Raw genomic sequence first — 72,089 nt, 5'->3', positions numbered from 1 at the left:
ATAATTTGACAGCAATTTGAGCAATTCTTGATCATTTATTTACACAACGTAATTGAATTTATCCGACCTTCAAACAAGATTAAAAATAGGTCAAAAGTAACCTGTTATTTAACTATGTGCTATACAAAATAATCGACTGAAAATCTGGCTTTTGTAAGGCAAAGTGTGGTTCTTTTCGATCTTCAAAGGATTTTTTTGGGGAAATGACTCAGTGCAGTTAAATCAAATTTTAAAGTTGGATCAAATGAGATGATTTGACGATGCCGTCAGTTATTCGAAAATGTGCACGTACACATTCACACGCAAACTCGATTGTTTCGCATTTTACATCCAATCTACAGCTTATTTAATATAACATCATCTTACCGTCCATATTGCTGTACTACAAAAAGGGATTGCAGTCCTGAAATTGTTGCATCGTTCCCATAATAGCGATATAACTTGGCAGGGTAGTCAACACATCCTGATAATGATTGTTTACAAAGCGTATCTCAAGGTTTCTCTCTTTCCATTTCGTTGAAAAGGAGGCTGTAATTACTTCACGTAAGAGATTTTTCTTTAAATATAAGTCTTTAACTAAACCGCGAACCAAATGTTGGCGAAATGTTGCTAGTTCAGAAACATGTTTCTCGTGTGCGGAATAACGCTAATTAATTCAAAATTAGGGTCCACATGCAGAAACCGACAACGCCGCAAAAATTCAACTTTGGACCGTGAAGCATGTGGCTACAGGAACTAAGGTCGAGTGTTACATAAAGGAAACAGGAGCAAACACTTATTTAACTCCGATCCTTATTGAGTTGATATTTTTATTTTGTAAATTATTGTTTAGGTTGATAAAGCTCATTTTAGGACAAAAAGAACGAAAGATAAACCTAGTTCGGTGATTAAAACCTCTACTTGCTACAATACTACAATACTACTGAAGTTTTCAACTTCTCTGCACTGTTACTAAATTTACTTCTATTGACTGTATGTAATATTCAAAATGAGTTAAGGTCAAACCTACCAAATGAAAATCAGAGGGGTGTTTTATCGTTAATCGCTGAAACAACACTTGGTGCTTACTTGGTGTAAGGAACCGGTCGAGATGACAATTGCCTCGAGTAGAGGTAGGGATTTTAAATAATTTATAAGTATTTTTTAAGACGCAAAAAAAATGAGTCGTATTTGTTTCCTCTTCCTTACTATTTTAATCTCTATTGATTGTTTGCCTAATTACAGAAATTACCTTGAAACTGGCATTTTCGTTTACTAATAAAACGAATTGCAGAGAAAAGAAGTGAACTCTGCAACAACATTGCGTGTCGTTCTCCTCATAAGGATATCTGCTGCTCGTTCAAAACTATAGTAAGAGTACACTGTGAATTCGACAGACGATCCAGAAAACGGGAAATAGTAATTAGACCTCTTCTTGCCTGTTGAAGGCTGATTGATAGCAATTCCGCTAGTCTCGGTTTTTCCGGGCTACAAGACGAAGTTGACCCAGTTGTTAGCCGAGCAGCCATATTGTCTCCCCCTGCTTATATACATTCCATTACAATTTATCCCTTGCTAAGTGCAAAACTTGGTGAACGAGAGGCTCTAGTTCGAGGCGCAGAGTTCCTTCTGATACATCAAACCATGCACAATAATATATCGCCATATGATGCATTGATTGGCTTTGGACTTCTATAAGAAGTAGTCATTCACTTCTTAAATTTAAATTTTTTTCATCACTACTTGGCTACCTTCTTGGGCAAGAATGCTAAATAGCTAACTAGTTGAGTTGATTTTTCAAAACCTCTGTTTCCAAAATGTAAGTATTGATGTAGGTATAACGACTCGCCTGGTACAATGATTACTCGAAGCGTTTCTTGAGTCCCGAGATACGCAGAAATGGTTTTATTTCCAGATGTGAGCTTTTTTCGGACCGCTGCCGGGAAAAGGTGGTTGTGGAAAATGTGGACGTGCTGCCTTGGTCGTAGTCTTACTACCGGCACGTGTAACTTAACAAGGCACAGTAGCCTCTGGAGAAAAAGTAGTGTAAATATAAAGCTGTATACCGTTGACTTTTACAAACATGTCAGCGAAAGTTGTGGTTTTCTAGGTTTGACCCTTATGAAACTTCCTTTAAATAAACAAATATTCAAACACTACACTTTTCTTTGTCGCACGTTTGCAATGATGGATGATGGGCTATTCCCTTTACAGATGTGTCGCTCTTTTTATGTCCTAAAATGAGCTTTATCCTCCGAAGTACCATGAAACATTCAATTATGATACATTAAATTATGATCGGAGTTAGATAATTGTTTGCTCCCTTTTCGTATATGTAACACACGACCTTAGTTCTTGTAGCCACGAGCTTCATAGTCCAATATTTTATTTTTGCGTTTTATTTCAGTAGACCTCATTTTGAATTAATTAGCGTTATTCTGCACGTGAGAAACAGGTTTCTGAACTAGCAACATTCCGCTTATATTTGGTTCACGGTTCAGTTCACTTATATTTAAACAAAGATCTCTTACGCGAAGTATTTCAACGAAATGGGAATAGAGAAACCCTGAAATATGCTTTGTAAACAATTATTATCAGGATGTGTTGACTATCCCGCCAAGTTTTATTGCTATTGAGGGAGCAATGCAACAATTTCAGGACTGCAATCCCCTTTTGTGATACAGCAATATGGACGGTTAGATGATATTATGTTAAATAAGCTGTAGATTGGATGTAAAACGCAAAACAATCGAGTTCCGTGTGAATGTGTACATTTTCGAATAAATGACGGCATCGTCAAATCAGCTCATTTTATCCAACGTTAAAATTTTATTAAATTGCACTGAGTCATTTCCCCAAAAAAATCTTTTGGAGATCGAAAAGAACCACACTTTGCCTTACAAAATCCAGATTTTCAGTGTATTATTTTTTATAGCACATAGTTAAATGACAGGTTACTTTTGACCTTTTTTTAATCTTGTAAGAAGAAGGTCGGATAAATTCAATTACGTTGTGTAAATAAATGATCAAGAATTGCTGAAATTGCTGTCAGCATATGTATTGATGTTGTTTCTCAAGATTTGGTAGTTTTTATCGGTCTAAGTGTTTTCAATTCCTGGCGTGACGCTCCGAGATTCGTCTGAAATTTTGAGCTTCAAAAGCGGCATTTGGTCGAAATTCAGCTACTATCGATTTTCTCCAAAATAAATCGATATTCAGCCAAACGAAGTATGCATTGCTTTGTTTCACCATAACGCCTAGCTAACTTGAGAATATGAGCCGAATCGATTTTTTAGCTGTTGCGACCAAATGTTTGACTATTTGTAACATTCGCTCTTAAGGACAATTTTATCACTAGTGATGAAAACGTGACAAAACACTAGTTATTTTCAAACGGTGTTTCCTTGAATTTCAAAGTCATCCACCTGACCCGAATGGAGCGCTCTGGTTGGCTTATAACGTCATGAATTATTAATGGATTTCAAAAGTTTATTTCTTGTACTTTCAATTCACTTCGAACATTCAGTAAAAAAAAAGGAGTCCATTACTGCATTACAATATCCTCCACTAAAGCTCTTTTTGTTCGCGAGTTGAGGATTGAGTGCTAAGAGCTAGTACTTTGACTTTTATACCACAAATTTGCAAGAAGGGATGAATTAATGAGTATAGCATTGTACGCATTTCCGATTTATTGCACTGCGTTTGGAGATCAATGCTTTTCTATGGTTCGCTTTAGTTTTTTTTTATAAGCTGACAATACACTCTTTGAGCAAGGAAACTTATAACGTAAAAACTTATTCAAGAAAACTAGGATGGGTCTACGGAATCCAAAATTATGCTCCAGCAAGTTTTCTTTGATAAATTTCCGTTAAAACCTTTCCGTTAAAACCTTTCTTTGATAAATTTCCGTTAAAACCTTTTCTTTGAAAGCGCATATAGCGAGCTAGGAGTCCAAGAGTGCATGTGAACTATCAACCCCCTTCACCTGCCTTTCATTACATTTGCATTGGAAAATTTCAACCTCGTGGCTGTTTTTATTCGGTGATAGCACATCGTTGTTCTGATCTGAGATATTCCCACCAGCACGGTATGTATTTGACGCGTTCCTTACGCAAGTAAGACAGGTTCCTTCCTTACAGCCATCTCAGCAGGATATTGTTACTGAAAATACCTGATGGTCATTTCTTCAACTGATTGATAAATAATTCAATTCCATTTCAGTTTTGGGAACGTACGAAATAGCTTAAAAGTCTTAACTTTTTCACTTACAGACTTGCTAATTCGGCGTTGTTATTGAATATGTCTTTTGGCAAGTCCTCCAACTGGTTGTCTTCCAATCGCCTGTCAACACGGGACGACAGTTAGTATAAGTTAGGATAGGTCGTGAAACATAATCGCTAACAGACTAAATTCGTTTAAGTTTCGATGTTTTCATTTCGGTGTTCCATATAAATGCCTAAAAAAGGTTAACGAGCTACCCAGCAATACATGTAAGGGATAAATGTGGTGTAGCCCTCATAAAAGGCCAGATGACATTGATTGCAGGGGATGCTAAGGGTTGGTTACCGACAAATCCTGAGAGTGGGAAAATTTGAAATGATATTACAAAATGTCAGTAGTTTTATTTAAAATTATATACAGTGTGTTTATTTGAGCAGGCGCAAATGAAAACGCTATGTTCCAGTTTATATTGCCATATAGGTATGTTCATGACATCAAATCAATAATCTGTAAACATAATTTGTTTAAGAGTTTAAAAGTGATGGTAAAAATAGAACCGGCATGTTCAAGTTTGTCTTCTGATCAGGTTTTATTAAGCATACTTTGCTTGTACTATGGTTAGTGATATATGATCTGTGATTTCGAACTCTCACGCGGTGGACGGGTGAGGACGCAGGAAAGTTATGACACATTATTTTGTCTTTGTGAGGAAGTTGTCCGCAAGAGAATAAAGAGAATTGCTGGGTGTTCACAGCATTGCAAAGTCTCTGTAAGAGTACATCGAGTGCATTGTATCGAGATTTCAAGAGATCTTGGTCCCTTGATCACAGCTTCATCGGGCAAATAAAAGTTTTGGCCAGCAAATCAGAATAAGTGCATGTAAATTAGTATATTTCAGCGGTTATGTTCATTGATTCAAGCAAGGATTTTTTTGTTTTACCTACTTTTGTGGAAAGTTAGTGAAATTTTCCCTGTTATGCAAATCTTTGTCTACACTCTTCACTAAAGTTTTTACAGTACGTCTGTATTCTGTAAGTTTGCGATTCATCCATTAAGATTTTGCTTTATTGCAAACGGCATTTTATCAGGTTTGTTTATTCAAACCTAATAAAACTATCTTATTGTTGTAACTTCTGGGATATTTCGTGTCGATATAACTGCTTAAAAGCGTTGCACAACTAGTATTTGTATTGTTTGAAATAAGCTCTGATATTATCGCATAATTTAAAACTGCAGCCTTCCTTCAAAAGTGATGCGAACAACCTCTGCCGATAGGGGATTACGGTTTTTCTGCAGAGGAATGCAAGACAGCTCTATTGAGAGCTTCGAGAATAGAATATCGTTTCTTAGTACTACTTCCAAAACGAAAGCGAGGGTTTCATCAGGTTTCCAAACGCGAGAAAACATTTGAAACCACGAGGCCGCAGTCTGAGTGGTTTTATTGTTTTCGAGCGTTTGGAAACATAGTGAAACCAGAAGAATGAGTTGTTGTAATGACTTTTCAAAGAAACAATATAAAATTATACAATGATGTATTTTTCCCATTTTTTTTAAAATGCCTTTTAGTGAGCTTTTGTTTTTAATTATCCAATAGTTTAGCGTTGCACCTAATTTCTGTTTCAAAAGCGTTGTGAACTTGACGTCTTTTGCACACTGTTTTTGCCATGGCCGAAGGAAGGTTTCGCTTCCCGAAAACAATCGAGGAAGAAGAACTTTGCGTAGAGAGAGCAATACCGAGGTCTACCAGATATAAAAATAAGTGGGCAGTGGGCACTTTTGAGGATTGGCAACGAGTGCAAAGTGTCAAGTTTCCAATAGTCGAGAGGTTGGTGGGGTTTTTAAAGAGTATGAAGCTGTTTGAGTGATCTATGAATATGCAGATTAAGAACAATTTTATCTCTAGTGATGAAAACGTGATGAAACACTAGTTATTTTCAACTGGTGTTTCCTTGAGTTTCAAAGTCATCCACCTGACCTGAATGGGGTGCTCTGGTTGGCTTATAATGTCATGAATTATTAATGAGTTTGAGAAGTTTACTTCTCGTCCTTTCAATTCACTTCGAAAAAAAAACTTATTCAAGAAAACTAGGATGGGTCTACGGAATCCAAAATTCTCTCCAGCAGGTTTTCTTGATAAATTTTCTTTAAAACCTTCTTTTATGTTAAATATAGCGAGCTAGGAGTCCAAGAGTGCATGTGAACTATCAATCCCCTTCACATACCTTTCATTACATTTGCATTGCAAAATTTCAACCTCGTGGCTGTTTTTATTCTGTGATAGTACATCGTTGCTCTGACCTGAAATATTTTTATCAGTGCGAGATGGATTTCACGCGTTCCTTACACAAGTAAGAGAGGTTCCTTATTTACAGCCATCTCAGCAGGATATTGTTACTGAAAATGCCTGATGGTATTTTCTTCAACTGATCGATTAATAACTCAATTTCATTTTATTTTTGGGAACGTACGAAATAGCTCTACAAAAATTTAAAGCCGAATATTTTTGGACTTAAAACGTAAAATCTAAAATTTCGCGATCGAATGGCTAACTCTGTGAAAATAAGCATTCCTTGCATCACCGGGGACTGTCTTCGCTACCCTTCAACTCTTTAATCAGATAAGGGCGGTTCTTCAAAGAGCAAAAGATGTTTTTTCCCCAATCCAGGAGATTGTCCTTGCATTTTGCTCTCCCATCTTTAAAGCTATCAGCTCTGCGAGGTTTTAAATTTCGCCGGTTGTTGTAAATATTAAAGGTTCGAATGTTTTGTGCTCATTGTCGAGAACTCTCCTTGAGTACTGGCTGTTCTTTTCATTCTCTAGATCTGTTGTGGCTCTGTTCTTAGAAGATTCGGCATTTGGGTGGCAGACCCTAACATCAGGGAATGCCGATCGTTGCTGTTCGCAGAATCCACATGCGTGAAGGTTCAATCTTTCACCTATTGCTTTGTTAGCTCCTCTTTTCAGCTGTTCACTGCTGATGTCTTGAACTACGGGATTAACTTCAACATATCGCCTTCTACCGTACTCAAGAGTTCAGCTGTCAGGTCTCTCGGATCATTATGTTTTTGTATAAAAAATCCTTCTCGTTTCCGAATCATAGCGTAGTCTAGCGTAAAAACCTCCCCACATACACCAGGTGGGGGGAATATTTTGATAGTTTGTCAGCATCAAGGAATTCCTGTTTATTTAGGTTGAAGTACAATTCTCGGGAGGAAGTACTGTCAGCCACACTACTGACCCTTCCTCAGCTGTCACGTCCAGCGCTCGAATCGCGCAGAATGCCGCGACACATCCGGGAATTTTTTAAGTCCATCGGCGGTCAATTTGAACAGTCCTCCGAGCAACGAGTGCGGAACAATAAGGAAAGTGGCTAGTAGCTACGACAAACTATTCGCTGTATTATTTGGCAGCATATGGATTTTGTAGAAGCTGGTTTAATAAACGAATTTGTATCAAAACTTGTTTTCGCGAATCTGCTTTGAAAAAATGGCACTTGTAGATGCTCTTCAGTGTGGAACCTGATCTTTAGGTTAATTAATCCGATGAACTCTTTCATTCGCGAAACCTCACAGTCAGCATATGGAGAGGTTACTCCTATGTTTCATGACAATTTCTTTTCCTCCCGTTGATAAACTGAGCACTGTAAATACATGTCGCGGAGGACAGTAGCATTTTGGGCGGACTCGGATCGCAAGGATGTCCCTATCTAGCTGATTACACCTGTGTTCCGTAATCACAGGAATAAGTACCTGAGATATTGCGTCCTCCAGCGGCTCTAGTAGATCCTGACTGTCGAGCAGTATTACTAGGAAGTAAGTCACCCATGTGGAAGCAGCCTAGCGTGGTATCTGAGTGAACCCTGGTAATCGAGCTACTTCGCTGACCCAGTCAGAGACCTTTTCACTGACGTATTCCTTTAGACACTCTCGTGAGCCTAACGCCGCGCCCAAATGTTTTTTCCCTTCCTTTTTTATGTTAATGTTCGTTTCCTTAAATACTCTCACATTTTCCTTGTTGTGTAGCTTTGCGATAGTCCAGCAATTCTTGTCGTTTGGAAGGTAGCCAAAATCTAAACCCAGGGTTCTCAGGTGCTCCACTATCTCTTGATTTCTGTAGTGGAGCCTGCCCCACCCACATAAGCGAACCAGCATTGCTTTGCAGTGAACGCCACCTGTAGACTCGTGATCAGAGGCTGGATGCTAAGAGCATAAAGAGCTATAACGATCGGATCTGCGGTCCCTTCTGATGACAGGATCTCTTTGCCGTCCGTTATAAGTTAATAGTAGTTACAATGTTTACTTCCCTCTTTGATTGGCTTTGACTCTTTCTAAACTGGTTATTGTTCAACCGCTTGCCAAAAGTTATATGAAGAAGTGTTAATTAAATTGTGCTTGTCAACATAGTGCAGGAACTGTGGTTGCTCGAAAATGTTGAGTGTCTGATGTCTTCTTTTTAAAGAGCTAAGATAGGGTGCTCGTTTTTTGTGTGTCTGTGTGTGTATTTGTAAAAGACTGAAAACAACTGAATGCTTTACAAATGCCCATTCTCCCTTCTCCCATTACCCATTGTTGTAATACATATGGCTTCACATTACTCACTAGTCCTCATTATAAGCCAGGCGACATTGATTGCAGAGAGGGGGAGGGTAAGGAACCAAGAAACAAAACTTCTCAATAGTTTTGTTTAAGTTTACTAATACAGCGTCTTCACTTGTACAAGCACAAATGATCACACCATGTTTAAACTTCCCTGAGCAATGTCAGCTCGTTTAATATTTATTATTCCTAAAGAAACTCTTTGAAAGCTTAAAAGTTAAAGAAACCCGACATGTTAGTCTTGTGGTCAAGCTAAAAGAAGCAGAGTGGACACCATTGTCGCGAACAGAGCCTTGCATCGAAGAGGATTTAACTCGAAGGGTTAATAATCTTTGGGTTTAAATGAAACAGCTCTATAAAGTTTTAAAGATCATTTCTGGACTCAAAATCAATTGGTTCCATTTTCCTCTATAGGAATTTCTCGTCCATCATTACTGACATCTCTGAGAGGGGTGATTTCTTAATCATAGTTGTTTATTTCATGTGCGCATAGAACGTTCTCTCTTCGTCCTTCTCTATATGAGGTTACATTTTATCCTTTCTTGCCTTTTTAAAATCTTACTACTGTCAACCGATTACTCGAACCTCCAAGGGACATTTAAAAAGGTTCGAGTTATCTGTTAAAACAAATGGACTGGAATTAAAGGAAGCGTTGTTTGCTGTTTTTAGTGTTCGTGCAGTACACTTAAAGCACCAAAAGTTTGTTTTGCGAAGGACGCCAAGGCAAAAATCTGCAACGTACTATATGTAAAACGACCAAGGTGGTTTTTTTAGTTTTCCTCCATTACCTCAAATTACCATATTCTAAGGGCATCAGAACGCACATAATTTTTAGCGGTATTACACTGAGGGGTGTATGGAAAATACTAATGGAATTTGATTTGCACTTAGTGTTTAATAGTTTTGGCGCCAGAGCGTTGTCCCAGGGAGTCTGGGGACCAACACCCCCCCCCCCCCCATTTTATTTAAAGACCCGACGAATCCAATATTTAAAATAACGGTCAGCCAGAGATATAACGTAAAGATCTATAGGATGTATGGAATGCCCTACGAATTGTAAGTAACATTTCGTTGAACTCTCAAATGTTATTCTGTAATTAAAAAAATCTGTTTTTTTTTTTACTAAAATAAACGGGTCACCATACATCTGTAACCTTTAAAGCTACAGTAACGCTTCACATTGAACGCGCGAATCAGTTAAAAATTCTACGAATTGAAGGTTACACCATCGACTTCAAAATCCCGAAGGACAGCATCGTGAGGCAAAACTACTGGTTTTAAAGAACAACTGATAGCGAAACAAGCGACTGATCGACCTTGGAATCCGTTACAGCCGGGTCACGAAAGAAACGCTTCATTTTCCAGAACAACCGACTGCCCAAAAGCGAGCGACTGACCGTTCTAGAAAATATTTCAATCTACACTTTTGGTGAAAGAACAGCAACCTCGCAATGCCGCTGAGAGTTGATGTAAAAGCCCTCACGGGAAAAATGAACAATGCCGTTGGAATTCTTATGGAGTTAATGGAAGAATTTGAATCCATCTTCGCTATAAGACCGGGACTTGAAAGACTCTAAACAGTGTTCAATTTAGAGGAATCGAAGTACAGATCTGTTAAAAAAGCAGCAAGAGGTGATCTCGGACAAATTAATTGAAGAAGGCGCTTCATCGGAAGATGAATTGGTGTTAATGAACAGAAAACTCTGGGACAAAGTCGAAGCTGATATTCTTCATATCGCCTCGAAATACGCAGCGTATCAAAGCGAAAATAGTCATCCGAATGTTCCTGACCACAAAGAAACCTTGAAAATGATGAGTTCTGCGGTTGAGAAAATGGCCATTGCAATGGGATCGAAACCCAGCAGCCTTGAGCGATTGACGGTTCCGATCTGGGACGGAAGTCGAAGAACGTATCAGAAGTGGAAAAGAGAGTTTAGACACTGTATGGCAAAATATGGACAAGACAAAGAAGAGCAACTTCAAAGATTCCGAAAAGCAATGCCTAAGGATTTCTTCTGGACAGATCAAGTCAAGACTTGTAAAGATGTTGACCAAGACTGGGAAATTCTCAAAAATGAATTCGCAAATGAGCGAAAACTTATGGACGAACGGTTAGCTGAAATGAACAATCTGAAACAAGTTAAACGATACTTCAAGTCACTCACGCGTTGCGCCACGACGATTTCCGTATTTGTCAATGATATGAAAGACAGCGGCTGCATCGTGTTAAAGGTGTCAGAAGCTCCGTTTTTCATGTCTCAGCTTTTATCGAAGCTCGATCAAAGAGACAACACAAACTTTGGAAGAGAGATGCAAAGAGCGGGAAAGGAAGAAAATGTGTCAAACCTCGTAACCTGGTTACATCGAGAGGCAACCCTCCGCTCCAGAGGCAAACGAGACAATGACAACGCCGACCAATAAGAACGTACCCACCGAGAACCAACCTTTAGAAGAACAGATAACCACGCAGCAAACAATGATAGAGCTCCTGAGCAAGAAGCGTGTCCACTCGGTTGTACGTCGAAGCACCAGTTAGCGGCCTGTCTGTTGTATCAAAGTTCAACTGTAAATCAAAGATGGGACGTAGTCAAACAGAGCAACAGATGCCGAAAATGTCTCAGGCCACATCATACGAACGACTGCAGGAAGCCGGACGGTACTACCTGCGAGAAATGCAAAAAGAACCACCACCATTCTCTTCACAACGAGAAGATTAATTCGAATTTAAGCCCACGCGCAGTGCCTTTCCGAATGCAAGATATTCCTGCAGAGGGAAATACCAACTGCGCCACTAACCAGAAGAAAGATTTCAAGCTCATCACTGGTTTATGTCCTGTCCAAAACGTCAAAGTTATAGACTCAGGTGGAACGCTTGTTGAAATACTAGCGATGATAGATTCCGGGTCAAACACAAGTCTGCTATCAAAGAATGCAGCTGAACGGCTTGGAATAGCTGGGACAGTTACCATCTTACTTTGAATCTAGCAGGTGGAGAGAAGAAGTCTGAAGCTTCAGAAATCATCGAGATAAATATTACCTCGACCATAGAAGAGGATATCAGAAAGACACTGGAAGCGTACGCTATAAAGAAACCTTGTAGTGCCGCAACGACGATCTCGAAGGGAACTATTGAACACTTTCCTCATCTCAAACCAGCGGCGAACAAACTGCATCTATCCGGAGGAACAATAGATCTTCTAATTGGTACAGATTTCGTCGATGCATTTGTCGACATTCATACCTTGTCAGGGGAACCTAGAGAGCCGATTGCCAGATGCAACTGCTTCGGTTGGTACGTCTTAAGACAAGTTAACAGTTACAGGATACAGTCCGTTGCAGTTGGAACAGTTAGCATTGAAGACGACTTTAAGAAACTACTTTATCAGGACACGCTGGGAGTTAAACCAACAGAACTGTGTATATGTAGTGAGAACGTGCTGCGAGAAAACAAGTTCGTAAAGTCGCTGTCTGATTCAACTACATTGGTATATGGGAGAATCCAAGTAAGAATGCCCTGGAATGAGAATGGACCCCCAGAACGCAGCAATTATGACATTGCCCTCAAAATAATGCAGTCTGCCGAGAAATCGTTCCAGAGAACAGGATGCTTCGAAATCGTAAATGATGAAGTCCAAAAGCTGTTGCAACAAGACTTGATTATTAAAGTTCCTACAGAAAAAGTTGATCACAGCCAACCTGAATGGTATATGCCTTTACAAGCAGTCCTCCCACCAGAGAAAACTACTGAGGTCCGCCTTGTTTTGGATGCGTCTTCAAAGGGTCACGACGGTCTTTCCCTGAACGATCACCTTGAGAAACGACCTAATTACATTAACAGTCTTCCCAATGTACTTATGGGCTGGCGATGGAACGAAGTGGCTTACTCGGGTGATATCCGAAAAATGTTTAATCAAGTTCTAGTGAACCCTGACGACCAAGTTTTCCATAGGTTCTTGTAGAGAAGCGACAAAACTGAGACGCCCTCAGTCTCTCAGTGGCTCAGATTAAATTTCAACGACAAGCCAGCACCAGACATCGCCTCAAACGCCATCAATTACTTAGCCAAAGTCTCACAAGTCGAGTTTCCGGACGCAGCCCAGGAACCGCGAGATAACGTGTACGTGGACGATATCGCGGGCTCCAAAAGCAACTCAACAGAAGCCAGGAAAATAACGAAAGAAATTGACACCATCCTCGGAAAAGGCAAGTTTCAAGTTAAGGCGTGGCACTCCAACTGCTCGGAAATCGATCAGTCTAGAGGTGAAAGATTTACAGATCTGCTTGGCCACAAATGGGATAGAGAAGAAGATAACTTTACCTTCAAGAAAGAAAAAGCGGTTGGTTTATTGGAGGGCTTCTCCAAAAGAAACTGTGTGAAATTTCTCGCTCAACTCTGGGGTCCCATCGGTCTTGTTTCACCCGTTATTTTCAAGTTCAGAATTGATCTGCAAGTACTATGCAGTTCTGGTTACAACTGGGACGACATCCTTCCCAAGAGTATTCAGCAAACATGGTTAGAGAATGTTAAGACCATAAATGATCTTTGTCATTTCAGTTTGACCGTAAGCTAAAACCAAGCAATGCAGTGGGCGTGCTTCAATCTCACGGATTCTCCGATGGTGGGGAACAGGCTTATGGTGCAGTAATCTTCCAACGATGGACACCTACTGGTGGAGACTAACAATGTGTTCCAGTCATGATAAAGGCTTTCGTTGCACCGCTGAAGAAGAAAAGCATCGCGAGACTAGAACTGTTGGGCTGTTTAGCACTTGCAAGGATGTTAGTTACATGTGTAAAGGCCTTGGAGTTGACAAAAGCCCAATACTGGGAAAGATTCTACTGGGTCGATTCAACAATCGTTTTGTCCTGGGTCAGAACGCAACCACGGGAATTCAGACCCTTTGTATCTACCAGAATGGCAGAAATCCAAGAGTCAAATAGGGCAGACCAAATTCGCTACATCAAGTCTAACCATAACCCTGCAGATGCTCTAACGAGAGGAATCTATCTTAATCATCTCGTGAAGTGGTCGGAGGGACCATCCTTCCTAAAGTTGCCAGAAGAAAAATGGCACAACTTTCAAGACCACCCCCAAGTTAACGCTCACGTGGACGACCCCGAAGCATTAAAAAGGAAGAAAGTATTTCAAAAAGAGAAGAAAGCCAGTAAACATTACAATGCTTTCGCAGAAGTATGCCCTGAACTAAATCAGCCTGAATCTGAAGGAAGTCCCATCCTTTCACATTCGTTGAAAACTTGTTCTACGTACTCCAAAATACGGAGAACTCTTGCCTACGTCCGTTGTTTTATTCGCAACGCACGAAAAATAAACCCGAGGTCAGGACCCATTTCAGTTCCGGAACTGAAGGCTGCCGAGGCCCGCCTTCTGAAATGGAGTGAATTTCCCGTCAACAAAGGGACATTAGATAAGAAACTGGTGGCAAAGAAGGGTGAAGACGGCCTCCTTCGTGCGCATGGTCGTCTTGAGGTTGTCAGATATCTCCCTGAAGAATTGAGAAAGCCTATTATCTTACCACCCGTTTGTAATCTTGCTTCAGTGTGCTCTTCACGAACGACTTGGGCACTGTGGCTATAAGAGTTTAATGCACCAGGCCAGAAAAAGATTTTGGATCATTGGACTCCGCAGATTGGCTAAGACCGTCACCTCAAAGCGTGTCACATGCAGAAAACTACGGAAAAGGCCCCTCAACCAGCTCCTGGGACAGATTTCAAACCTAAGAGTAGCAGCTGGCTTCCCGGCATTTTCAAACACTGCCATGGACAAGTTCGGACCAATACAGATTAAGCTTGGCCGCAAGACTCTAAAAGAGGCCCAAGTGATCATCTTCACCTGTATGACATCACATGCGATCTATCTAAAACTGGTCTCTGATAAAACCTCAGATGCATTCTTGATGGCCTTTCGACGATTTGCCTACCTTCGGGGATACCACTATGTATGCTGGTCAGACCATGGAACAAATTTTGTGGGTGCCCAAGGTTACCTAAAAGAAACCACACAGAACTAGGATTTTCCTAAGATAAAGAGAGTCCTCTCCGATAAATTTGGCTGCGAGTTCAGATGGGAGTGGAACACACCACATGCGAGTCGCCAAAACGGAGTTGTTGAGACCCTAATTAAGTCAGTCAGACAAGCACCTAACGCCACTTGCAAGAACCAGGCAAATTCCGAGGAACAATGGAGAACATTTTTGTCAGAAGTTACCTTCCTAGTCAACAGACGACCGCTGTACCCCAGTTCCTATGATATCTGGGAAGTACCACCGATCACTCCCAACGACCTTCTTCTTGGCCATCACAATCCACCGCCACAGCCAGAACCAGAGGAACGAACCAATCCACGACAATTACTCAGAAGCACACAAAACAGAGTCGCTGATTTCTGGAGGAGTTGGATGAAGTATTTCGCCCCAAACTTGTTACCAAGAAACAAGTGGTTTCGCGTGAGAGATAACATTCAGACCTGTGATCTTGTATTGGAGCTAGATCCCAAACACAAAAGATGTGAATGTAAAATGGCGCGTACTATAGGCACCTAACCTGGAAACGACGGCCTTGTCCGAAAAGTGAGAATCAAAACAAGAGACGGAGAGTACGACAGACCTATTCACAAACTGTGTTTGATTGCGACAAAGGAAGAGCTTGATGCAGGACTACTTTAGTTTAGATCAATTCAAGAACAATGAACACTTGCATGATTCTTTCAATATTAAATGACAATTCATTGCTAGAAAAGAGTTAAACTCTTAATTTCCGCACTCGGGCGGAGTGATTTGCACTTAGTGTTTAGTAGTTCTGGCGCCAGAGCGTTGTCCCAGGGAGTCTGGGGACCACCCCACTCCCCCTTTTATTTAAAGACGCGACGAATCCAATATTGAAAATAATGGTCAGCCAGAGATAACGTAAAGATCTATAAGATGTATGGAATGCCCTACGAATTGTAAGTTACATTTCGTTGAACTCTCAAATGTTATTCTATATTTAGAAAAATCTGTATTTGTTTTTTTAGTTTGACTTGCTTCCTCTGGCAACTAGTAGGAAAATAAACGGGTCACCATACATCTGTAACCTTTAAAGCTACAGTAACGCTTTACATCGAAAGCGCGAATCAAAATTCGCTCGAAAATCGCTGCTCTGATCTGCTGATATTCCCGCCTACTCGGGATGTATTTGATGCGTTCTTTATTTAAAAAGGGAACGACCAAACTTATAAGTCAGCCAGCCGCTTGTTGTTACTGAAAATGCCTGATGGTAATTTTTTCAACTGATTGTTTTGCCACCACCCACCAAAGATGATTAAGAGTGATGTTAATTACACTGGATTCGTAAATAAACTATGGAAGTTGTTATTCTCAAAATGAAATTCTTGTACTTTTTTCATATTCTACACAAAGTCCTAACACATATACTCTAACAAATTGATTTCGTACATGATCTGATGTTTTCTTTTTGGGGTTCTGTATAACGCTTGAAAACAGTTAATGCGCTACTCAACAATAAACGTAAAAGGTAAAATTACATTTTGTCTTGATTGTATGGGATGCTGAGGGTTCGTTACCAACAACGGCTAAGAGTGGAAAACTTTGAAATAATAGGTAAACACAAAATATTTCAATAGTTTTATTTAAAACTATATATTGAGCACGCGCATGCAAATTAAAACGCTATGTTCAGGTTTATATCGCCAGGTAAGGTCATGATATAAAATCGATATTCTGTTTAAAATAATTTGTTTTAATACTTCAGTGGAAATGATCTAAAGGCAGGCCACATGTTAGTCTTCTGATCAGGCTTTCTAACGGAAAATTTGCATGCTCTATGGTCAATATTCTGTGATTTTAAACGCTCAGGTGGTAGATGGATAAGGAGAAGAGAGACTATTGGGGTATTATATTTCCCTAGCGAGGAATAACGTAAAAAGGAGTAATCCACCATGGAATGAAGGGGGATAAGTTTCTAAAGAAACTGTTGTGCTGCGTCGGTGGGGGTAACAAGGTAATCCGGTTGTATCAAATGAGTTGAAATTGTAAATCGGCCACCGTAAAGAGTTCAAAAGCTAACGTTTCGAGCGTTAGCTCTTTCGTCAGAGCGAATGGAGGAATTGTGGGTTGCGTGTGGGTTTAAATGCAGAAAGCCGTGAAGCTACGCTATTGGTGGGAACATGGTGACGAGAAAAACACGAATAAATTAGTAGAATGAAAAGCGTTCGTTGACACCTATGGGGCTAAGAGTGCCGATTTAAAGGATACTCCTTTTTTCAAGAGTTTTGTGTTTAATAAGACTGATTCTATGTTCCATTTCAAATTATTTGAAATTTAACTCCTTGCATATGACTTTCTTCATACCTATACTTGAGGGTGTACAACCGCAAAACATCTGCACAAAATTCCCTCTGGCTAAATCTTGTACACTTTTCTAATTTTGTAAAATTCTTGAAAATCTTCAAGTATGTACATTGAAGTGATGGGTGTAAGTAGACATGTTTACTATTTTAGCGCTAAGCCCTCGGAAAAAGTTTTAAAAGCACTTGAAACCCAGGCATTGCTGATGAGATATTTCTCATTCAATAAAGTAAATAAATAAGTAAATAAAAATAATAAAAGAAAAAAACCAAATGATTACTTATGGGCAGCTTTGGAGAATATAATTGAAAAAAATGGCACAGGTTTCTCTATTTCCAAGAAGATTTCCACTAGAAAAACGTGAATGTAGTTTAAGTTATGTTGAACGTAAAATTATATTCGGCTGGTCAGTGTCAATGAGTCGTTATTTGAAGCATATTCTTTATTTCAGTTGAACTTTCAAATCATGAAACTAGCCAACTAAAGAGGCACGAAGAATCTACTGTGTGTTGTTAGTGTGACAAGGGCCCTGCACGAGTGAGCACCTCTGGTGCTTTGTGATGTACTGTCATAAGATTTTTGTTTCGCTGTCAAAATTTCGTCAAAGAAAATAATTATATAGTACGTGTTATACATTACACATTAGCGACCTAACATATGCCAGAGAAGACATGGTAAACATAACTTTGATCAGGTTTACGGCCTTCCAGTCCCGCAACATATGGTTCTACTTGGTCTCGTAACCTCTCATCACAGGTCCACTATCAAACCTTTCCTCTTTTAGAAAGGAGCACCAAAACACAATATAAGCACTTGTGAGGAGGCTAGAGTTAAAGAAGTTACTGGGAACGTTTCTGACGGGTAAATCAGGCACTATGAGTTCAATGTCTCTTTCTTTAAAACTTTGGATGGTCTAGAGTGACTTAGCAGTCGGTGCAAAGAGATGTCAACGTTATATTTGTTCTTGAATATCCTAAACTCGGCTCCTTTTGAGTCTCTTTTGAGCACCACTTTGCTAGAGTTGCAATGCATCTTGAACGATAATAAGCCAGATGACATTGATATTTCATATAGGTACAATCGCTAAAAAATGTTGCATAACTAGTATTTGTCCTTTCGAAATAAGTTGTGATCTTATCGCATAATTTAAAATTGCAGCCTTTTTTCAAAAGTGATGATAACAACCTCTGCCAAGAGAGGATTACGGTTTTTCTGGAGAGGAAGGCAAGAGAGTTCTATTGAGAGCTTCGAGAAAACGATATCGTTTCCTAGTGATATCTAAAAACCGAGTGCGAAGATTTTATCAGGTTTCCAAATTCGAGAAACCATTTGAAACCACAAGGCCTGCAGCCTCGTGGAGGGTATGTCTACACTACACCTGATAGCTCGTGCGCCGATGCAAAAACCATATCGGATAGGGCTTCTGTTCACAAAGGCAACTCTGATTTGGGCGCGGTTTTTACAACGGAGCAACGCTGCGCCGCTTCGATCTTGAAAGTGAATCGTCACGTATCGGATAGTTTTTCGTACCACTCTTTGGCAGCGGATGTCAAAAATTCGGATGGAGGATTGAATTCCACAATATGGCGGCCTTGCTACTTGTGTTGATTTCTGCTATCTCGAACGCTATACCCAGTCAATTTAAAGCTCTGTATCATGAATTTAAGAGGAAATGCGGCCAAATATCGAACATTTTCAAAATATGGTGGCAATACCCGAAAAATCGATTCGGCTCATATTCTCAAGTTAGGTAGGCGTTATGGTAAAACAAAGCACGGCATACCTCGTTTGGCTGAATATCGATTTATTCTCGAAAAAATCGATAAAAGCTGAATTTTGCCTAAATGCCGCTTTTGAAACTGAAAATTTCCGACGAATCTCGGAGCGTCGCGCCACGAATTGAAAACACTTAGACCAATAAAAACTACCAAATCTTGAAAAAAATATATCAATACATAATTTGACAGCAATTTGAACAATTCTTGATCATTTATTTACACAACGTAATTGAATTTATCCGATCTTCTTCAAACAGGATTAAAAATAGGTCAAAAGTAACCTGTTATTTAACTATGTGCTATACAAAACAATCGACTGAAAATCTGACTTTTGTAAGGCAAAGTGTGGTTCTTTTCGATCTCCAAATGATTTTTTTTGGGGAAATAACTCCGTGCAATTGAATCAAATTTTAAAGTTGGATAAAATAAGCTGATTTGACGATGCCGTCAGTTATTCGAAAATGTACACGTACACATTCACACGCAAACTCAATTTTTTCGCATTTTACATCCAATCTACAGCTTATTTAATATAACATCATCTTACCGTCCACATTGCTGTACCACAAATGGGGATTTCAGTCCTGAATGTGTTGCATCGTTCCCATAATAGCGATATAACTTTGCAGGGTAGTCAACACATCCTGATAATGATTGTTTACAAAGCGTATCTCAAGGTTTCTCTCCTTCCATTTCGTTGAAAAGGAGGCTGTAATTACTTCACGTAAGAGATTTTTTGTTTAAATATGTCTTCAACTAAACTGCGAACCAAATGTTGGCGAGATGTTGCTAGTTCAGAAACATGTTTCTCGTGTGCGGAATAGCGCTAATTAATTCAAAATTAGAGTCCACATGCAGTAACCGACAGCTCCGCAAAAATACAACTTTGGACTGTGAAGCACGTGGCTACAGGAATTAAGGTCGAGTGTTACATAAAGGAAACAGGAGCAAACACTTATTTAACTCCGATCCTTATTGAGTTCATATTTTTATTTTGTAAACTATTCTTTAGGTTGATAAAGCTCATTTTAGGACAAAAAGAATGAAAGATAAACCTAGTTCGGTGATTAAAACCTCTTCTTGCTACAATACTACTGTATAAGTTTTCAACTTCTCTGCACTCTTACTAAATTTACTTCTATTGACTGTATGTAATATTCAAAATGAGTTACAGTCAAACATACCAAATGAAAATCAGAGGGGTGTTTTTATCGTTAATCGCTGAAACAACACTTGGTGCTTGCTTTGTGTAAGAAACCGGTCGAGATGACAATTGCCTCGAGTAGAGGTAAGGATTTTAAAAGATTTATAAGTATTTTTTAAGACGCTGAAAAATTGAATCGTATTTGTTTCCTCTTCCTTACTATTTTAATCTCTATTGATTGTTTGCTTAATTACAGAAATTACCTTGAAACTGGCATTTTCGTTTACTAAGAAAACGAATTGCAGAGAAAAGATGTGAACTCTGCAACAACATTGTGTGTCGTTCTCCTCGTAAGGATATCTGCTGTTAGTTCAAAACTATATTAAGAGCACACTGTGACCTCGACAGACGATCCAGAAAACAGGAAACAGTAATTAGACCTCTTCTTGCCTGTTGAAGGCTGATTGAGAGCAATTCCTCTCGTCTCGGTTTTTCCGGGCTAAAAGACGAAGTTGACCTAGTTCTTAGCCGAACAGCCATATTCTCTCCTCCTGCTGATATACATTCCATTACAATTTATCCCTCGCTAAGTGCAAAACTTGGTGAACGAGAGGCTCTATTTCGAGACGCAGAGTTCCTTCTGATATATCAAACCATGGTCAATAATATATCGCCATATGATGCAGTGATTGGCTTTGGAATTCTCTAAGAAGTAGTCATTCACCTCTTAAATTTATTATCTTGGAAGGAAAGATTAAGGAGAAAGGCACAACATGGGTTTCTTTACTTTCTTTTTTCTGGTTAAATCTAGATGTCAATCTTTTCCCGATGGGCGTGAACGTTCTGGTCTGACCAGACAACAGACTTATGTTAAATGTTTCATTACGCATCAGCCACGCTCTATAATATTTCGCCACATAATGCTTGATGGCTTTGGACCCGACCATATTTGAGGGGGATAGATCACTACTTGGCTGCCTTCTTGGGCAAGAATACTAAATAACTAACTAGTTGAGTTTATTTTTCAAAGCCTCTGTTTCCACAATGCCTGGTGCAATAATTACTCGAAGCGTTTCTTGAGTCCCGAGATACGCAGAAATGGTTTTATTTCCAGATGTGAGGACCACTGCCGGGAAAAGGTGGTTGTGGAAAATGTGAACGTGCTACCTGGGTCGTAGTCTTACTACCGGCACGTGTAACTTAACAAGGCACAGTAGCCTCTGCAGGAGAAGTAGTATAAATATAAAGTTGTTGAACGTTGGATTTTAAAAACATGTCAGCGAAAGTTGTGGTTTTCCAGGTCTGACCCCTATAAAACTTCCTTTAAAAAAAACAAATATTCAAACACTACACTTTTCTTTGTCGCACGTCTACAATGATATCTGATGGGCTATGCCCTTTGCAGATCTTTCGCTCTTTTTTTTTTTGTCCTAAAATGAGCTTTATCCCCCGAAGTACCATGAAACATTAAATTATGATACATTAAATTATGATCGGAGTTAGATAATTGTTTGCTTCTGTTTCGTATATGTAACACACGACCTTAGTTCCTGTAGCCATGAGTTTCATAGTCCAATGTTTTATTGTTGCGTTTTCTTTCAGTAGACCTCAATTTGAATTAATTAGCGTTATTCTGCACGTGAGAAACATGTTTCTAAACTAGAAACATTCCTCTTACATTTGGTTCACGGTTCGGTTGTACACTTATATTTAAACAAAGATCTCTTACGCGAAGTATTTCAATGAAATGGAAAGAGAGAAACCTTGAGATACGCTTAGCAAACAATCATTATCAGGATGTATTGACTAAGTTGCCAAGTTACATCGCTATTATGGAAGCGATGCAACAACTTCAGGACTGCAATCCCCTTTTGTAGTACAGCAATATGGATGGTAAGATGATGTTATATTAAATAAGCTGTAGATTGGATGTAAAATGCGAAACAATCGAGTTTTCGTGTGAATGTGTACATTTTCGAATAACTGACGGCATCGTCAAATCAGCTCATTTTATCCAACTTTAAAATTTGATTAAATTGCACTGAATCATTTCCCCTAAAACTCCTTTGGAGATCGAAAAGAACCACACTTTGCCTTACAATGGCCAGATTTTCAGTCGATTACTAATAGCACGTAGTTAAATAACAGGTTACTTTTGACCTATTTTTAATCTTGTTAAAAGAAGGTCGGATAAATTCAATTATGTTGTGTAAATAAATGATCAAGAATTGTTCAGATTGCTGTCGGCATATGTATTGTTATTGTTTTTCAAGATTTGGTAGTTTTTATATCGGTTCAAGTGTTTTCAATTCGTGGCGTGACGCTCCGAGATTTCTCTGAAATTTTGAGCTTCAAAAGCGGCATTTGGTCGAAATTCAGTTATTATCGATTTTCTCGAAAATAAATCGAAATTCAGCCAAACGAAGTAGGCATTGCTTTGTTTCACCATAACGCCTACTTAACTTGAGAATATGAGCCGAATCGATTTTTTGGCTGTTGCCACCAAATGTTTGACCATTGGTAACATTCGCTCTAATGACAATTTTATCACTAGTGATGAAAACGTGACAAAACGCTAGTTATTTTCAAACGGTGTTTCCTTGAGTCTCAAAGTCATCCACCTGACCCGAATGGAGCGCTCTGGTTAGCTTATAACGTCATGAATTATTAATGATTTGAGACGTTTACTTCTTGTCCCTTCAATTCACTTCGAATATTCAGTAAAAAATAGAACCGATTACTGCATGACAATATCCTCAACTAAAGCTTTTTTTTCGCGAGTTGAGGATTGAGTGCTAAGAGCTAGCGCTTTGACTTTTATACCACAAATTTGTAAGAAGGGATAAATATATTAGTGCTGCATTGTACTCATTTTCGATTTATTGCACTGCGCTTGGAGATCAATGCATTTCTATGGTTCTCTTGATTTTTTTTTTAGTAAGCAGACAATACAAATTTTGAGCAGGGAAACTTATCAAGGAAAAAACTTATTCTAGAAAACTAGGATGGCTCCACGGAATCCAAAATTCTCTCCAGCAGGTTTTCTTTGATAAATTTTCTTTAAAACCTTTTTTTATGTTAAATACAGCGAGCTAGTGTTACGAGCGAGCCTTTTTGACTTCCGCACCACAAAGATCTAACAATGCTTAAATTAAGGAGTACTCCACTGTTTATTGACTTGACCCTGTTTCGATTTGTTGTATGGAGTTTAGAGCTCGACCCTGTGAAATGTCGCTTCATTGTATGAATTACTTTCTCTGGTTTTTACTGGACTTTCTTTTCAACGAGCTATGACAGTTTTCGACCAAGTAAGTTTAACATGGGAAAATTTGTAAAAGGAAAGGTTTAGAAGCATAGTATATAACAAGGAGAGTACAAAAAAAAAAACTATGAAAGGTAATTCTGTAAAGATGAAACAATTTTTAGTGTAATAGAAAAATCCGAGACCCAGATGTGACTTGAACCCACGACCCTCCGTGATTTAGTCGGATGCTCTAACCACTGAGCTACTGGAGACTCTGTGGTGAGTAAGGGTCAATTTGTGAGACTTGAATGGAACCGCATCGCGCGGCTACACAGCCAAGTATTGGCAAGCACCTGTGAAAACTCACTAACAGCATCACGCTGTCACATTAAGGCATATCAAGATGCGGCCAACCAACCTCCAAAGTGAGCATGTAAAGATGAAACAATTTTTAGTGTAATAGAAAAATCCGAGAAATTATCTCGCTCTGTCGAACGTTGAGTAATGGTAAAGTTGGCAAAGGAAAAAACCGCGGCAAAAAAGGTAATTCTGGTCCATTAAAAGTTCATTGAAAATTTTTCTTCACAAGTATTCTTTGATAATGTCCATAGCGAACAAAATTGAAAGATATATTTGTATATATGGGAATGACAAGTAATGTTTAGCAGAAGTGAGGAGAGGGATGAAGGTTAGGGGTAGGAGGGTGGGGTCCACAGGGGGCATGTGTCACTTTACCTTTCTACCACCCCCCTTCCCCTTGCTTCCACCATTGTACTTGCAGGAGAAAAATAAAATCCCTGTCCACTTAAACAGAACATTCCTACTTAGTAGCTGATTTTATTTGGGGCTATGACATCGCTACTCGTATTTATTGGTATTTTTACCAATGCGCGATGGATTTGACGCGTTCCTTACATAAGTAAGACAGACTCTAAACTTACAGCCCTCCAAGCTGGGTATTGTTACTGAAAATGCCTGGTGGTAATTTCTTCAACTGGTTATTGTTCAACGACCTACCAAAGGTAATATAAAGGAGTGTTAATTAAATTGTGCTTGTCAACATAGTGCAGGAACTGTGGTTCCTCGAAAATGTTGAGTGTCTGATGTCTTCTTTTTTAAAGAGCTAAGATAGGATGCTCGTTTTTTGTGTGTCTGTGTGTGTGTATTTGTAAAAGACAGAAAACAACTAAATGCTTTACACATGCCTATTCTCCCTTCTCCCATTACCCATTGTTGTAATACATAGGGCTTGGCATTACTCACTAGTCCTCATTATAAGCCAGACGACATTGATTGCAGAGAGGGGGAGGGTAAGGTACCAGGACTCAAAATGTCTCAATAGTTTTGTTTAAGTTTACTAATACAGTCTTCATTTTGTACAAGTACAAATGATCACACCATGTTTAAACTTCGCTGAGCAATGTTAGCTCGTTAAATATTTATTAGTCCTAAAGAAACTCTTTGAAGGCTTAAAAATTAAAGAAACCCGACATGTTAGTCTTGTGGTCAGTCTAAAAGAAGGAGAGTGAACACCATTATCGCGAACGGAGAGCTTTGTATCGAAGAGGATCTTACTTAAAGGTTTAACAATCTTTGGGGACATTTGAAACAGCTCTATAAGATTTTACAGAGCATTTCTGGACTCAAAATCGATTGCTTCCATTTTCCTCTATAACATTTTCTCGTCCATCATTACTGACATCTCTGAGAGGGGTGATTTCTTAATTACAGTTGTTTATTTCATGTGCGCATAGAACGTTATACCTTCGTCCTTCTCTATATGAAGTTGCATTTCATCCTTTCTTGCCTTTTGAAAATCTTACTACTGTCAACCGATAACTCGAACCTTCAAGGGACATTGAAAAAGGTTTGAGTTATCTGTTAAAACAAATGGACTGGAATTAAAGGAAACTTTGTTTGCTGTTTTTAGTGTTCATGCCGTATAATTAAAGCACCAAAAATTCGTTTTGCCAAGGACGCCAAGGCAAAAAATCTGCAACCTACTATATGTAAAACCACGGAAGAGGATGTTTTAGTTTTCCTCCCTTACCTCAATTTACCATATTCTAAGGGCATCAGAACGCACATAATTTTCAGGGGTATTACACTAAGGAGTCTATGGAAAATACTAATGAAATTCGCTTGAAAATTGCTGCTCTGATCTGCTGATATTCCCGCCTACTCGGGGATATCAGCAGACCCGCCTACATCTGCTATCTACAAGTAAGTTTACTTTTGCTGGCTCTTGTTAACGTTTGATTAAAATTTACGCAACCGCTTGACCGTTTCCTCTTTGTCTCTCGTCTTTTTAATTCAAAAGGCAAGTCGTTGCCTTCGTTCACTTCTAACATGTTTTTTTTTTGCTTCTTTCATCTGGGGATGAGCTATCTTGACTGAAACGCTTTCTTCTCCTCGCTTTTCTGTTGATTGGCTTGCTCATATAATAAAATTCCATGACTTTCAATAACTTTTGGAGGAGCATCAAAATGCACGTCTACACCCCTTAGTTGCTAGCTTCAATCTTCCTGTCTCGCATGAATGCACTGAAGGTTCATGATTTGTCACATAGTGGCTAGAGGCTTTGTGATGTCTCTCCAATCATGGCCTGCTCTTTATCTTCCGGCGTAACTAACGAACTCGTCTTTAGAATGGAGGACGATTAAACGAGACAACTAGACGCCCTTTCCTTCTGGTAGCAAAAATAGTTCTCTAGTTCACTAGTGGCCATTCCCTTCCCCACCCCCCCCCCCTCCCCACCTCTTCCTCTTTCAAACCTTCATGCTCCGAAGGCTATATCGCGATTATTAATCATTAAACTTATTTTATGAAGATAAATAGTCACCAAGAGTATAAACTATATTCCCTCTGTGTGTAAGACAAAACAGAAGCTCAGTTGACGGGTCTATTAGAACTGATGTATCAAACAATACAAATTTGCGACTTTGGCGACAAAGTCTAACTATTGTAAAGCTTTATTGTCACAACTATCCATGAAATTATCTATTTATCTTTTCTTGTGTTTCTTTCCCAAAGTCAGTAGGATTCAAACTAGGAAGAATACTCTGTACTTTATGACTTACAGATATTCTAATTCCGATATTCTAAGCAAAGTTTTAGTCTCGTGATCAGGCTCAGTGTGCATGCTCTATACTCAGTGGTGCATATTCTGTGGTTTTGAACTCTCAGGTAGTAGATGAGTAAGGACAAGAGAAAATAATGGGGTACTATTTTCACCTAGTGGGGAATAACATCAAATGAACTCGTCCACAACGGAATGAAAACCTGTTTTGAATGAAGCTGATTCTATATTCTATTCCAAAGTATTTAAAAAATGTTATACTTATACCTATACCTGAAGGTATACAACCACGAAATATCTTCAAAAAACTTTGTACACTTTTCTAATTTTCTAAAATCCTTGAAAGTCTTCAAGTGTGCATACTGACGTGATGTTTGTACGTACAGATGTTTACCATTTTAGCGCTAAGCCCTCAAAAAAAGTTTTAGAAACACTTGAAACCCAGAGATTGGTGATGAGATCTTTCATAGTCAATGAAGAAAATATCTTATGATTAATTATGAGCCAATTGGAGAATCTATAGGTGACAAAAATAGCTTAGGTTTTCTCTCTTTCCAAGAGGAATTTCAATAGGAAAACATGAACATTGTTCCAGTTTTGTTGATCATAATTAGTTAATCAGTATCAACGGATGATTAGTTGAAGCATATTCGTTATTTGAGTTGAACTCTTGACTCAGGAAACTAGCGGACGAAAATGTCTCCCGTCTCAGCCAACAAAAGAGGCACAAAGAATCGCTGTTTGCTGTTAGTATGGCAAGGTCTCTTTCACTGCCTCGCGTTGTATTGTCATCGAATCTTGAGAGGAGATACGGATATCTCGCAGGCGTTCAATCGGTTGCGGAAGAAGGACACATCTACTTTCTACACGCAAGTTTACTTTTGCTGGCTCTTGCCAATATTTGATTAAATTTACACAACACGCTTGGCCGCTTGCTCTTTGTCTCTCGTCTTTTTAATTCAAAAGGCAAGTCGGATAAGAGATGTTGAATTCTCTAATTTTACTATGTGAGTTTATCAAAATTGTTTTTACATTCAAGATTTTCCTAATTCATTTCAATTCAGTTTAATCAGGTTTATTCTCTTTAAGTGAGGCACGGCTACCCAAATCGCCCGAGCCAGAGGCACATGTCTTCAACGTGAGACAGCAACCACCCATCCCACCACAAGGGAGGATATCCACCACACAGTAATCTCGTGTGTGGGAAATTAACGTCTCCTACCCCTAACCCCGCAGGAGGCGGGGCCTACGGTTTCTTCGTCCTTATACGAGAAGACTAGGATATCTCTACAATTCTTGATATAATAGAAAGTTAGCAAATTCTCCTCTGTTATTTTAAGACCATTAGTGTTGGTCCGAACAGGGCTCGAAACCTCGACCTCCGCATCACACAATCCGGCGCTCTAACTAATTGAGCCAACCGGGGGACGGAACGACCGGAAGTCTATATTCCTTCTGACCTCCAAAACGGCATTAATGAAAATCCAGTGCTAAGTAATTTACACAGAGGAATCCAAATACTTTTGCAACTGACTGCATGCGTTTCGTGCTGAATTCACTAAAGACTCGTCTTGTAGCTGGTGTTGTTGAGATGTGATATGCTTAACGAAGGGTGTTGTCACTTTCACTGACACGGTGTACTTCAGACTTGGTTCCCGGCTTAGTTTTCCATGGCAGAGGCCTCCAAGGCGGACCAGAAGCACAGGCGCTCTCGAGACTCGTTTGGAATTGCTTAAATGAATGGCCGTCGGGATATCATTTTCTACAGTATTCCAAGATTGTTTTCTCCAAGCTCTGTGGGGTTTGGTCACAAGACGTCTCTGTGGTTTTCCTTGAGTTAGTGGTCTGGAACAGGAAGAAAGTGGGTAGGAAGCTCTTGGCGGGGTGACGGCTAGCAGCATATGATATTATTTCATATTTCCCGGGCTTGTACCGTATCTTGGGGTCGCCTGCTGAAGTCGCGACAAGAGGCGCTGTAGTTTCTTGGGTTCTGATGCTGTTGTCTTCTGTGAAAAGGAGACCAGGGGTTTTTGTTCAGTCCACATATTGGTGATTATTCTCCATGCCAAAGACTGGGGCCAGGATTCCTTTTCGATCTGCGAGTGCTTCCTTTCTGCCAACGCAAGTACCCTTCTTGCAAATGTCATTTGTCGACCATGCTGCATAAGTAAAAAGTCAAACCCATCCTTGGACACATCTCCTTGGGTCATCCCTCTTTTGGGTCACTGTAGCTGAAATGCTGGTGCTTTGGAAACAGTGTCTTTGATCTTTTCGAAGGTATCTTTCTGCTAATGGATCCAGATCCACTCGCCATTGTGAGTGGGTGTGTACTGCTGGCACATCTGCTGGTCGCTCCATCTTGACTACTACGTCAGCTTTCCTTTAGATATGCCTTAGATTCTTCGTCATCACATTTCCAATGAATGCTGCTTCGCTTCAGTTGAATTCGAACTTCTCCTTAATTAACTTGACGTGTTTTGCATAACAACCGGTCTTGCTCTATTGTGAAACTTGTTCAGCCCTCTTAAATTGAGTTCGTCTCGCCATCCAAACAGTAATTATTTCAAAACTCCAAGAATTTATCGGTCCTACTTTTCTCTTTATTGGAGGCAAAAGTAAAACCGGAGTGGATATTGAGGGCTTCTCGCTCGATACACGTGATAAAAGTCAATGGTCGCTTAGGCTTCAGTGTAAATCGAGTGAAAATTCTTTTTGAAGATTTTTTTTCCCATTCATTCCTTGCTGGATCTGTAGCCTCGGAAGAACGCGCGCAGCAAACGTACCGGTAATAAACTGGGTCAAGTACGTCGCCCAGATTAGTTGTGTTTCAGAAGTGACTCACCAGTTGATGCAAACGAGATGTCAACGTTATATTTGTTCTTGAATATCTTAAGGAGGCTCGTACCGGTTTTCATCTTTTTGATGGTTTGTAACTTTGAAAGAATACAACAGAAAGACTGACCAAGGCCAGTTGAACACCTTTACAGGGTTGAATTACATAATCATTGGTTATCCAAAAATAAGTGTCATTTCGTCACTAGCAGTTTCCATGGCAACGCTTTCATAGGCTTATTAAGACGCATTTTTTAGCTTGTGGCTTAAATAATTCGAAAACTAACCCGTGACCCCCTGATTTTTTTCAGTGTTTGCCTTTGGCACTTGAAAAGGAAAATGCATAAAGATTTTTAAAAAATTCTACGGTGCAGAATTTCAGAAAATCTACAAAAAGGGCAATTTCCACACATCGCAAATTTCCTTCCCTAGAATTTTCTAGTTTTTTTTTCTGATGATTCGTTTCGACGTTATTATCCTATTGGAACAATAAAAAGAAGGGGTCACCGGATTTGTTTTCATGCAATAGCTTTCGTGAGTTTAGCCATTTCCACGCGCGTTCTCGCGTATTTAAAAATCTGGATTCTATAAGATCGACATTTGCTCATGATCTGTTTCAGCTACCGCTGACAATTGCGTGTGCTCGCAGGAGCACCTGCGATCTAATATTTACAGACGTTTACTGCTAAGAAAATCATTAAACAGCCGTCAAAGACAGCCTCCCGAGCTCATCTTAGAAATCCTACACATGACTTCTGGCTATATCATATTATTTTCCTTGAAGTTTCAAAGTCTTCTTCCACTTCAGGTAGATTATCCTTCACTTGAGTTCTTCTTTTTTCGCCGTCACAAGATTTCATATCGGTTGAATATTTCTTTTAAATGTGAAGTGAACCAACCTTTACTTCTCCGAAAATAGTCTTCGTTCTCTTAGTTTCTATCTCCTGCATTCACAGTGGCCGCTCAACGCATCAAATACAAGCTCTTAGGTAAACTTCTCACAAAAGTAGAAAAAATTTTTCGCGCAGCCATCTTTGTTTTGAATTTTCATCTTTTGATCTCGCGCTTCTTTCGCATGTTTCTCTCGCGCGCGTCACGCAAGAGTGACCTGTTCCCCGCGCGAGGAAACTGGTACGAGCCACCTTAAGGTTACTTCCCACCTTCGCGGGTATCCTTCGGGAAAAAAAATCGTACGCGCGCTAAATTCATGAAAACCCTAACAAACTATATATCAAAAGAAAGCTTAATAAACGCAGTTTACGATGATATATAATATAGGCGATTTTTGTTTTAAGTGAGTGTCAGGAGCTGGTAAGGTGGGACCGACTGAGGATCCTTCTATTGAATTTATCGGATATCGTTTCCGGCAGCACGAGGAAAATGGCTGCACAGGCTTGTTCACAATGCATCAATAAACAAAAGTATGACGGGATTTTCCGATATTCTGATTGGTTGTCTAGATATCCGCATCTAAAGTTAGAGTGGTGTAAAATATGTGAGACGTGTTGCGTAAATGGACGCCACGTGAAAAATATTTCAAATATCAAAATTCTCTGACACACTTTTGTTCGACATTATCCGTGGAATGTTTGGGTACAATTTCACGTAAATAGGTCAAATCACATACCCTATAAATTCGCTCAAAATGGATGTATTCCTCTCAAAATCAAATGCGAGATCTTAGCTCCTAAAGGTTTGTAAACAACTAGCGCCACACCAGGAGATTATCTCGCCTCCTCAAACCACTAAGTAAAGGAACCAATGGGACCTCCTGGCGTCAATGATAATGGATCAAGATTATCCCGGGAAAAGTATCGCATGGCAGTCACGTTTTTTATCTCGCTCTGTCGAACGTTGAGTGATGGTAAAGTTGGCAAAGGAAAAAACCGCGGCAAAAAAGGTAAACCAGGAGAAACTGCTAAAAAGCAAAACAGCGTGGATATTATTTCTCTTTACACTGTCATTCCTAATGGCGAAGGTCTTCTGGCCCTTACATATTTTTTGATCAACGTACTGTTAACGAACCTCAATCTGAAACACTACTACGCTTAGCCGAACTAGTGTTCACACTCAATTGTTTTTCATTAGGGGACAACTCTTTCATAAAAACCAATGGTGTAGCCATGGGTACCAAAATGGGACCTAGCTATGCCAATCTTTTTGTAGGTTTTGTTGAACACCAATTTTTCAGGCAATACAACGGCTCCAAACCTGAACTCTAAGGTCGCTACATCGACGACTGTATCGGCGCCACCTCCTATGCCAGAGAGGAGCTGACTCAATTCATAACCGCAGTCAATTCTTTTCACCCGGCTCTGAAATATACCTCGGAAATTTCTGACAATTCTTTATTCTTTTAGACATCAAAGTTTCAATTGGAGGCAACGGTTTATGCACTAGTGTGTATTACAAACTTTCAGACTCGCATAATTACTTGTTGTATTCGCCTTCGCACCATCTCACGTTAAGAATTCCATTCCTTTTTCTCAATTTCTAAGACTTTGTCGTTTATGTAGTGATGACTCTGATTTCCACCACAAATCAGAGTCAATGTGTCAGTTTTTCGATAAACATGGTTACCCTGATTCTGTCGTTCAAGCGGGTTACCACCGCGCCCAACTAATTGATCGACATTCAGCACTACAAACGTCACAAAAGGAAAATTCCGACCACATTCCATTCACTCTCACGTTTCACCCTCACAACCACTCTGTTAAATCCATCATTCTTAAAAACTTTAAATTACTTCAAAACGATCCAGAGAAGAGCACTATCTTTTCGCAGCCTCCGCTCATTTCATTCAAACGCGACAAAAACGTAGGCAATTTTTTGGTCAGAAGTTCTTTTCAGACTAATGACCAGCCAGGCACTTTTAAATGCACTTGTGCACGATGCAAAACGTGTCCTTTTATTAACAACACTGAGAAAATATCGGGACCCAAACTATCCATTAACATCACCGATCACTTCACGTGCACCTCCGCCAATGTAATCTATTGCATAACTTTCACTTATTGCAAAAAAGATATACATCGACGAAACAGGCAGAAGACTAGGTGACCGATTCCGAGAACACCTTCGCGACTTGGAGAGGAATGAAAAGGACACAATGGAACCAGTCGCTAGACATTTTAATTTACCTAACCATTCTGAGCAACACATGGCAATCTGCGGTCTTTCCTCACACTTAGGTAACACGGAAAGCCAGAAAACTCTTGAACAAGAGCTCATTTTTCAAACCAGCAGTCTAAATCCCACAGGTATCAACGAACACTTTTCATTCCACTAATTTATTCGTATTTTTCTCGTTGCCATGTTCCCACCAATTTTCTGCCTTAAAAAGCACACACAACCCTCAATTCCCCCATTCGCTCCGACGAGGGGCTAACGCTCGCAACGTCAGCTTTTATAATCGTAACGGTGGCCAATTTACCATTTCAACTTTGTTGTTATATTCAGATTATTAAAAGGAGACCTCGTTTTTAAGCTTATGTACGACAAATTTATATTTGTATGATGCACGATCCTCGCAGTAGATAGCGCTATTTAAGTAATAGCGAAAATCAGACCTGAAAAAAATCAGGCCTGCACAGGACTCGAACCACTGACCTCTGCGATACTAGTGCAGCGCTCTACCAATTGAGCTAACAAGCCAACTGGGAGCAGGCCGTTAAGTTGATTCGTAATAAACCCGTGAAAGTGATAAATCAGATACAATGAAATATATGAAGTTCATATATTTTGAACTGCGGTATTAGATACGTATGATGCACGATCCTACGCTATCTACTGCGAGGATCGTGCATCATACGTATCTAATACCGCAGTTCAAAATATATGAACTTCATATATTTCATTGTATCAAATTTATATTTGATTGCGACTTCTTTGTTCGCAATTTGGGTGTAAGCGCACAGAGGACTGCCAGGACTTTTTTTAACAAAATGGTGTCATTTCTTTCTTCTTTGGGCCTGATTTTTTTCTTTTACTTTGCCCAAGGACTCCTCTCTAATTTTGATTCATGTTTTTCGTCCATGAGAAAAGACTCTCCACTAGCAAAGAACATCCACGTGTGAATTTAAATTAAAAAGTTTTTGAACTTCAACTTAGTCCAATAAGAGAGTAGACGATTTTTTCGGCCTCTGAAGGCGGGAAGTTTTGATGCAACAAGGTGGGACTCAATGCTAGAGCAAACTATTAACCTGCGTACTTAAAATATGACCTGACTTTGTTTTGATTTGTCACACAGTGCCAAGAGACTTTATGATGTTGCTTCATTGATGGTCTATTGGTTTCATCCGGCGTAACTAACAAACTTATTCTTGACGAATTAAGAAAAGAATCAAGCGCTTCAAAGGAGCTAAAGCTGAAAAGCGTTTGAAAGGATTACTATATCTTAATTCTTAAAGATTAATTTGATTTAACTGAGGTAAATAGTAAACTGCACTCCTCCTGGGTGTGAGATGGATTACAGGCTTAGCTGCTTCTAATGGGGGCTGAAGCGGCTCTTAAGACAGTCACTGATGTAAAAAGCAATATCATAAGTTTGTGACTTTGGCGACAAAGTCTAATAGTTGTTAACTGACACAACTATCACTGAAATCATTTTTTTATCTCTTCTTATCTTTCTTTCACAAAGTCAGTGGGATTAAAAGTAGGAAGAATAGTCTTTCCTTTTTAGACTTACGTTCGTACTAGTTTCATATTGTTTTTGAACGTGTCTTTTGGCAAGTCCTCCAACAGGTTGTTATGCAAGAACCTGTTAACAAATAACGGCAGTTAGTGGTAGTAATAACTATTCAGCTGCTATATTGATCTAAAGACATCATTTTCATGAATACTTTTTAGTGGTTAGAAGTGTTTTGATTAAGAAACAATCAAATAATTTTCTCAATATCGCTCTTCGTTGGTCATCCAATCGTTAATTCTCCAAATACATCCTTCTTGTGAGGGATCCCCGTGAATTTCCTTAACTCGCTTTTTACTAATTCCGAATAATTTTTTTTAGGACTGCTTAGGAAAAGGATAATTTCCTATGGTCACGGCAGAATAAAATAGCCTCAAATACTCAAATAGTATTCCATTTTTGACTGCTCTAGAACTCCAGCAATCTTTGAGCTCTAAAGCTGATAACGTTTCACATGAATATCATTAATATTGTTGAAGAGCAACCGTAGCTGCAGCTAAAATTTTCTCCAGCATAAGTACCATTATCGTGAACACAGAACTTTGTCCTACAGAGGATCTTATTTCAAGGGTTATTAATCTTTGGAGCCATATGAAACAGCTCTGTAAAAATGTAAACGGAACATTTCTGGACTAAAAACCGAGTGATTCCATTTTGTTCTATAAAATTTTCTCGCTTTTGCCCATGAAAGGTCTCGAGCTATAATGATATCATTAAAACTCGGTTTATCATCCACCGACGTCTCGCAGAGCGTTAATTTCTTATTTTTGTTAATTTCATGTGCATGTTCTCTAAATCTTTGTCTTATCCTATATGGGGTTGCATTTTATCTCTCTCGCCAAAGTCTATTTTATCAAAATATAATCGTTAATGGGTCAACTTCAGTATATATGACCCTCAAACTCTCCACCAAATATTAAAAAAAATATCCAGGAAAGTTTTGAGGTGTGGACACTGATGACGGGATGAGTGTACGCATACATATTAACTATTAAGTCTGTAAGTTTGCATTTCATCATTTAAGATTTTGGTTAATTGCAAACGGATTCAAACCTGATAAAACTATCTAATTGTATTTCGTTGTGTATACTGAAAACGTATTCACAGCTCCTGGGATACTTCATTTCGGCATAACTTTAAAAGCGTTGCATACTATTTATCTTATTTGAAATAAGTTGTGATCACATCGCATAATTTAAAATTGCAGCCTGGCTTACTTCAAATGTGATGATCACAATTTCTCCCCAAATGGGACTACGGTTTTTCTGGAGAGGAATGCAAGACAGCTCTATTGAGAGCTTCGAGAAAGGGACCTCGTCTCTTAGTTTGCCCATTGTCCCTTAAACTCACTTTGAACATTCAGTGACAAGATCCTCCCCAAAAGCTCTTTTTTATTTCCCCACGAGTTGAGGATTATAAGTGCTAGGAGCTGGTATCGTGGCATTTATACTAAAAATTTGTAAAAATGGATAAATTAATGAGTACTGCACTGTACTTATGTTCGATTTATCGCACTGTGGAGATCAATGCTTTTCTATGGTTCGCTTGTTTTTTTTTCGATATTATACGCAGACGATACAGTTTTTGAGCAAGGAAACTCATCACGGAAAAACTTATTCAAGAACACTCGAGTGGGTCTACGGAATCCAGCAGTTTTATCAACAAGTTATCTCGTGAACAGGCACACCAAACGTAGTAAAGACATGTAATAGAGATCTACTATCAACTGCTGTCAATAAAGGCTTCATTCAAGATAAATTATAAATGAACCTATCATGTTGGACGGCCTCAAATATTGCATATTTTCAGCGCCCTAAATCAATCGCCTATATAATAATCTTTGTCGAACCTTAGCGCAGCAAACAATTCACAATTTCTTCGATTTCCACTTCCTTTGTAAACATGACTAAACAAGCGTTATTCTGTTGCAACAACGGCCTCTTTAATTTCCCAAACAGCTCTAATTGTTTTACACGAAAGCATTTTCAATGATACCCACTATTTTATTATTATTATATTTTTATAACTCAGTCATTTGAAACTTTTACAGGCACATGTATGTTTACCTGTAGTATATTCCACTATCTTGCACGTGCATTGCATTAATTTATGCAAGTAATCAACTAATCCTCTTTCATTAATTTTTTTTAAGATTAGCTTTGCTTTGCTTTACATACACATGACATGCTCTGCCACTATAAGGATAATTATGATCCCCATCAGTAATATAACATTACATCCCTACAGAACATTGTTATGAAATATTCCTATCTGCCTTGTAGCCATTTTCTTTCAAGGTGGCAAAATATATGTATAATACCGAAATTAGTTAAGAATTTCTTATTGAATACAACTAGTGTAGCCATACCAGTGCTCCCCTCCCCAGTAATAAGTTGGGAAAAGGACATTTGTATGGTGCTATCATTGTTTACGTTTGGGAATATCCCATCCCTGATTTTTATTTGACTGGATGGGTACAGCAGTACACAGGCTAATTACAAGCTTTGGTTACTCCTCATGACTTAGTGTTAACTGGGAATTGACAGCTGACTTAATCTAATCAATTTTCTCCTGAACATTTTTAACAAACAACTTTGACTTCAGAAATACTTCTGATAATTTCCCTTTGACATTTCTAGTTTGGAAGATTAATCATCATAATCATTATGTTCTTTCCACCTCCATACACGCCCAACATAAGTTCTTCGTTTATAATTCAGACAGCTTATGAATATAAGAAATCAAGTTAAGAAGATAGATAATTCATTCAAGGCTGTTGCAATATGAGAAAAGACAATACAGTGCTTTATTCACATAAATCGATTAAATTATATCATTATGATTATTTTACTTTACAGTACTTTTGTTTTTTAAACATTTGTTTTTTTAAAAATTTGTTTTCTAGTAGTACCAAGATGCTAATGTTACTTTGTAAATCAGGGAGCTATATGAACCAGAAGTATTCTGTTAGCTTAATACATTTTATGTTGCAGATGGCAGTAAGTTAGTAAAGAAAGAAAAGAAAAAGCAAAAACAAAGAAATAAAATAAAATGATTAGTGAGGGAAGAGCAGCATAAAAAAAGACACTACAAATTATTCATAATTGTGATGGGAAACAAATACTTGTTGGGAAAGTAAAATTATTGCTCAGAAAAAAAGATTACAGCTTATAAAAAAAAATTACAAACTAAGGTGGAAAGTGAAAGTTTCATTTATTACCATTACAATGGACATTTTGTACTTAAACATACCTCAGTTAATTCTTCCTCTAGTTGAGGCAATTTTTGTATTTTTGGGGGCTTCAGTCCTATACATGTTACTGTCATAGGTTTTTGGCCAACTATGATACATACAATAGCGAGTGGGGATAGGGTGTCCGTGCTACACGGGCAGGTTTTGTCTTCTCGGCGAGTCTGACAGGAATGCCGTTGACAGGCCGATTTATACGGTTGAAGCCACTGCTTCACAAACCTGATGGTGCAGCGTCCTCGGATCACCGCTTCAGCCATTCAAAACCCGTCTCATTTTTAGCCTTAGTGCTTATGCTCTTCTATAAACAAAACATTTGCCACTGAGCCGCCAGCGAAAAAAAAAAGATTTCATATCGTGTGCAACTTCAGTTCGGCTTTGGCAAATTATATAATTGAGCTTGAGAACTATCCTAAAGGTGAACGGAGTTTCAAAGCTAAGTTTATAGTATTCTTTCTAAGTTTTTCCTTTTGACACTGTCGATTTGACTCACGGTGAAAACGTATTTCCGCGGTGTCGGTGTAAACTACATTGCGTTCGTCAACTAAGCTCAGGAAAAGTATGATGTATGCTAGAAACCACTGTATTTTTCTCATGTTCTAAATTGAGGGTCTAAAAACTAATGCTGTCCAAGAAGTCTGTCTTCTTGCCGGTTTTTTATATTGAGGCCTAACATAAGATGACGAGCTATATTCTGGATTAAACTAAGATGGGAAACATTCGGGTTTTTAGTTTTACCCACTGGAAACAATTAATCATGCATCCTTTCCATATGCCTTTCCTCCTTCATTCTGTCACCCATGACTGTTGTCCTACAGAATGCTTGATACCACATACATACATACATACATACATACATACACACACACACACGTACATACATACATACACACATACACACATACATACATACATACATACATACATACATAAATACATACATACACACATACATAAAACATACTCATTATATACATACATACTACATACATACATAAACTTTATTTACCTCGAATTTAAGAGTAGCTGTAAGCTAATATCTTCGAGTGATTAAAATGAAATAAAAGGAATAAGATAAACGAAAGAGTTTCTGGGTCGATCTAAAACAAATGTCCGACGATCGTCAGGAATTTGGTTTAAAATAAGAAACTTACAGCCAGACCAGCTTGGTGTTGGCATTGAAAACATCTTGTGGCAAGTCTTTCAACTGGTTTCCTTCCGAGAAACTGTCGAAAAATAGCGATAAATTCTCAATAGTTTGCTGCATCTGCACTAAAATGTCATAGTCTGCAACCTTTAAAAATAGCAAGGAGAGAACTGTACCCAGTTCTTCAAGAAGAAAATAACGCTATCCAAGGGATCAAACGCTATCCAACAAATAGCGTTCCGGGGCTTGATGACTAGAGGTAACAAATATTATGTACCTTTTGTCTTTCTTATTATCTTTATTCAGTTTTCCTTTTTCTATTGACATCCATCGGCAGCCGAATATACAAATTCGGGATCAACAAGGTTTACTCAGAAAGACTTTAAATAATGACAAACAAAACGCCTATCACTCCTGAAGAGTATCACCTGAGCACATCTATCCGAGCGCAATTATATGCACAAACATTATGTATGCGGTCTTAACTTTATCCCAATTTTCATCCATTAATGAAATTTGCTGCTCTTAGATCTCAGCTGTTAAGGACGCGCTTTTTCTCAGCCGCTACAATTACTCGTCTCCTGTAAAGGTCACGGTTTAGACAATGTTGCGATTCAGTGTAGGAAACAAGGACCCATTAAAATCGTCCTTTTTCAATTTCCTCATACTGTAACTAAAAATAAGATCTTCGTAAAACGATGGTAACTTACAGCACCTCCAGCTGAGTATTGTTGCGGAAAATGTCTTGTGGTAACGTCTTCAGCAGGTTTTTTCTTAATAGCCTAATGAGGAATCGTTAAAATACATACGCCAAGACAAAAACCAAAAAATGATTAAAAATTAACTCATCCTGAAATATTTTGAAGGAACTGCAACCTAATAACAGCAATATCCCTCAAATTCAACGATGATATCAGCCAGTGAGCTTGATGTTGTAAGAAGAGTTTTTTTTCATTTCAAGAGAGATCGTGGAGCATTTATATTGAGGAATAACTGTTTGCCGTGAACACTGTAATATCCTCATTATCAGGATGGTGGGTTACGAGGAAAATAAGGGTGATACCGCGCTATTGTTCCTTCCTTTGTTCTGGGTGATCGTCCTTATGTGGATATTTTGCAAGAAATATTTCAGCAAACATTTAATATTCTGATGTTTTTATTAAAAGTCCTTCTTTTACTTTTGAGGGTTTCTTCACCCACAGTAATAGAAAAAAAACATTTCTCAATGAAGCCCGTGTACTGTAGCTCTGCTCCTGAGAACAGTACCCGGTCGGATCGTAACAGTTATATTCTTTTTTGTGGGTATAAGGAGAGAAACACTATGACGTGAGGGTTTGGATGTAAAAATTTTACATTATAAAGAACAGCTGTCATACGCATGGATCTTTTAGCAAGACTGCTATTCGTTCTTCTTATAAGGTGTAATTCACGGGCTTCGTGAATTGCTGCCTTGTGCCAACCATCCAAAGCACAATTTAAGACGTAACAGGCGTTTCGAAATCCCCCGGTGGAGGACAAACCGTTTTAAAAACACCTTCATGATGGCCTCCACCATTAAATATAACAACAACAGTTAATTTAACGACCGTTTCCTAGAAACCTATGTAGATAATATAAATATAGCTTTTAAATATAGATAGGTTTTAGCTCATAGATTTTTTAATTGTTATAATTTTGAATATTCTTGTATACGTTATATGATATATTTATTTAATTACATTATTGTAATATACGCAATTCAGCCGCATGGCTGCTAGGTATATTTAAATAAACTATTTATCTATAGTAAGAAAAAAGCATCATTTTGTGACCCAAACAAGTTGAAACTTACAGGCCCTTCAGCTTTGTGTTTGCACTGAAAATGTCTTGTGGCAAGTCCTGTAGCTGGTTGTTTTCCAATTCCCTGTAAAATTGTCACAAGCTGGTTATATACGTATAAAGGAGATACTTTTATTTATCATTATATTAAGGAGGAGAGTCTTAGCTTACAGTGCCTCCAGTTGGGTATTATTTCTGAAAATGTCTTGTGGCAAGTCAGTCAGCTCGTTGTCACTCAAGTTCCTGATAAGAATTTATGCGAAATACGGGGACATGGATTAATACAAACTAATTCAAAATTCCTTATCAATATATTACTCCAACCTGTGCTATAGAGTAGAGAAACGGTTAGCGAGCTGGGTTATTGTATTGTTAAGTACTTCTTTCCACCCAGAAGTATTAATGGGTACAGGTGACCCATCAAGGAAATTTTGATAACATGCTGAGGGGTAAATCTTGCATTGATGGATTAGCATTCCATCCAGAAGGGGGTTTTAATATATGTCCTCCTTGTTGTTTCGTGCCGCACGAAACTTGGCTAAGACCTACCTAGATGAGCCATAAGCAGCTTTTACTTAAAGTGCACCTACACCCAAAAAATTTTTTTCGCTTAACGAAGTAAGCTTATTATTTTGAGTATTTCTGCGCAAACATTTTTTTATTTGCTCAAATCTTCAATTTTCTATGCCCAGTCAAAATACGGAAAATCGGCCGCCATCTTGACCCACGACCGAGTTTAAAGAGGAATGGCTCTAGTGGGTAATGTGACGTCAAATCGAGAACACGAAAGTCTGCATTTCACACATTTTCACTTGTTTGGGAAGGTTGTAGTCGATAATTGTCCGAAAATATGCCGACTAAGTGTGTTGTAGAAGGATGTAGCAACGTGCGAAATTTGCAAGAGGGTATCGCGCTTCATACATTCTTCATACAACACACCTAGTCGGCATATTTCGGACAATATCGACGACAATCTTCCCAAACAAGTGAAAATGTGTGAGATGCAGACTTTCGTGTTCTCGATTTGACGTCACATTACCCGCTAGAGCCATTCTTCTTTAAACTCGGTCGTGGGGCAAGATGGCGGCCGATTTTCCGTATTTTGACTGGGCATAGAAAATTAAAGATTTGAGCAAATTAAAAAAATTTTGCACAGAAATACTCCAAAAAAATAAGCTTATTTCGTTAAGCGAAAAAAAAATTTGGGGTTTAGGTGCACTTTAACTGTACTAATTAAGTGTATCATGAGCTTCTTTGACCCACTTCACTAAATTACTGCCACTTGCAATGTAATGTAAAGGCTCCGACTGTACGATGTCCAATGTATCCCAATAAGCAAACCTTTCATGATCAATGTCCATCTTATTTTTTCAGCTACTCGCAGGTTCTTTAATATACAAGATTTGTGGCATGCGCATTGCACATAACAGCTCATGGGAGAGGACCAACTCAGGGTTAATAGCCTTTTTCTGGAGCCAAATGTTTCCAGGTTATTTTCTTTCAAAGACCCCAAGAGGTTTAACCCAATTCTGTGTTGCAGATTGTAATCCAAACGAAATCCCATGACTCGACCATTCGTTGTGTTGCATGCAAAGTAATCCTTCGGAAACCTGTTGGCCTGAGTCCGATGACAACTTGAGAGGCATTTCTTTGGGAGTGAGACATAATGGGAAAGAGAGGCGATTGAAGCATTCTGTTGGCTCTATTCTCCTTCGGTTTTAAACTGGTTTAATTATACTCACAATTTTACCGCAGCAAGTGGAACTTTCCATTGAAATGAGGAAAGTTTTTTTCCATTACAATTTACAGTGAAGATGGTTCCATTGAAGGTGTTACATTCGCAAGGATCTGGGCACTCTAAATATGTGGGACGAAAAGCTGTTAAAATGGAGGTTTTCATCGAAAGCTTCAAATTTTAAATAGAATGAAACGTTATCTTGATTGTTAATTTGCTAAGGTAAACAACCACTGAAGAGGTAGACTCTAGCAATTACCTTAAAAGTAACGAGCATGGTTGAGGATGGGGAGATCAAAATGAATCGAAAAGCCCAAATTAAACCTCAGGGGTTTAACTTAAATTTTTCGAATTCGGCAATCCCTGGAATAACTTCTTCTAGTAGTGAATCTTTCTTAAAAGCCATGAAATAGCCATTTAAGAAAAAATATATATATATATATATATATTCCGCGTATGAATTTGACATTTCCCTCTCCTTCCATTTGTGTGTTCCTTTTTTTTTTTTTAGAACAACCTCGTCAACATTTGACAGGGAAAACAAATTGCTTGCAAGGAAAAGAACAAAAATTAAAATAACACAGGCTAAGACAATCCAATTATGAAAAAACTGACACAGTTCTCCTGAAAAATTATGAAAGCAACTCACCTTCAATCCTGAGGCTGATCTCTCTCTTTAATATCTTTTCAGCTCTTTGTACTTCGCAGCTGTAATTCACATTGTTTTCTGTTGTGACAAGAAGCTCGTACTTTACACTGGTACTGTTTTGGACAACAACTCCGTTTTTTCTCCATACAATGTATGGAGCTGGCGCACCTTCCACTGGGCACCACAAGCTGGAGTTTTTCTTCCAAGATACAGACTGCGTCTTTGGTACTTCGAGCATGATTGGAGCTACTAAACAGGACGATGGATCAGAAAAAGTCTCTTTGAAGTAATCAATTGTAAGAGCAATCTTAATAAAGTATACTGGAATAGAAAACCATGTAAAATTATGGGCATGAAGTAATTAAGACACTCTGCATGCATATTTAAAAAAGATACTTTAATTCTGGCAAAAGTTATTGTTCAGGCTGAATAAATATAGGAACTCTATCTTCCTCTTTTACCATTTTTTATTTTTCGCTCTGCCTGTTCGACTGTTCGTGTTTACCTGGGAATTGAAGTCGTTTAACTCGGAAATTATGATAAGCTCTACTACTGAGGAAAACGTACGAGTGATATAAGAGTTATTAGAGCCACTTAATACGATTTGATCTATATTAAAAAGGCTAGTTGTCCTTAAAAATAATTACAAAAGTATAAGAAGATAAATTCATGCCTTTTTCATTCAGGGATCTACCAGTGTAGAATGCAGTGAAATTGTAGTGATTATACGGAAAAAATTTCAACCACATGTATCGTCCACTTGCCGAACGCTCTACGCCAGTTCTGTACTCCCCACAGAGTACACCAAGAGCATTGGCTGTCTGATTATTACCATCACGAACCTCAAGATAGATACCCCCCAGACATGGAAGTCGAAGGTCTGGTGTGTTTCTCATGGTAAAGTGCAGTTGCACGTAGTTCCCTTCTGGAACCGAGAGAACATATGTTTCCCTAAGCCAAGGGACTCTTTCCCATCCTTGTACACGTAGAGAATACTTCAACCGAACTGCGACAACTGCAAGAAATCAATTATTTAGTTTACACCAAAACAAATGATAGTTGAAATAAAGCATTGCTAAATGATAAGGACCAAGAAAAGTCTGCTAGGGTCACACTCATCATCTCCCATCCTACGCACTAGCACTACCCGTAGGGCTCCTTTCTGCTCCCATCAGGCAACAACTGTAGTGTACATCGTGATAGCCAACACTTTAGACAACTATTATGTACGACTGAAGTGCTTACAGAAAACAAGGATGAAACTCCACTTGACCATTGAGAATACCATCACAATGTCTTCCACTTCGTTTGCTGAAGAAGTAAAGTTTTAAGTATTAAATTTTGTCCTTTTCCCCAACTTTTTAATTCATACACAAGTTCTCTTGAGTAGAACTCCTATCGAGTTGGTGATTTTACTTCCATAGATCCATGAGCAGTGTTTCCCGTTCCGTTAAAGCCGAAAAACTTATTAACAAAGAAGTGATATTCGTTAGTTTCGTAAGGGTCAGCTAAAGGTAATTCTGAAGTGAGAAAATTTATCGAACCATTTGTTTTAACTTTCCTTAAATTTTCTCTACCAATGTCTGTTTAAAAAATAAATAAATAAATAAATAAAAGATAGGTCACCGCGCTTGTTAAAGAGATGTGATGGGCCAAACATACATTTATATTTGTACTGACACTAATCACGCGGGTCATTTCATCGGTTCCCCGTACATTTTCCAGTAGTTAAAAGCAAGCTGAGTTTTTAAAAACCACTTGAAAAGAACTTATTGGAAGAAATTCTCGAGAGTACGTAGCAATTTAATATGTAATTTGTGGTAAAATCACGCAATTTTAAACGCCATCGACTCAAAACGTTGCTAGACTCGTTGCTTTCAAGGTCATAATTTGCATCCTCAAGAAACGGGCCTCGTGCACTCTTTTAGCTACATCATTTTCCCCTTCGATTATTATTATCATTTTTTTAATTTCTCAAATTTAAAGGGGATAATTTGTACACCAAGATTTTGCAAGATTTTGGTCCATTTATTGAAAAACAATACCGTGTTCTAGGAATGCGCGCACGTTTATTTGCCTGATTACATGATATTTATGCACAGTACGGGATGCTCAGAGCAATGCTGTGTTAAATATTGGTTTTCCTTTGTTTATCAAAGCATGAACTTACTCCGTAATAGTCTTGAGAATAAAAGAAAGGTGTTTGAATTAAAAGTGGTGCTGAAAGTGGAACAGAAGGGCTCAAACAGACAAACATATAAATAGTGCAACCATAAAATATTGGGCACTTCAAATTCAGTTGATATCATTTGCATTCACCAGTTTAAAAGGCCAGTCTGTGTCTTCAACATTTCTTTTTCCATGATTATAATAGTAGAGGGACTAAGTTTCGCATGGTGTATTTCACTGGTAGCTTCAATGATTTTGATAAGTAAATTAAGTCATCACTTGGTAACGTATACCGTAAAATATATAACTTGCTCAAAGGAGAGCGGCTCAGTCACCGAAGGACTAACTGCCTTCCGTGCAATTCAGTAAAACACATCTAAAGCTATCTCTTCTAAAAAAAAAGAAACGCTCCATGTCAAATTTTGTACAAGAATAAAATAGGGGGGGGGGTATTAACATGAATTTCTCCTGTTCACATTTAGTACTACACTTTAGTTTTAAAAAGCTATTTCGAAATTTTAATTCACGTCAAATCTATTGACAGAATGTTCAACTTACGACCACCATCTTCGAGAAGTTGTCACTCAGATCCAGAGAGACATTTGATACACCTTTGCATGACTCAACCATTAGGAAAAAGGAGCAGAAAAATAAAAAGCAGAAAAAGCTATACAAAGGTCAGAATCATTTTATTCCTTTTTTTCTTCTATCACAAAATTGTTGCGCTTGACGATGATTGCGTTAAATCCAACTCGAACCAACCTCAAATTACTTAAAATATGGATATTTACTTTTAGGGAGCGAGAACTTTTCTGAAGCAATGTGCAGCTAGAGGCGACTGGTCGATCCTAAAAATGGTTCACGAAATGAAACGCTATGAAATAAACAGTGTTGTTTTCCCTTTTAATTTAAATGAAACAACAGCATTCTTCTCTTGATTTATAGCTAACTGACTTTCAAACCGTTTGCAAAAAAATATTCTTACATTTAGCACCATTATAATCTTATTCAAGTACTACTGTTCGGTTAGTTTTTGCTCTTGTAATATTACTGAGCCAGAGAAAAAAGATCAAACTTGCTTGCTCCAGATTGTTGGTGAATTCTAATAAACTTATTGATTATTTTAGAACGTTCACGTAGACTGACTACCCGCTTCGACGCCTTCCTTTGTTGTGACTAGGCGTCTGCTCGAAAATGTTCTATTACTGATAGGAAAAATGATATGTTGATTACTTAATATTACTAAAAGCTGAAGTACTTATTTTGGAATTCAAAATCCTTCAATGTGGATATAAGGCAAACATTTGAAATACATAATTCAGAAAGACTCAAGGAAACTGTCTTTATTCAAATAGGAACAGATGTTCGTGTATGTTTAATTCTTCCACGAAAGAAAAGATGAGTAATTGTGAAGTGCTCATTGAATTTAGTTAGAATAAGGTTCTTGTTAAAAAAACTACTTCTCATAGTCCATAAGGTGTTTTACAACTTCCTTAGCAAGAAAATCAATGGGATATTTAAAGTTTTGCAAGACTTAGCAGAGTGCACGCGCTGTTAATGACAAATTGTTTCTTTTTATCCCGAATGTTTTAACACCGTGTAAAACGCATTTTAATGCGCAACTTACAGTTACTTCGATTAAAAGCGAAAAGGAATACAATACCGGTTGTGGTGGAATTGGTGGAGAAATATGTTATAGGTTCAGTTGTTGTAAAAATACATTGCATATTCATCAACAGGATGAACATCTTTAGTGACAAGTAAGTCATGATGCAAGAAAGATGGCTGACCGCTTTCATAAAAAGACCTCGTAATAAAATAACTGGGTAATTGGGTTATTTATTTGCCTAAGATGTATCTGCAGCAATTAGAAAACCGTTGTAATTATTTCTCTTTGGCAAAAGAGCGGCCACTGCTCCTTCGAGCGGCAGATGCTCTGATCTTTTGTCTTCTTTAATTTGCATGACTTCAAAATAAACCAGTCATCTATTCTTAACCTTTTCGACCTACAACGTCGCAAGAAATCTATTCAAAAGCATTCTTTGATTATTAGGAAAGTTTAAGAAACGTCAGTTTCGCAAATTTTTTTTGTCCAACTGAATGCTCTTCAAAATAAGCAGTCTCTTAATTCTTGCATCCAACCGACCGGTTACATTGCATTGGAAGTAGAAAGAGAAGTTACACTTTGATCACTGCACTGTACTAATTGTTGCACAGTATAAAATCAAAAAACGTGTCGAACGTTTTTGATATAAGGGAAAATATTTGACAAATGAGTTAATATTTTCCCTCAAACATGCTTTCCTTATTTCTTCCAGCCTTCCCCCTTAATAACAGAAGGTATAAAGGTTTGATTTCAAATTTTTAGGTAAATCGAAGAGAAGCAATATGTACAGTTTTTCTTTTTCAAATGATCATTTCCGTTACTCGGTGAAGACAATTTTCATCGTTCACAAACTGACTGCTTGATGACATTTGAGTTCCAATTTTCCGCCGGTTTCCATAAAATTTTAGCATTTCCAATGTAAATTACCGAATGGAAAGTACACATTCTTGTGAACTATTTCCGAGTGTCTTACCACTAATCGACTACCGAGTGTCTTACCACTAATCGCCTACCGAATGTCTTGCTACTAATTGATTACCGAGTGTCTTGCTACTAATTGATTACCGAGTGTCTTGCTACTAATTGATTACCGAGTGTCTTACTACTACTTGACTCTGATGATGACCTCCGCACAGTTTGTCGAAACGTCAGTCACTACCACCGACAACAGTCCTTCTCAGGACTACACTCACCCGGACGATCACACTACACTTTCACACTTACTACTAATGATTTGTGTCTTTGTCGAAGGATTTGGACTCTTCCGAGTCTATCATAAATGATCCTGAATTCTCAACATCATTCTTTCCTAAAAATATACCGATTTTGGTAAGGAGAAATGCGATTTTGATCGATAACGTGAAGGGCTATGTCAAAAAAAAAAAAAAGGTCTCAGGCATTTCTAGGAAAAGAAAAATCAGCGAATCGAAGTACGTTGCTTTTAAAAAGTCCGGGAGCTAGAATATTTAAGATATTGTGGGGACAACCATAGCAAAAATAAACTCATCGAAAGGATCGACATCTGTAAAACCAAAGAAGCTAATTTGTTAAGAACAACAAATTTCTACTGCTTTCAAATCTAACATTTCTACCGTATCGAGAGCGACAGATATGATTAAACGAAAGGCATCTTAAATATATAAACACTACCACGAACGGCACAGCGAAGTCCCGAAAGACTTACTGAAACGTTTTAGCATTCTGAAAAAATGTAGTAACAAGTTCGATTGTTTGGTGAACGAAATGCTTTTCATCAGAGACCTAAAACCCACTCTGAACTTGCAAAGCGATTCAATTCGCGCAAAATTATTTGTATAATTAGCTCCTAACATATTTATGCTAACTTAGTGTTACACCTTGCCGCAAATTTTGTAATTTTTATTTCTCCTTGACAATGGCGTCATGATGACACCGAAACGTCGTTTTTTATCGTTAATTCTCTCAGTTCTCATTAAAAGACCACTTAACAACGTACCGAAGTGAGAAACAAGAATTTTAATGTAATCATTGAGCTATTAGCTTAGAATTCAGTTACGAAATGAACCGTTAAAAAAATAATTCAGATACAATGAATATATGAAGTTCATATATTTTGAACTACGGTATTAAATACGTATGATGCACAATCCTCGCAGTAGAGAGCGCTATTTATGCAATAGCGAAAATCAGACCTGAAAATAATCAGGCCTGTACGGGATTCGAACCACTGACCTCTGCGATACTAGTGCAGCGCTCTACCACTTGAGATAATAAGCCAACTGGGAACAGGTCGTTAAGTTGATTCGTAATAAACCCGTGATGATAAATCAGATACATTGTATATATGAAGTTCATATATTTTGAAGTGCGGTATTAAATACGTATGATGCACGATCCTCGCAGTAGAGTTCGAATCCCGTACAGGCCTGATTATTTTCAGGTCTGATTTTCGCTATTGCATAAATAGCGCTCTTTACTGCGAGGATCGTGCATCATACGAAAAAATTAATTGGTGATTCATGGCGATCGATAACAAATATATTTTGATTCAAATGCATTGAGATAAATTTCCATAAGCATATTATATTCCTCATATCAGACGAAAGCAAGGCCTGCAACAAGGAGAACTCTCCACATTCCATACCTTGTTTGGTGCTTTACAACCTCTAAACAAATATAACGGTGCTTTTTTATTTCTTTTGAAACGCTGAACAAAATCCTAACAGTTGCGCAAATTAAAATATTGTATTCGTATCGTGTATTTATCATATGAAGTAAAAAAAAATGGAGAACATGGTATGAATTCTCTTTCTTATCAACAAACTGCCTCTTATTTCGCCTGTAGTGTTTTCTATCCCCTCACGCAAAAAAAAAAAAAAAAAAAAAAAAAAAATTGATGATATCTTTAGAATTTTGAAATACATAAATCGAAATCCTAGCGTTGTGGATTAGTTATCCTTTTATCCACCAATCAGCTGTTATTTTTTTCTTATTTCTTACAAGCTGCCTGCCTCTTGTTTTGTTCTCTCACGTAAGTATTATTTGACTTTTTTATTCGATCAGTTTGATCGTTTTCCAAACTTCTCAACACCATTGTCTTTGACAATACAGCGATGTTAGTGGGGGAAATGAGACTTTCGTGAATTAGTTAAAGTTTTGTCATAAATTTATTCAAGTTTCACTAATTTTTGTGTTGTCCTTGTTTTGACAGCTAGCTAGGCGTAAAATGCACATCTAGAGCATAGGTCACAGATACTCTGGTCAAAAACTGAAAGAAATCAACTTGATTAAACATACTTCGCTGTGAGGAAATATTTTAGAAGCTATGTTTAAGCAGAACACGGAGCATATATTCATAAACAGGATAAACATTTGTACTGATAGTGTAGATATCTAGCAATAAAAGAAGGAAAGCTCGCCGCCTTTGGATAAAAAGAGCTCGTAATAAAATAGTCAGGTTATTCATCAATTTCAAAATTCATCAGTAATTCGAAAACCATCACTATTCGTTCTTTTTGGCAAGGAATGCCCATTGCTCTTTAAAGGACAGATGTTTCGATCTCTTCCCTATAATTTTGAAATGCATAAGTCATCTTGTTATATCATTTATGGTGCGCACGTCGCAAGAAACTATTAAAAGTGTTTTATAAATTTTTAAGATGTAGAAAAGCAGGAGAAATGTTAGTGTTGCAATTTTGTGGTCTAACCAGTCTCGTTATTCTCACAGCCAATCCGCTTTAGTTTCTATAACATATATTGAAGATAGAAGGAGAAATTGCACTTTTGCAGTAAATGTTTCATGGCACATCATCAAAGAAATTACAAAAGAAAAAAGATTTGTATGCATTATGCGCTATCTATATATTCGGGTAAAAAGAATAACAGATTTAGGATTTTTTTTCCCCACAGATAGACTGCTTTAATTTCTTTTTCGTCTGTTGTTTTACAATTTCTTAATGAGTGGTAAACTTTTACTTTTAATAACTGTATGTCCGTCACTCTGTGAATATCATTGTTTTATAGTTTACAAGCTGACTGCTTCGTGTCTAATTTTCGTTCATTTGACTTTCAAATTTACGTCAAACTTGGAAAAACGCAAAAGAAACATGTTTCCTTTTCGGTAGAATTTCCATTTCCATTGTAAAGTATCATCACAAAACACACATTCTTGTATGTCGAAGAATTCAGACCTTTTCTATGTCGATCATTATCCTTAACTCTTACTATTTTTATTGCTGAAATATACCGGCTTTGGTAAGGAAAAATTTAATTCTGAGAAATAATATAAAAGTGATGAAAGAAAATATTCATGTTTCAGTTATTCCGTGTCTCTGTTCCGCAGAAAACGACGGCGTAATATGCATCAAAGGAATAACATGAGAATCACAAACACTAAGAAAAAAATGCAAACCATGCGGGAGATAGAATAGTTCGGAATAAATATTGTGATAAATTTATCAAAAGTATCGACATCTGTGCAGCCAAAGAAGATTATTTGTCATCAACCAAAAAATGCCTATTACTTTTAAACCTAATTTTTCTAGAGTATAGGAAGCGAGAGGGAATTGAATTAAACTAATATATAGGAAAATAACTGAAAGTAATAAAGCTCTTATGTTTAGTACCTGAATGTTGATTGTCCCTTTACCCTGTTAGAAACTGATCGCATTTATCTGCATATTAAGCAGAAGAGAATTAATCCACACAGAAGTAAAGATTTTTACAGCTGTTGTTTTAAATAAATACAAAGTTAAAAGAGAAAAACTTATATCACATATTTCGTTCAATTCGTTCAAGCCACGCGTCCAACTTAAAGAATGAAATTAAATCGTTATTTCGTTTTCCTCACTTTTTAGTTTCTAAAAAATGAAGGAAGTCTGGAAGAAAGTCTGGAATTTAAAACCTTGCGAATGTCACCCCATACTTTAAAGGAAGGAGGTTCTTATAGAAACAAAATCCGATATACAGACAGCCATTACAATTCCGAAATCGGAGTTTTCCATCGTACGCTCCATCCTTGCTTCTTTGCAATTTTTCACCACCTACGAATGGTCATAAGTTAGTCTATTACCGGCGGGGAAGCGTTTTTCAATCCCCCCTGCATGGTTCCTAATTAATAGCCCCGTCATGGGTCATTGAAACGTAGTCCCGTCCGTTGTCATCTAACAAGAACTTGAAACTTTGCTTCGTCAACTATCGTAGACCTTCGCGTCCTCGACGACACCAGCACAAGGTTATATGAAGCCAGATATTCCGTAGAAGACCCCAAGGATTATCTCTCCGGATTTCATTTCAAATCTTCATCTTTTGGAAATCTGCTACTAGAATTCGAGGTTTGTGTTTTGAGTTTTCTTTGTTCTCGTGCTTGTTTATTAGCTTTATCTGACTCCGGAGGAGCCTGTTTGACGCTTGGAAATCGGGAGATGACAAAACACGGAGCCCTATTCCATGGAGTAGGGCTCCCTGTTAAAATACTTTATAAACATGGTAAATCGTTTAGCTGTACATATCTTAATGTATTTTGCGCTTGCCAGCTCTATGATTGTCACAGTTAGACACAGTCCACGAAGTGACCGCCATCTTGAATTGAACATTAAACTGCTGGCCACTTCAAATAGAAGGCTTAAATGTAATCCATGAACGTTTTCGTTGATAGGCCGAGTACCATCTTTATTTATAATCTTCAAGAGGCCAAAAGTACGGTCATCCTTCATTCGGCAGCAGGTATTACGTCTTTCAAGATACTTGTTTAGGTAGGGCGTCTCTAAGAGGTTTGGCGTTCAATCTATTAACAAAAGGCCTCGTGGGTTTCGTAATTGTGTGAAGCGATGAGGATAAAAGCCAGGACAAAAAAGTAATTCGTGTGTTTAAACTGACCTTCTCTTCGCCCTTCTATTTGTAGCGTAATAAAATTGAGATATGTAAAGAAACAAAAAATAAAAACACCGATGGGTCAGTAAATTATCCGACTGGGCAATTGAGTTGGAAAATGTAGTAAGTTTAAATATTTTACCTCGTGCAGAACTCGAAACAGTGAGTTTTATTCATCGTATGAAGTTTTTTTTTTATCTTCCAGTCAAAGAACTCATTACACAGCGCGAAAACCAAAATGGGGGAAGCTGTAGGACTGAGAGCCCCCTACCCCCTAAAAATTGGGATGTATAGAACTTTAATTTGACAATCGGTGAGCGGGAAAGCTCAAAATGTATTTACTAAATATATGTACATTTATACGATTTACCATGTTTATGAAGTATTTTATTCGACCACTACATGAGTTTTAGGGGTACTCCGTTTAGGTATTCCAAAGGGTACTCCATGGAGTAAGGCTCCGCGTTTTGTTATCTCCACTTGGAAATCTGTGCTTTTTGATGTGGAGATATCCCCTGTTAAATGGCGGATTGTTGAGGTATCTTTCAATTGCACTTCGCAATCCAAGAAGGGATGACCTTGAATACAATGCACCATCTTTTGTTCGTGCTTCTGTGTAAAATTAGCGGAGATTTAGGTCAAACTCTTTGTTGTTGGAGGTTCTTGGCCACTTTTTTTTTCACTGCACCAATCTATTAAAAAAACGGAAAAAACGGATGTCATATGAAAAAAAAAAAGATTTTATCGGTGTTTTGGTGTTCATTTGCGAGAGGAAGTTGTAGTTGTTGGTTAAAGACGTGTGTGTGCTAGCCAATCTTGAAATTATCCACTTTCATTGATTGTCTTTTTTGGCGAGAAGATCAAGCAAATGTGCGCCCGCCCTATTCGAGGTTTTCATATTGTATTTATTATATTTTTACAAAAAAAAAAAACTCACCTTCGAAAACTCGGATAGCCCATTTGGTGGATTTTTTGGTTTTCTCTTTTTGCGCTCTTGTAATATGTCGTCTATTGCGGCACTTGACATGAATTGTTTTCAAATCTTTGCTTGTTTAAGTTGCCGCCTCGCTCATTGTTTTCATAACTCACTAGCGGGTAGGTCGTATTATTACTGACAGTAGCCTCTAAATCGATTGACGCTAATAGCTCGTTTTCTCTTCGTCTTCTAGGTCGTAAAGGACATCTGGGTCGAATAAAAACTCGAGAGAAAAGTTTGGGATTTGGTCCGCCATGTTACAAACTGGCAGATAGCTCCACAGCTTTAACTCCATGTTCTCTTTTAACAATAGAGTGTTTCTGTCCGGGAACTATCGGCTGATAGTTGTCCCGCGGAAATTTGATGTTCGTAAAACAGGTATTTGCCCGAGAAGCGAAGCATCGAGTGCAAATATGCTAGTTTTAAGAACATCAAATTTCGAAGGGGCAACTATTAGACCGATATTTCCGAGACGTAGGCACTCTGTTGTCTTTATTGTTCACCACTAAATTTTCTTCCGCGCGCCAGTTGATAAACAGTCAAAACACACTAAATGCAGATTGATCAAACATTTATTCATGCGTACAGCCTGTCACAAATGTCAATAATTAGCAACCGTACCGTTTACTAATTATTATTTACTGTTTTACTATTATTTCATGGAAAATAAAAGCTAATTTACACAACCTGCATATAGTATTAGCTGGTCTTGGCGGGTATTAGTAATAAATAAGTAAATACTACACATTGTAAGCTAATAAAAGAGATTCCATTACTACTAAAATATTACTGCAGTTGTAAGTTTTGCAGTAGTTTACTATATTATGAGTTAAAAGATACGCACAGTTGTCATACAAATGAAATACAATAAAATTACTAGTGAGTTAAAACAAGACAAGACATTAAAACAAGACATTGTACTCGTACATTTGCTAAATGATACGTTATACCTGTCAGAATTGAAAAGTCACTGTTTTTCCGATCTGCCTAGCTTCGCGGTCGTCAAACCATTCAAACTTTTTCACGGATGAGTACTATCTATCCGAGTATTTTCCGCGGACAAGCACTATGGGCTGATAGCGTCACGTGATCAATTTAAACCAATAACAATCGGAGAAAATTTAGTGGTGAGCTATACATACATAACATACATAAGCTTTATTTATACACGGTATCAATTTCATTTAACATATGCTCTTCCATCGGGCTGTCTGTAACTTAAATATGCAAATAATCATTCATAAGCAATCTAAAACGAACACTATTTCTACTAATTAATATAATTATACAACTTATGCTAATACTAATATTCCAATAATATATACCAACAGCAATGCTAAAACTAAAAACTAATACTACAACTTGTCACACAATAAGAGCTATTAAATCCTAAAATAAAAAGATCTTTAAGATTATGACAAAAAGCAATTGCTATGTCAGCAGGATTCTTTGAAGGCAGTAACAGTCGGGTCTGGGTTTTGCTAGTAGTTTAGAGGCTGTTCCATAGTGTAGCACCTCGATAGTGCAGGCTAAGTTTTCCGGCTTCAGAGAGTGGTCTAGGAGTAAAGAGATTATGAGCCGAGCCCCTCAAATTATAGGTATGGACTTGCGATATTGTTTGAAAAAGATTATGAAGGCGAAGTGGTAAGTGAGTATTGACCACCTTATACATAGCAATCGCTAGCTGTTTAGTTCGCCTTTCTTCAAGTCTATCCCTGCCAAGGTTATGTAATAAACAAGAAGATGGCGTCATATAATCAGAATTGGTTATTATACGAGCAGCCCTATTTTGTAACTTCTGGAGTCTCTCAGATTGGCATTTTCCGATACAACTCCATACTGAGCTACAATAGTGGAAAAAAGGAACAACCGAGGCATTGTCCCCTCTACTAACTATGTACGTGTTAGTCATGTTAATTAAGGTGTCACGCGGTACTACGGCCCAGGGGCCCGTTTCTCGAAAGTCCCGGTAACTACCGGGCCCGATAACTTATCGGGATGTTTAACGGGAAACTCTACCGGGCCCGAAATAGCGTTTCTCGAAGCACCCGTAAATTTTCCCGGTATTTACCGGGCCCGATGAAATAGCGGGTTGTTACCAATCTCCAGCGCACGCTTCACGCTCGTGCACGAGAAAGGAGAAATAGCGTATTCGACGGTCTCGACATTCGGCTGTCATATTTGCTGCCGTGACGCTTTTTGAAAAACACCGCGAAGTTTTCGACGGTCTCATCATTCGATAACGTATTCGACGGGCTCAATGTTCGATTGTTGTCGTTGCAACTGATTTTTGAAGAACACCGCGAAGTTTAACTTCAAAGTTAACGTTGTATCAGAGGAGAGCAAATTATCAATTATTGAGAGAGATCATCGAGATTCCCGTATAACCCCATACTTTATTATGCATTCAATTCTTGGAGAAAGAGAAACAGAGGCAAAACTACAGATTTCCTTTGGGACTTTGGCTTTGTTTCTTATTAGTATGAGGTTAGACGGAAGTATTTCCAGATCGTCATTTTGCGTAGCCATATTACTTGAAAATGAGGATCAATTGCCTTTTTTGGCTCAATTCGAAGACTTCGATCGACAATTACGTTCTTGTGTAGGAGTCTAGTCATTTCTGGTGATTCGCTCTCATACTTCCCGATTAGGGATGACATGATTACGTTATTATTTTAGAACGCAACGGCGTGAAAGGTAGGTGCATTAAAACTTATGGTAAGTTCTATTCGATGCATTTAACGCAGTTGAATTGCTTTTCTTTACGTATTTGTGGAGTTCTTTGCGGCCATGCGGGCAACTTCATTCAGTTTACGCGGGAAAAGAAAAAAAAAAACTCGTAGTGTACGTCTGCCAATCAAGTGGGCTGTTGTTTTGCAACAAACGCTTTTTTTTACATGTAAAGGTATGTATGTTTTTCTTTTAATTATTATTACATGTTTCTAATCCAAGCTTGTTATTGTTAATTATTTAACTCTATTCTTCTCTTTTCCTCACTATATGACTGAACTTTAAGGAGGCTCGAAAGGGTTTTCCACAATTAACAGTAAGTGCCAATCAGTAAAAGATATCAGGACTGTCAAGCTTATCATCGGGATAATGACTTGACATATACTTAACACTATGTTAGGGCAATCTTCTAAGGGGGCTCGTCAGGCACCATCTGTTGCCATGGCAACAGTACAGTAGTGCTAAAAGACCTTCTAAAACTCAGTTTTTGAAAGATATCTCAAAACCAAGTCGGTGACCTAGTTTTTTTTTTTCAAATTTATTTAACATCATCACATTCTCTATCTGTATACGTGATATAAAAAAAAAACTAACTTGCAGAACTTGAATTATATAGGAAAATGCTGTTTTAAAATGTAAAAAGTTTTCCACTGGATATTTTTTTTTTGAATTTTCTTCAGGAATGCGTAATGATGAAAATAATTTGTACACAAAAAATCGGGGTAGGTCACCGAACTAATTTTCGAGATATTAGTTCATCAACTTAGCAAGCTTTATTTCCGGTTTTTACATTTACCTCACACTTTTATATCCAGTCACGCGCTTTAAACGATACCGCTGACTCCAGGGCTCATTTACGCGAGGATGAATCCGTGTTCGCGCGATTAATCGGTGGATGCCCTCAGCGCGGAAAAAATCGTACATCCTGAAGATGGAGTCACATTGTTTCGTGATTTTACACATTCCTGAAAAATAAGTCATCATTTGAGACTCAGACTGCTTACTGTTACGACAGTTGGAAATGTAAGAACATTCCAGAGAGAATTCTCTTGCGGAATTCGATATATGATGACAAGTTGATTTTGAAGGTGGCGCCAATACCAGTACAACATTGAGACCGTTAATGTTGAGTTTCTCGTACAGAGATTGTAGTGTAACACGAGACAAACCAGCCTCTGCCAGTTTCAGGAACATGTTTGTCGAAAGATGAAGCTTTCCATCAGACGTCTGGATGGTATCCTGTCGTTGTTCCGAGAAGATGGCTTGATCGAAGGCCTCATTCGGCGATGCACATCTACCAAGATTGACCGTGTAATTGTTTGTGTGCAATTTGAAGTGGAGGAGTGAAAACAATGTGGAGTTAAAAGAATTTGCTTCGACGTCTTCCAGATTGTCATGAGCGTCAAACTAAGCGGAAATCAGGGTTTCATATACAACAGTAATTTGTTGGGCGTCACAGATTTCGCGAATTTCTATATTTTTCAAGGTACTAGCGGTAGGAACAAGCCTTGGCTTCATTTTCCTTTTTTTATCTTTGCCACTGTCATGGACGTGAACTTTCATTATTCCGTTTTAAATGGAAAACAAAACAAATTTTGCAATGCTTTCTTAACAAATGCGAGCTTGCATTTTCGTAGTTGTAATTTACAGTTTATCGAGTGAAATATAAACAATCTTTCTCACAAGTTTAAGATGAATATTTTATTTTAATTTTACCGTTTCTGGTTGAATCAGAATAAAAGTCTCATCTACATTTTTACGATCTCTTGTTTGCTGAAAATTATGTTTTTTTTTTTTTTTTTTTTTTTTTTTGTGGCAACATTTACTACTCTATTTCCGTTCATGAAACATACTTTCAATGTTTACCATCCTGGATCCAACAATAATTTCATTTTGCTTTTCATCTTCCGGTGAGTTGTTTAGGAAAGGTCTCGGTCATTTCATTTTATTAGGAATCAAATTCAATGCGAAACGAGTCATAGCACTCAGAAGTATCCACTTTTTCGCGGAACAAAGTAAGACGTACCGAATACACTCGTCGCGACTTTATTGATGGGCTGTTGACTTCGCCATCCTCCTTTACCTCGTTAAATAAACTTTTTTAGACCACTTTCGGCAAAAGTCCTGCCATCAAAACATTTTCCTACCTACTTTCAAGAAGTAAACTTTCCATTTTTGTTTCTCAAACAACCACTTCCGCTGGAAACATTAGAGGTACCCGGCAATTTTGAAACGCTCATGGCGGCCATGTTTGTTTACAATTCGGATCTGATCGCGCGCGCCATCGCTTACTCTCGCGAGTAATTTGCTTGCGTGTATCTTGGAATTCATTCTCAGCGCGGTCAAAAAAACCCTTTCGAGCCTCCTTAAAATAACACGATGACTTTAATGGTGACAATTTATTGTTATTTAAATTTTTTAAATATATAGATGTCTTCGGAGAAAAAATCGAGAAGCGCAAGATTCACTCCAGCTATGAGCGAGGCACTTGTTCAGGCCTACCGAAAATATCAAGTAAGCTAAGTTCCGTTTTGATATTGATATTAATTATATTAAATAGTTATGATGTGAAAATAGTCTTTGATGAAATTCATGTTGCAGCACATAGTAAATCAAATGGTTAAAACAATTTTAAAACTGGGCAACAGTTAAACTAAGTATCCTGTTATAAGTAATAACATCAGAAATTTTCTGTTGATAGATAGTGAATGTATTGAAAAGTCCTCAAATGCGTATTTTGTTTTCCCCTAGTTTAGCCTTCAGGCAAAATTCTCAGAGACAGTGTCATTGGAAAAGAAAAAATGGGCTTGGGGCTACGTTGCTGATCCTGTTAACGCAGTTAACAGTGGGGAGAAAAAAAAGTGTTGAGCAGGTAGAAAATAGTATACACATCATCAAGATTGTGCAACCCAAAACTGTTTTGTAAGTAAAGAAAGGTTTCTGTTTATAAAAGTGAATCACTTATTTCTTTGTTTCCATCAAATTGTTACTTCAAACTTTCAAATATTGTCAGATAAAAAAGAGATGGGAAGACATGACAGGGAATGTGAAGAAGAAGGAGAGGGAGGCCAGAAATAAAGAACTGAGAAGGTTAAGGGTGACAGGAAATGGACATTTAGAAGATGAGGTTAGGCTAGCTTTGAAATGAGTGGTGCACTTATCTCCCATGTTGTAAAGCAATTTAATTATGAATGAAATTGCTTTTTATAGGACGATGAAAATGCAGCCAAACTCTCTGAGCCCTGCACAGAGAGCCTCACTCCTTCTGAGCAGGAAATTGCCATCATTTTAGGGCCACAGACTTTCACTGGGATTCCTGGTGGACATGATTCCATGGAGACAGCTGGTGAGAATTACTTTTGTCTTAATCTACCCCAACAAGGTTAGTCTGTTTGAATATCAATTATTATTATTATTGTTATCATTACATTATTGTCTTAATCTTGTCCAACAAAATTTGTGGTTACACGAATGAAATATCCATTTTGTCTGTGAAAGGTCACTACAAATCCCAAGAGCATGAACATCGTGAAGTGTTATTGACAAAATACTTCTATAATGCTACATTGAAATTTACCAAATGAATGGGAGTAAGGTGGGGTTTAATGTTACAAAAAGGGGAAGGTAGGAAAGTAGGGATGTTTTACCAAAGAGGAAGTAGCTGTATAACCCTTTGGAAAACCATTTACGACCCTTGTTATTCACCTCATTAGCTTTCACTTTTCATAAATTAAGGGCAGGCAAGCAAAGAAAACATTTCTGAAGAAAATGTTGAAGTTGACTTAGAGGTATAATAATTTTTAATATTTTTGAATTTGTTATAGAATGTACAACTGTTAAAATATTAAACATGAGTTTGGTTTAGAACTGCAATATTATCATTTGAAAGATAAAGAGAAAGGATTCGTAAGGTGCATCCAGTGCTTAATTGTTAGAAATCCAGTGAAAAATACATTCTTGTGAGTCAAGGCTCTCAAGATTTGTGTACTTGAACATTAGTTAGCTCTATTAAAGTTTGAACGTTTATTTTGACCACTACATTGCTGTGTATTGGATCCTGGAAAAAGAATTGACTCATTTATTGCCTTGGGTTTGACCACTCTGTAAGATGACAAACTTTTCTTTCTACAGGCCAACCCTAAGTATGTAAATGATAGATTTATAAATTTGCTGATTATGATCATGTTCCACTAATTGTTCTGATGCAGTGAATATTTTTATTATAACTTAATACATAGGAAGTCAGCCTGACAGCTGAAACAAACCACACTGCTTCAGTTTTTATCAAGGTAATATGTTTACATACTTGCTGAAAGTGAATAACACTTGCTATTCGAGTAACTCGTTTGAAAATGCCATGCAAATTTTTAGTGCCAACATCAAAATTATTCCAAAAGCAGCCAAACATGGTATGAGGAAGGGACATGGAAGGTGGACGCTAACATAAAGGCAATGGCGCTGGGAGTAAACTAATAATTATTACAGTGTTATAGTATAACTGTTCTACCAGGATCAACCAACAGTGCTGGATGGTAGTTGTTCCATGTGATGATGATCACAGAAAGTAATGTATCAAACAACAACAGCTACTAAGAGTTAGTATGATTCTGCCTTTTAGGATTCTAAAAGTGGTGTGCAGGCAAGTTTTCAACTCGGGCAAAGGAAAAGACCTCCTCCAAAATCACTTGCCCAGGCACAGTTGGAAGTAAGATACTTCTAACAATACAATCCAATTATCAAATCTCAGATTAATTCATGTGAGTTCTCAATATTATGTACACTGCAGCTATAAATATTGATTTTGACTGTTCCAGAATCAAGTCTTACCATATTGTCTACATTATGTCTTACATATTTATTTCATGTAGGGGATAACACTACAGTACCAGAATTTGACATTGCATGTGTTTCAGTATTTTCTATAATCCTGGAACTGATGAGTCAACATTGTTGGCTGGCAGAACTAAGTAACCCTATCTTGTCTGAGAGCCCATTCTACAATACCACTTCTTCTTTTATGTACTGGATAGAATCACATCAATGTTATCATTGGTTGTCTACTTAGCAGTTTACCATAAGCAGGCTCTCCCCAGCATCTCCCAGAGGGCGCTAAAGGATTGGAGATTAGCAAGTATGATTCATTCAATTATTTTTTTCCTTTAGTACTTTGAAACTGTGACTGCTTATTACAAATTAAAGATGAAAAAGGTTGCAATGGAGATTGACCTCCTGAAAGAAGAGGAAAGAGTAGGTATGGCTATCCTCTGAACTGAAATTCAATTTAATTAAAACACCGATTTCTGAGGCAGACATTTAATGACCAATATTATTCTAGCTTTAAACATTGATCAAACTTCTAGGTCTATATTGGAAGTCTGAGATCAAAAGAGTGCAAACACTGACACTATCAATTCACATAGAACTCATTTCTTTTACTGACACCTTGTATTTTTCTTATACCATTGTTATTGCATTAAAAACAACAGTTGCTGACAGTGAGGAATATTATTTACAGCAAAACATGCCTTCAGACTTTTTTTAGATCTTTTTCTTTTTGTCATAGATATCATTCATAAATGGCTGGCATAATTATTATTCTATCCCATGCATATAAGGAGTCTCCACGGCTTTTGTTTTTTCAAATAAATGTCATCATTGTTATTTTCCACAATGAAAAGCTACAACCTTTTACTCAAAATCCTACTGTTACTTTGATTCTATTTTTTCTCATACTTTGCTTTAAATATTTGAACAATGCCACCATATGCTGCAAGGTTAGAGTAATAATTTGCATTTTCAGTAACCAGTTGATATGTAATATTGTACATATGCCTGTTGCATTTCATTCAACATGTTGCTTAAAAAAGACAAAAAGAGAGCAAGTAAAAGTAAAAACAAGAAAAAAATAACTTCTGTTATTGGGAGCTCAGGGTGCTTGTGGGTGCATAATTAAAGTAACTTGGATGTTCCTTCAATGGATGTTTATTCAACTTAATTGAATACATTATTTATGAGGTGATCTCTCGCCAATACCCCAGCATTGCTTTGAAGGTGAGCTGGCACCTCATTTACCAAGTCTGGTTCCTGTTGTGGTTGCTCATCATAAACGGGGAGTGGTGTGTTGTCCAAAATACACATGTTGTGAAGCACAGCAGTTGCAGTAATGATAGTGCAACAACGAGTTGGTTTGAATTGTAGTGCCCCACCAGAAATGTCAAGGCAACGAAACCTAGCCTTCCATAGGCCAAAGGCCCTCTCAATGGTGTTCCGTGTTTTAGTGTGAGCCTTCTGGTACTTCCTTTGGGGTTGTGTGGACACACTATCGGGCCTGAAAGGGGTCAGCAAATATGGCTGGATGCCATATCCACGATCGCCCAGTAGCCAACCATTTCTTCCGCCACCACCTTCTAGGTGTATGTGCAGCATGCTGGCAGAAAAAATGGCTGAGTCATGGACACTGCCATGCCATCTACACACAAAGTTGGTGAACAACAGTTGTGCATTGCACAATGCCATGGTGTTTATAGCATGAAAGCCCTTATGGCACACATACCAATGTTCCTGACTATTTGGAGCCCTGATGGGTATCAAGGAGCCATCCGCAGCCCCAATTACCCAGGGCATTCCTGCTATAATGTAAAAGTCAGCCATTGTTGCCTGTAGGACAAGAGCAAAGTATTCAATTTCTATGAATTTCAGGCATCATACTCATCTAATTTCTTTAGACTTCAAGGGTTCAATGTCTCCCATTCCCTTCACCTTCGAAAAGAAAGTCCAGAAAGTAAACCTTGTAACTGTTTTTGTTCTTGGATTCACCCGTTAAATTCCTAAACCAAATTAACAAATGGTAAATGCCATAGCCTACATTACAGAGTTATAGATGCAAGCAGGAGGTTGCTGAGCCCAAAAGAAGCATGAGAGTTACCCAAGGCAACTGAAGGCTTGAGTGCCTAGCAAACCTCCTAAGTACATCCATAACTCAAAAGTGTACAGCTGTGGCATTTACCACTTGTTTTATAACATATTCATTGATACATTGGAGCATTAAAGAAGTCCTTTATTGAGCTACATCACAGAACCACAAATGTCATAAGTGTACACCCATGGGCAAATAGTAGACAATAAATCAACCAGTAAGAGCGCCTGCTTTGCTTTAGATTGAGAAACAATTGAGAATCGAAATTTGCCCACATATTTAAGCCAACATTTTTCAACCTTTCCACATGTTGGCTATTCTGTAATTTACAGTTAAGCTTCAAGCATTACTTACATTCAAATCAGTATTTCGTGTGGGAAGCACTATCTAGTCTTGAGACATTCTCTCCAGGCACCTGGAGACGGCAAGCAATGATCTGCTTACACTTGCCTTTGATACTCCCACGGTATCAGCTATGACTTTGAGAAAACTCCCTGAGGTATGGTAACGGAGTGATATGAGAACCTGAAAGGCATTGTAGATAAATTTCACTAACAAAATATTTGTGGTGGGAATCAAACAGGATCCCTAATCAGAATATTCAGAGGGCAAGCAAACAACACATACGGACCACCGAGGAAACAATGTAAACCTGAAATCTTTAAATTTAGCCACACACTTAATTTCAGCAGTTTATACTGACGGGAATTTCTCTTAAGTAAATGTATAGAATATTGTGAAAAAGAAAGGAATTCAAAAGTCTTTTTTTAAGAGTGATTTAATCGTTCTCTTCAGCGAATGTCATGCGTAATTTTCACCGATCTCCAATCGAGCTATCTAGCATAAAGCAAGCTAATATCATTAACAATATGACCAAAACAATTATGTGATTGGGGAGAAGAATTTTAAAGTTTACTCTTTTCGTTTATCCATCATAAGTACAGTACACTTGTTCGTGTATCACTCAGCTAATGCTGTAAGCAACAATTGTCAGCATTTGTGCAACCCGGCCGCGTTTAATGCAAGTCTCCGCGATCGCTGTGCTGTATTATGTTTATTTCTATCTGTATAATGTCAGTAAACTAATTTCCTCCTAAAAAAAAAACAAAACAAAAAAAAACATCTGCAATTAAAACACGGGAAACAGGTTTGCCTTGCAGTAAGATCAGGTTTGCGTGACAGGAACCCATTTGAACGTTCATACAAGGAAGCCATTTTAAAGTCATTACTCGCAGCGAGTAATTAGCGTTAAGATGACAAAGTGTTTATCTACTCAATAATTTTCTCCACTGCTGTTTGTTAGTTAAAAAAAAAAACAATTAAATAGAACTTCACCGTTTCTATATATATAGTGTTTCCATGCAAACGCCTTCAAACAGTATACAATAAAACAACAACAACTACTAATGATATTTACCTGGGTTTCCGGAGACAGTGGGCAGCTTCTTCTCGTGTTTCTCTGTAGTTCTTCCTTAAGCTCCTCAACGAGCCACTCTATCCTTCCTCACGAGAGCCGAAAACGTTCAATGACTTCACAGTCAGCCATATCGGCTAGAAAGGGGCGTCTTTGATATAATCTTGGTCTTCGCGCTAAACAGAAAAGTCCGCCCCCAGCCGCCATTTTGTTGGGTTTTTCAACATTTGCGACTCTCCGATAACTTTACGGGAGGTTACGACCTCCCGTAAATTACCGGGCAAGATATCGGTAAAATTAACGGGATCGAAACTAACGGGAGTTTCGAGAAACACCCGAAAACTCTACGGGGACTTACCGGATGACTTACCGGGCCCGATAATTTACCGGAACTTTCGAGAAACGGGCCCTAGCTGGCCCGCTTTAGAATTGCCAGGCGAGCTGATACTTTTTAAACAATCTGATCAATTTGAGAGTGCCACCTTAAAGTATCATCAATTTCGACCCCTAGGTATCTGCAGGTTCTGACTCTATCCACATCTTACATCAGGTTGATGATCTAGATGCGTGATATTGTATTGAGTAGCAATAATGGAATATTTAGTTTTCTTCACATTAAGACTAAGTTTATATGCTTCGTACGGAAGCTGAAAAGGGACAATCCAAAAAATATTTTTCAAATCCCGAAAAATATTTCAAATCGCAATATTTATTTTAAACTTACCGTCGAAAAGTTTCACAGATCCAAAGATATTTTGCAAATCAAAAAAAAAATATTTAGAAATCCGAAAATATTTTGCGAATCCAAAAAAATATTTGGAAATCCAAAAACATTTTTTAAAAATCCGAGAATATTTTGCAAGTCCAAAAAAATATTTTGAAATCCAAAAAAATGCGTGTTAAATGGGAACACTAAGAACTGTAGTACGATTGAATCAGCGCGCGTGGCGCAAGCTGAAAGCAATCAAGACAACTTAACAATCAAGACAGTGAAAAATATAGCTGTACATCTACAAAGGCGAACGATTCAAAAAAGACGCAATTCCTGATGTGCGTACTTATTTTAAACAAACTGAGACATTTCAGTATACACACTATAGTTCCTGTCACCCACAAGGAATTAAAAGAGACTTCATAAAAGGGGAGACCCTTAGACTTCTAAGAACAAACTCCTCTCAAACAATATTTGAGGAGAAAATTACCAATGAAGCGCATTTGCTAAAGAGAGGCTACCGAGAGGACCTCATTAGCACAACCCTCTCAGAAGTGAATTAAAAAACAGGAAATTAGCTCTTCAACAAAAACAAAAGACGAACCAACGAACCTTGCCTTTTGTGTTACACAATACCAACCATCAGTGCCAAACCTAAAGCAAATTCTCATGCATGAGACACTGGCATTTAATAGAAACACAACCACTACGTAACGAAATATACAAAAATCCGTTTCTCGTATCTTACAAAAGAGGACGGCCGCCCAAAGACATACTCAGTGGGGCCAAACTTTGAATACGCTACTCTAAACACGCACTGGGGAGTCGTGTAGGCCTGTGAACCCCATTTTACAACAATTTCTCGTCTAACTATTTCCCGAACAGTGTGTTCTGAATGAAGGTGGTTTCTTCTTTGTAACCCATAGTGACGTAGCCTTCTCTTCAAAGTCCTCACGTTCATTGAAATCCCATGGTATTTTGCCAGAAAGTGAACAATGGTTTCGTAACGAAATCCCTTATTAAAGTAATGTTCTATAGCCAATCTCTCGTCTCCCGAGCTGGACAACACACTTTCCTCTTCACGCCATTTTAGTGTTCCACAACAACGGCAGAATGTTTCATTGTTCCCACATTCTCTTCCACATTTATGACAGAACATGTTCTATCCTTGTTTCTTCGCCATTTTGTATGCGGGATGAGGGATATGGCAAGAAAACGCCGGTTTAACGCTGGGTGACTGCTGGCGCAAATAGCACTTGACAAAATATTTTTTTGGATTTGCAAAATAATGGAATATTTAGTTTTCTTCACATTAATACTAAGTTTATATGCTTAGAGCCAAGACTGGATTTTTGTTTAGATCACTGTTCAGCTTTATTTGTAGATCAGTAGGATCATGAGCTTTAAGGGGAAGACAAGTAACATCAGCATACAGTCTTGGTGTTGAGGATAGACCACTCGCGGGAAGATCATTTGTATAAATCAAGAATAATAAGATGAATAATAAAGGTCCCAGGATGGAACCTTGAGGGACACCACACACAGTGGAGACGTAATCAGAAAGAGAACCATTAACATAAGTTCTTTGCTTGCGATCAGTCAGATATGATTGAAACCATTTTAAGCTTATGCAGTGAACCCCATGGAAATTGAGCTTTTTAAGTAGTATTTCATGATCAATAGTAGCGAAATTTTTTTTGAGATCGAGAAAAAGAACTCCATTTAGTAAGCCATTGTCCGTACTAGATAAACAATAACTGGTTATATCTATAAAGGCAGTCAAAGTGGTATGACAAGGTCGAAATCCCGACTGAGCATGCCTCATTAAAAAGTCATCTACTGACTGGGTGAAGACTACTCTCTCAATAAGTTTACTGACAATCGTCAAGACAGATATAGGTCTATAATTATTTGGATTAGTTTTGATAGGAGTGACTCTGGTTACCTTCCAATCATCAGGGAAAATACCGGTAGTTAAGTATCTATTTATGATGTAGGTCAAGGATGCAGAACTATAAACTCTAATAGGGTACGCCTTTCCAACCAATGACAACGCGTGTTATATCCTAATTTTAATATAAACCCATATCTACTCGCTAAAAAATTGCTCAGTTTATGGAGGATCTGGCCTTAATTACAGCCCTAACTTCTGGGATTCCTTGTCACCTTTTCTCTTTTCAATCACCAATCGAGTTAATCGAGTTACGTTCTAGTGTCCGCACCGATTACTCCAGGAGTAAAAAGTTACGAAAAGGAGGGGATGTAGAACCGTGCTATAGCCATCTGCAGCTGAATAAGGGGCTTCACTGTAACACCATATACTATTGAACTGTTTACAGTTTTATCATTTCTTTTTATTTTTCTTGCTCGACTTTGTTTCAGGCTTGTCAGATTCCTTAGATGCCTTTCTATAGAGATAGTACAAAATCATTCCAGCCAGGACCGGCCAAAATCCTATTTGCAGAAGTAACTTTGGATCGAACAGCGACTTTCTCTTAATAGACATGTACTCGGTTGTAAAAATCAGTACAGAGTTGGCTATGTGTGAATAAAAGAAAAATAGGAAAATGTTAGGATTTGCTGTTAATTCAATAACGTACTGTAATATGATAATAGTATCATGATTAGCGGGTAGATTTCGGTATAATTTAACCCATACTATTCTAAAACAAGGCCTATGTCTCAAACGCGATCAACTGCTTCCGCCATTGCTTTCTTTATATCCACGAACTGCACGCGTAGTGAAAAATGGGGCTGTGCGGAAATCTTGCCGAGAGAGCAAAAATATAAGGCTTTTTTACTACTCTCTGTCTATGTTAGAACGAGAAGATAGGAATTTTTTTCCCTTTTTGGCCTTTTGCACACACTCAACACATATCTCGTTCGTGGTTGGTCAGTGACAAACTAAAATAAGTCATAGATTACAATATGAAATTTCCGTATTGCACTCGCTCAGAATCAGGTAAACAAACAATGCTAAGTTATACATTATTCCGAAAAACATTAACTTGGTTGATCTTTTACAATTGTTTCATGAAACAACCAAATAAAAGAAATCACATGCATTCTCCAACCCATGAAAAGTTTTCTAAGTAATGTAGTACCAAAGATCAAGAATGGGGAAGTCTTAAAAGAGCTTTATCTAGTGGATTTTTACCAGACAGTCGAAGAGGTCAAAATATTGGAAGTTATCTCTCCCTGCAGTTTTAACACAGTAAATACAATAACTTTTTATTTTAAATAATGCTCACCAGGTACGTATAATGCACGATCCTCGCAGTAGACAGCGCTATTTTGAGCAATAGCGAAAATCAGACCTGAAAAAAAAAAAAAAATCAGGCCTGTACGGGATTCGAACCACTGACCTCTGCGATACTAGTGCAGCGCTCTACCAATTGGTAGAGCGCTGCACTAGTATCGCAGAGGTCAGTGGTTCGAATCCCGCACAGGCCTGATTTCTTTTTTCTTTTTTTTTTTTCAGGTCTGATTTTCGCTATTGCTTAAAATAGCGCTATCTACTGCGAGGATCATGCATTATACGTATCTAACACCGCAGTTCAAAATATATGAACTTCATATATTTCATTGTATCTGATTTATCACTTTCACGGGTTTATTACGAATCAACTTGACAGCCTGCTCCCAGTTGGCTTGTTAGCTCAATTGGTAGAGCGCTGCACTAGTATCGCAGAGGTCAGTGGTTCGAATCCCATACAGGCCTGATTTTTTTTTTTTCAGGTCTGATTTTCGCTATTGCTTAAAATAGCGCTATCTACTGTGACGATCGTGCATTATAGGTATCTAACACCGCAGTTCAAAATATATGAACTTCATATATTTCATTGTATCTAATGCTCACCAGGTTAGATATCACAAAGGGTCCTAATGTAATCAAATTAACTAGCACGCTTGAATGAGGATACACTGAAACCTTATTGGAAAATAGGTATCCAATGTGTAAATGGTTGAATATGCAACAACTACACAAGATTGGTAGATTGAGGTGGTTTTAAATTTAAACCAGGGCACCAAAAATAGATAAGCTTGAGAGGCAAATGACTGGTAGACTAACCTCAACCAATATCATTTAATATTTAACTGCTACAACAGCATTCAAGTAATTTCAACAGTGCAGAATAAATTACATTCATTTGTTAACAAAACTAACAATTCAAGGGTCAAACAAATGTAATCAAAGTTACTTTGAGTTAGTCCCAGTATATTTGGCCTATTGGCTTACTAGACTGGAATCTTCAATTGGAAAATAGACATCTTGCAAGCATGAAACATGCAGAGCAGCCCACTACATAACAATGTCAAAATAAGAAAAAAAACATGTGTAGAAACCAATCCCCCGTCTCACCCCAGTCCCAGTACATGATAATATAAATATGGCCACATTCGCACGGGTTATAAAATTTGCAAGGACTTTTTTAGTTAAAAGTCAAGCAACGTTAGTTCTCTTAACGCAGTATTCCCAAATTGTCAGTTAATGTCTCCTATCTTCGCTTGTTTCATATTTCATCCTGTATTATCTGTGTTTCCTATGTTATTTCATCGTTGTAATTAGCTGTTCTGCTCTTAATGTATTATGTCTGTAACCTTCGTTCTAGAAACCACTGGCAAATACATGTTTATTGAGAGTTTAAGAATATCAAATTTTTCTACGTCTTCGAATATTTGCTGGTGTGTTGTTAACAACATGGATACTAAAAAGGAAATATACCTCTAAGATACATTTTGCATATTTACAGTACAAGTGTTTCTTCTAAAATGTCCAAAGTAACCTGCAGAGTAAAATATATATCTAACTTCACCCTGTACATTAGGGGATCCATTGAGGGGGACAGAGAATAAAGACTTTATTTGTACCCAGGGTATCTAGAATGGGGTACCTACTTATCACTGTCTGCAATCCTTTGGTACCAGCACAGTTATTTAATAGTATTTATATGTTGCTAAAATTGGCATCTTCACAGTCATCCCAGATAAACTATATCCCATGGATGTACATCATCCATCTTTAGTAGCTAAAAAATTCACATATTAGAAGTCAAAGGAATACTTAAATTAGAGTAATTTTCATTAGACTATATGTAAGTACTGACAGTAACCAAGGTTACAGAACTCTTCTTTCACTAAATGCTGGTCAAGAAAACTAGCTCTGTCTTCTGAGTCAACCAATCTGATTAAGAAAAAAACCATTTGCCACCAACGCTCACATAAGTGCTTCTCATGCTTTACGCAATTTGTTTGTTGTTACATTGAGTTCTCATTAGCTCCTTCAAGATTTTTGTTCAGCTCTGGTTGGCAGCTGAGTGATAACTTTGGTTTATAATTTTACAACAACAAAATGGAATTTTTCTGACTAATATGGCTAAATAATATCCCTTAACCATCAGTTTCCAAATTTGGTAATAAAATAGTGCATTGAAAGCCATCACAGATCAGAGAAAATTCAGGTTACAATGCATACGTATAGTGTACATATTTTCTTAATTGCTAAAATTTTGGTGACCTGAGTGTACTACTTTTTTTTTAAAATTTTGAGAATAAATTTAGTCTACTGACTTCTATCACCGTTATTATATTTCCAATGAAAACTCTGAATGAGACTTTGGAATGACACTGTAAGGCTTCCCCCTTTGTTCCACTTTGGTGTTATTATATATATCTCAATTCAACAATATAAACACTGTTGGGTGATTGAACTGCTTTTCTATTAGGCACCAATCATATTTGTTCTTGCTAAATATCAAAATTAAAATTTTGCGCTTATTTTATTGGTACATGTAGAAATATGTTCCATCATTACATTGCATGAGTTACACTGTATGTACCACTTGTAAATCAGTTGCACCTTTCTATTAAAGAAAAATGACTTTACAAATTTCTGATAAGATCTATGCTTTTCTGTCCTCACAAATAGTACTATTTCATGCAAACTAGATTATCAAACCGAAGATATTAAAATCACTGTAGCCTGGAGACACGATTTGTAATAAATTATTAATTTCCCAGCATTACTTTAAAACACCTGTCGTGACACTCCTACACAAAAATAATAGCCTAGACTACAATTGTATTGTTATATTTGTTCAAAAACGGCAAAAAATATTCTTCATACCAATTTTCCAATGTTTCTCCAAGAGAAACGCTCGTAAAAACGTTATTTTGAGTAAGGATACAGCAAATATCGCGTAAACGATTAAAAAAAAAAAAAAAAAAAAAGAGATCCCGTGATATTTTAGAATCTTTGGCCCGCGAAGGATTATTTTTCAATCTCGCTCGTTCACATCACCGCAGAAATAACTAGAAAACACAGTAGATTACAACTTACGGTCTTATCGATATTTCAACAACAAACTTCAGCCTTGACCACTTTTGGCTAACCAAACGTATATCGATTCATTCTCGACATAACATCTTTTGCCATAAAATTCACCAGAGCTAGTCCTCCGGTATGCATGCCACGTTTAGTGAGCTTTTAATTTAGAGAAGTTTTCTCGACTGCATAACAAAACCCGCGCAAGCAGGTAATCGCGACAAATTCCTTGAGTTTTCCCACAGGTAATACTAACTTTACAGACCCTATAGATAATCATTTTTTTTTTTTTTCGAAGATGAAATCCAACTCCCGGTCAAAACTCATAAAATTTCAGAAATTGGCATCGTCTGAAAGAAATATTACCTGTCATTTAAGCCCATGCATGTACATGTAGTTTGTCCAAGGTTCACATACCTGAACAATTGTCTCTAGATCCTTCTTCGTTTTGGCTCCAGAGGCAACAACCACGGTACAACCAAGCTGCATGCAATACTTTCGTTTCCACAACCTTCTCACTTTAATTTATCCTCCCTTAAACGTGCTGGAATGCTTCTTTTTCTCGAATTTCCGTCAGCCATTGTTAGTTGTCCTTTGGAGCTCCTACGTAAAGCACAAAAGGTGAAAACTACAACACAAATTCTGATCGAAGAGCAAGCTTGGGCGTCCACGTGCACGTTGGAATGTAAAGTCAAAATCGAAAAAGCGCGCTTTCGCATGACGCTTTCGTCGTTAGATTATTGGCTGCAATATCCCACGTGTATGCGTCACTATAATCCGTACAAATTCAAACCAGAACGATTAGCAGCACGTAGAAGAAGTAGTAGAGTTAACCTCCTTAAAGCTGACAAGAATCCTTGTCCAACTATT

The 72,089-nt window shown here is 37.9% G+C and overlaps 2 protein-coding genes and 2 pseudogenes across 3 annotated transcripts in view; 3 read left to right on the top strand and 1 right to left on the bottom strand.

The window, feature by feature from the left end:
• Nucleotides 1-10,739: 10,739 nt before the first annotated feature.
• Nucleotides 10,740-13,476, top strand: LOC148739821 (uncharacterized; annotated as a pseudogene).
• Nucleotides 13,477-33,879: 20,403 nt separating this feature from the next.
• On the bottom strand, nt 33,880-44,131 carry LOC148739820 (uncharacterized). The gene is made up of 8 exons (XM_088751381.1): nt 43,767-44,131; nt 42,522-43,536; nt 41,880-41,994; nt 40,309-40,380; nt 40,151-40,222; nt 39,030-39,101; nt 38,327-38,398; nt 33,880-33,994 (listed from the first exon to the last, which is right to left on the bottom strand). The coding sequence occupies exons 2-8, from the start codon at nt 42,757-42,759 to the stop codon at nt 33,919-33,921; spliced, it is 717 nt and encodes a 238-aa protein (XP_088607507.1). The 5' UTR covers nt 42,760-43,536; nt 43,767-44,131; the 3' UTR covers nt 33,880-33,918.
• Nucleotides 44,132-58,222: 14,091 nt separating this feature from the next.
• LOC111325246 (uncharacterized) lies at nt 58,223-67,323 on the top strand. The gene is made up of 9 exons (XM_088751049.1): nt 58,223-58,366; nt 58,604-58,724; nt 58,866-58,979; nt 59,063-59,198; nt 59,588-59,640; nt 60,091-60,141; nt 60,471-60,557; nt 61,016-61,103; nt 67,277-67,323. The coding sequence occupies exons 3-9, from the start codon at nt 58,887-58,889 to the stop codon at nt 67,306-67,308; spliced, it is 540 nt and encodes a 179-aa protein (XP_088607175.1). The 5' UTR covers nt 58,223-58,366; nt 58,604-58,724; nt 58,866-58,886; the 3' UTR covers nt 67,309-67,323.
• Nucleotides 67,324-71,936: 4,613 nt separating this feature from the next.
• Nucleotides 71,937-72,089, top strand: part of LOC111319204 (uncharacterized) — a 5,997-nt pseudogene continuing 5,844 nt past the window's right edge. The window contains exon 1 of the transcript XR_015996831.1: nt 71,937-72,089. This exon is cut by the window's right edge and continues 10 nt beyond it. The product of XR_015996831.1 is annotated as an uncharacterized LOC111319204 (transcript).

The sequence above is a fragment of the Stylophora pistillata genome, chromosome 2 (assembly GCF_964205215.1).
Source record: "Stylophora pistillata chromosome 2, jaStyPist1.2, whole genome shotgun sequence".
Classification (NCBI taxonomy): domain Eukaryota; kingdom Metazoa; phylum Cnidaria; class Anthozoa; order Scleractinia; family Pocilloporidae; genus Stylophora; species Stylophora pistillata.
The sequence above is the reverse complement of the archived record's forward strand: the minus strand, read 5'-3'. Positions and strand labels throughout refer to the sequence as shown.

Coding starts and splice junctions, on each gene's coding strand:
- LOC111325246 (XM_088751049.1), top strand. CDS start 58,887: ATGACAGGGAATGTGAAGAAGAAGGAGAGGGAGGCCAGAAATAAAGAA. Junction 59,641..60,090: donor ATGTTGAAGTTGACTTAGAG/GTATAATAATTT, acceptor CTTAATACATAG/GAAGTCAGCCTGACAGCTGA. Junction 60,558..61,015: donor TTGCCCAGGCACAGTTGGAA/GTAAGATACTTC, acceptor TTTTTCCTTTAG/TACTTTGAAACTGTGACTGC.
- LOC148739820 (XM_088751381.1), bottom strand. CDS start 42,759: ATGCTCGAAGTACCAAAGACGCAGTCTGTATCTTGGAAGAAAAACTCC. Junction 41,995..42,521: donor GATCAGCCTCAGGATTGAAG/GTGAGTTGCTTT, acceptor CCACATATTTAG/AGTGCCCAGATCCTTGCGAA. Junction 38,399..39,029: donor AATACTCAGCTGGAGGTGCT/GTAAGTTACCAT, acceptor ATTTTTCGACAG/TTTCTCGGAAGGAAACCAGT.